Source organism: Somniosus microcephalus, chromosome 2 (genome assembly GCF_052327205.1).
Source record: "Somniosus microcephalus isolate GS21.2 chromosome 2, FLI_Smic_1.0, whole genome shotgun sequence".
In the NCBI taxonomy this organism is placed as follows: Eukaryota; Metazoa; Chordata; class Chondrichthyes; order Squaliformes; family Somniosidae; genus Somniosus; species Somniosus microcephalus.
The window spans coordinates 58431578-58503666 of NC_140988.1; the positions used below are offsets into that span (position 1 = coordinate 58431578).

At 45.1% G+C, this 72089-nt stretch overlaps 1 protein-coding gene across 4 annotated transcripts; it reads right to left on the reverse strand.

The window, feature by feature from the left end:
• Nucleotides 1-26686: 26686 nt before the first annotated feature.
• Nucleotides 26687-42093, reverse strand: spry1 (sprouty homolog 1, antagonist of FGF signaling (Drosophila)). 4 transcript variants are annotated; one of them, XM_086009551.1, is made up of 2 exons: nucleotides 41306-42093; nucleotides 26687-29609 (listed from the first exon to the last, which is right to left on the reverse strand). In XM_086009551.1, exon 2 carries the CDS (start codon nucleotides 29552-29554, stop codon nucleotides 28580-28582), a length of 975 nt encoding a protein of 324 aa, XP_085865677.1. In that variant the 5' UTR covers nucleotides 29555-29609; nucleotides 41306-42093; the 3' UTR covers nucleotides 26687-28579. The 4 variants fall into 4 exon arrangements, with proteins under 4 accessions (XP_085865677.1, XP_085865686.1, XP_085865708.1 ...); XM_086009560.1 differs by lacking the exon at nucleotides 41306-42093 and adding an exon at nucleotides 40540-40785; XM_086009582.1 differs by lacking the exon at nucleotides 41306-42093 and adding an exon at nucleotides 39921-40364.
• Between the last annotated feature and the right edge of the window lie 29996 nt (nucleotides 42094-72089).

Below are 72089 nucleotides of genomic sequence, written 5' to 3' on the forward strand. Positions count from 1 at the left end.
AGCCAACACAAGCATCGCAGACACACACCCTGACACTGGAGGACAACGATGAGTACACAGTGTATACCACGGAAGCTGAGCAGCTACCCCACAGACGGTGGGGATACACGGCAAATGTGATCATGAATGGGGCACCACTCTGCATGGAGGTGGATTCAGGCTCAGCGTGTTCGTTGATAAGTGAAGAGACTTACAACAGGCTGTGGCCAAGTGAACCCCCGGCGATGGCTCAGGTCAGTGGCGTGCTACGACAGTGGTCCCAAGCTCAACTCCAGGTGCTGGGTATGATTCATGTGGAAGTTAAGTATCAGGCAGTCAAGGACACACTTCCACTTTATGTGGTGGTGGGGCAGGGCACAAGCCTGCTGGGCAGAGATTGGTTTGAGCCCCTCGGTATTGAAGTGACAGGAGTACACACGGTACAGCGACAGCCCATAATGCCTATGTTGGAGAACTATGCAGAGGTTTTTGGTGAGTTCAGGGCCTGTCGGGGACCGCCAGTCTCAATCGAAGTGGACCCAGGGGTAGCGCCTAAGTTCTTCAAGGCGCGACCAGTTCCTTTTGCGTTGCGCAAGAAGGTGGATGAGGCCCTGGATAAGCTGGTGAACCAAGGGGTTCTCTTGCCAGTGAATAACTCCCGTTGGGCCACCCCTATCATGCCCATTGCAAAGAAGGATGGGGGCCTGCGAATCTGTGGAGATTACAGATGTACGGTTAATACTGCTGTGTTACCAGATGTGTATCCCTTACCAACAGTTACAGAGCTGTTTTCAACACTGGCTGGAGGCACTCTGTTCACCAAGCTGGATCTCAAGCAAGCATACCAGCAACTGGTCCTGGATGAAGAGTCAGCCGAGCTGTTGACAATCAACACCCACAGAGGACTTTTCCGAGCCACAAGGCTGCAGTTTGGGGTGTCTACGGCTGTGGCAATCTTTCAGAGGCTCATGGACACCCTGTTGGCTGGTGTTCCGGGAGTTCAGCCTTACTTGGATGATATACTGATTACAGGCAAGACACAGGAAGCCCATGATGAGCGGCTGCAGGAAGTACTACGCCGGCTGGCTGAGGTAGGACTACGCCTTCAGAAGGAGAAATGTGTGTTCGCTGCCAATGGGGTGGAGTTCTTGGGATTCCGAGTGGACAAAGACGGTGTGCATCCGACTACGGAGAAGATGGAGGCTATCAGGAGCGCTCCCACCCCCAAGATCAAGACCGAACTGCAGGCATTCCTCGGACTGTTAAACTTCTACAGTTGTTTTCTCAAGGGCAAAGCCACAATCTTAGAGCCACTGCACAGGCTGTTAGACCAAGCAACAGTGTGGAACTGGACCTCAGCTCATGAAACAGCCTACAGACAGGCAAAGGAACTGCTACAAGCAGATAAGGTTCTGGCACACTATGATGAAAACAAGCCATTGGTGTTGGTGTGTGATGCCTCACCATACGGGCTGGGAGCTCTGTTGGGTCACATAGAGCCAGATGGCCGGGAAGCGCCTATCAGTTTTGCCTCAAGAACACTCTCAACAACAGAACGTAATTACGCCCAGATTGACAAGGAGGCCCTAGCCATCATATTTGGGGTAAAGAAGTTCAGCCAGTACCTGTTAGGGAGACAGTTCGTCATCTACACAGACCACAAGCCACTCTTGGGGCTCCTGCATCACTCCAAGCCCATGCCCAGATCATATCACCGCGTATGCTTTGGTGGAGTCTGATGTTGGGGGCCTACAGTTATGAACTTTGCTACAGGCCTGGGAAGATGCTGGCTAATGCTGATGCTCTGAGTCGCTTGCCTTTGAACCGGCCGATGGCTGAGACACCACCACCCCTGGAGGTGCTGCTACTGGAGGAGGTTCCGGAGGCCCCACTCCATGCCCAGCAGATTGGCAGCCTCACACAGAAAGATCCAGTCTTATCACAGGTGCTACGCTGGCTGCTGCATGGCTGGCCCTCCGAGGTCCAGGAGGAGCATTTCAAGCCCTTCGTTCAGAGGCACCATGAAATGTCTGCACACAAGAACTGCATGCTCTGGGGAAGCCGTGTGGTGGTTCCTGCTGCCGCAAGAGAGGAGGTGCTGAAAATGCTGCATGACTCACACCCTGGGATTGTGCACATGAAGGCGTTGGCGAGAAGCTACGTCTGGTGGCCGGGGTTGGACCGAGACGTGGAGGAGGTGGTAAAGAGCTGTGGGACATGTCAGCTGACTCACCATAGCCCATCCAAGGCTCCCCTTCACCCCTGGGAGTGGACCACTCGTAAATGGTCAAGACTCCACATTGACTTTGCAGGGCCATTTCAGGGGAAGGTCTTTTTGATAGTGGTGGATTCTCATTCGAAATGGCTGGAGGTGGCTATCATGAGCTCCATGACATCCAGTGCAGTGATCAACGCGTTGCATTTGCTGTTTGCCACACATGGGGTCCCCGACGTGCTGGTTTCGGACAATGGAGCAGCCTTCACATCAGCAGAGTTCAAGGCTTTTGCAGGCAGAAATTGGATCCGCCACGTGACCACAGCGCCCTATCACCCCTCCTCTAACGGGCAGGCAGAGAGGATGGTGCAAACCACAAAAGAGACACTGGTGAGGATATCGGTGGGGGACTGGCAAACCAGATTGGCCAGGTTCCTGTTATCACAGCATACCACACCAAACTCAGCAACGGGGAAGAGTCCTGCCGAGATGCTGATGGGTCGCCAGCTGGCGACTGCACTGGACCGGCTACACCCGGACTACAGGGATGAGATGCACACAAAGCAAGAAGAGCTGGCTAAGAAGCACCAGGGCACCACCAGGCAGTTCGAGCCATCAGAGACTGTGTTTGCCCGTTGCTATGCAGGAGAAGACAAATGGATGCCTGCCGTGGTGGAGCAGGCCACAGGTCCCCTGTTGTACAGCGTCCGTACACCTGATGGCCAGCTACACAGACGCCACGTAGACCAGCTACAGGGTCGTACTCCGGTGAGAGTAACAGAGATGTCACAGGCTAGGCCATTGTCTCCGCCACCTCTGCCAGGCAGTGACGGCCTGCTTCCTGCAACAACGATGGAAGCCACATCGACAGAAGGTGTCACGGAGTCATCAGCCACGGAGGAAGGTTTTCCTGTGGCTAGCAGTGGCACCCCGGCTATGCCTGTCCAGCGGCGCTCAAGTCTGGTTAGATTCCGTCCCAGACACCTGGAGGACTAAGTGGTTTTATCTGGAGGAAAGGAGTGTTGTGTTTTGAGTTTTGCTTCAATCAAGTTTGTCCCAGTTCCCGGGTGTTACCTGAAGGGGGTGCTGGGGGGCTCGGTTTTACTTTGTCTTTCACTTTCAGTTTCGGGTTCTGCCATGCAGACAATGTGCTGTAATGTCCACCCATTTACTCAATAAATAGTAAAAGGTACATTCCGTCTCCTCTATTCATTACTGTTCAGTCAAGATGCAATAGTGACCATATTAACAATGCTGTTTTGAAGAGTTTTTAGAGTGCAATCTTCACATTGAAACCTCTATATGAAATAAACTTTCTAAACATTTATGAAATATCTAGTCAATCTCCCATGGTGTTGCACACAGGAAGTCAAGACCAAGTGTAGTTTGTAAGTGAAATGGGGTTAGAGGGCGGGGAATAAAGTGCGTAATTCAGTCCACATTTTATAGTTATACATACTGCTCTTATTTTATATAATACTTTGATTTAATATTATTTATAGTTAAATAGCAAAAACTTACAGCATTAATAGAGTTGGTTTGAGCATAGGAGTTTGCTGTATAGGCTGATGAGGTGCTATAGTGCCACCAATGGTTGGAAGATGTAGTACAGTTGGACAATTTTACATAGGCAGTTTCCATTAAAAATGTGGTATTGGAATTCATAATGGCAAAAGTTCCCAACAGGAAGTAAGATTTACTATTCAAGAAGAGCGTGCAGTCATAAGCTTTTAATATAGATTTTACTGAAAAGCAGATGGCAGACTTAAAGTCTACTGCCACCTCGGAGATGAGCTTGAGGATGCATTGCTTTTAGTGACAGCTCATGTACAATTAGTTCTTGGCCTAAACCTTCTGTGAACTAAAATCATAACCATGTCAGTTTGTAGTATGACTCAATTGTGTAATACCCTCGGGTGTATATATCTGTAAATGTCATTTATCCTATAATGTACCTTACCCAAGAAAATATATAAAAAGTTGATTAATGTAACACCGAAAATGCCTCAGCACAATCGCTCATTTCATTAGCCGCAGCCATGAGACACAGTGCTTTACCTGCTAAAGATACAATAGACCAGAGAGATCAAAGTGAGCTGAAACTGGTCATAACCAGATTTCCAGTATCCAAAGAATCAACCAGAAGTACAGGTGCTGAATCAGAACTGGTATAAAGTAAACCAACCTCAAGGGTTGCATTCACAGTGGAATTGATTTTGGTGCATAGCAGCATAACCTGGCAACAAACTCGACATTGAATCAGAGGAAACATAGAAACATAGGAACAGGAGTAGGCTATTCAGACCCTTGAGCCTGTTCTGCCATTCTATTAGATCCTGGCTGATCTTTACCTCAACTCCATTTACCCACCTTTACTCCATATCCCTTGAAACCGTTACCTGACAAAAATCTATTGATTTTAGTCTTGATAATTTTAATTGACCCAGCATCCACAGCCTTTTGGGCAAGCGATATCCACTACCCTTTGTGTTAAATAGGACTTCCAGATTTCACTCTTAAATGGCCTAGCCCTAATTTTAAGATTATAACCCCTTGATCTTGTTGTGTATGTAACCGTTTACCTTTAAGGGAACTATAGAATGTGACCGTTCGCCTTTAAGAGCACTACTTCAGGGTGGCACTATTTATTGGCTCATGTATACTGTAATACCGATAGTGACCACACCAGTATATAAGGGTTGTGATACGTTAACTAGGGCAGAATTCGCCCAGACCTCTGAATAGTAAAGACCTGTTTTGTTTGTACTTCTAAAGTCTCTGAAGTTATTTACTGCACAACTTACAGACTTTACAATGGCGACGAGGCCGATCGTACCCTGCGGCAACAGTAGTTCCTAAGCAACTAAGGAGCGTCGAAGTGAGGCACCCGCCCTCGTCGTTCTGCTGGGTGAAAACTCGAGGCTGCAGCGATAGCAAAGAGGAAGATTTTGGCATTGAAAACTTCCATCTGCAACAGGCACTGACGGTCCCTTCTGCCACAGTGAGGAGCGAGCCGATCGACAAGAGAGGCAAGGCTGCCACGGACTGTGAGTAAGGGAACAGTAAAAGAAAATAAGGAAGGAGTAAAACCAGAGGATAAGGGCGGTACACTCGACCACGGTCGAGGGGGAAAGGAGCCAGACAAAGTCGGGTCCAGAGGCGCTGAGACCGGGAGCAGGCCGGGTGAGACAGAGCCGAGAAATCGGGAATTGGCCGAGAGCCAGTTCAGAGGCTGTAACTGTCCGCCGTCATCGGGGGTACCCGGAGCCGGTTGCCTGCCGCGGGAAGGAGAGCGCTGAAGCCGACGCGCGGGCTGGGGATCTGAAAGCCAGCGGAGAGCGCTGAAGCCGACGCGCGGGCTGGGGATCTGAAAACCAGCGGAGAGCGCTGAAGCCGACGCGCGGGCTGGGGGTCTGAAAGCCAGCGGAGAGCGCTGAAGCCGACGCGCGGGCTGGGGGTCTGAAAGCCAGCGGAGAGCGCTGAAGCCGACGCACAGGCTGGGGACCGGTAGCCAGCGGCCGTCGCCCGCGGGGGAAAGTGTACCCCTCCCGCCAGGGGAAGAAGCGGGAAACCGCCATTGCCGTGGCCGGGGAGAACAGAAAAGCGCGGGGAAAACCGCCATTAAAGTGGGCGGGGAGAGCCGAGAAGCGCGGGAAAGCCGCCATTTTTCGCGGGAAAACCGCCGAAGAAGAAGGAAGAAGCGGGAAACCGCCATCTTGGAAATTATTAAGAATTTCAGAAAAGTAATAAGATTTTTCAGAAAGGCTGGTGTGTTCTCAAGAAGAGAGAAGAAAATTAATAATAAGTAAAGTAATACTTGTACTGTTCTCAAAAAGAGAAGAAGATGCCTAAGCGAGGAAATATTAATGACTTTAATGCAGAAATAGAAGACTGGGCCACGTATGTGGAACGCATAGAAATATATGGCGTAGCCAACGAAATTGAGGATGACAACAAGGCAATAACTTTGTTAAATTCGATGGGAGCAAAAACATACGGGCTTTTGAAACATCTAATAGCACCAGTTAAACCAGTGGACCAGACCTTCAAAGAGATCATAACAGTGTTGAAGGATCACTTGAACCCCACACCGTTGATGCTGGCTGAACGATTTAAATTTTACACCAGAACCCAGAGGCAAGATGAAAGCAATGCGGAATACTTAGTCGAACTGCGTAAGCTAGCGAAATACTGCCAGTTTGGAGGGAATTTGACAGAGGCGCTGCGGGACAAGTTCGTATGCGGCTTGGCCAAAGAAGGAACGCAGAAGCGACTTCTGGAAGAAAACGACCTCACACTGGACAGGGCTGTCCTCATAGCTTCATCGCACGAAGCCGCAGCGAAAGGGACGGCGGAAATGCAGCTAAAGGCGGCGGCACTCGGGGTGGACCAAATTACAACAAGCACTCCCAAATGCTACCGTTGTGGAAAGACAACGCATGACCAGAATCAGTGCTGGTTTAAGAACCAAGAGTGCAGGAAATGTGGCAAACTGGGTCACATCGCGAAGGTATGCAGGTCCGGAAAGAAGACCAACAAGCAAAGGAAGCCACCACCACAAGGAAAGTACAACAAGGTGCATCAGGTGGCTGAAAAGAGTTCAGACGAACAAAATTCAGACTCAGACCCAAACAGCCAGGAGCTGGATAGTCTGAGAATCCACCATGTGGGTAAAGTAACTGATCTACAGTTGATCTGGGTCACACTAAAAATAGCGGGAGTCCAAGTACGAATGGAGCTGGACACGGGATCAGCTGTATCCGTCATCAACCAAAAGGACTATCACCGGCTATTCTCTCACATACCCTTAAGAAATACCAAATTCGTATTACAGACATACACGGGGCATCATGTATACCCCCTGGGAAAAATACGAGTCAAGGTGAGAGATAGGGGTAAAGAACACCCACGAATGTATCTGTACGTACTACCTGAGGGAGGACCACCACTTCTGGGACGGGAGTGGATCAAGAAAATAGACATGGAATGGCACTACCGACAAGCAATGACGAGTGAGGACTCGGTGCAGACAAGCAGCTCAGACTCCGAGCCGGAAGACGATAAGTCCAGCTTATGTATGAAAAACAAGATTAACATGAACTCACAGACTAAGGTTGGGAAATCGATGGCGTGCATAAAGACAGAGAATTCTGAGTCTGTTCAAGCTACAGACAGATGCATTACGGAGGAACACCGGGCTAGAACTCAACGTTATGTCAAAGTACAACGACAATTAGAACAGTTGAGTGCCCGTCTCCTACAAGAGATGGAAAAGGTGAAAAAGTTCTGGGACACCGAATGGGAGTCCCTGGAAAGACAACAGAGACAGCTCGCTCAAGCAGAGAGCGACCATAGAGCCATCGTGGCCAAGTACCAATCACATCTCCCTGAGGCTGTTCAGGAACTAGAATATACACAGAACGATCCAAAGGAAGAGGAATCTTCAGGAAGTCAGGATGGTATTCCAGTTCACCTCTACGACTTGTTGCAAGCAGAGTGTAACGAGTTGAAAGAACAGTATGAACAGGCTCGGACTACAATCCTGGAAGGGGTTAACTTGGCAACTTCCGAAAAGCTCGTGTTAGTGAAAGAACATGAACGACTAAAGGTTGACCATAAGCAAGAATTACAAAGTCTGCAGGAAATGTTTGATGAGCTTCAGGCCAAGGCTGACTCATCGTTAGGGATTCAATCCATAGGAAAAAAATTAGTGGTGGAAGACATACCAGAACAGGGAATTCAGGATGTCCAAGAACTCGTTAAATTATTAAAGGAAACACAAAATAAATATGAAGCGGCAATGGCCGAGGTCCAACGACTTGAAGAACAGATGCAACTGGAAATCTTTTCAGTGGAAGAAAAGGGAACTGTAAGAAACACAGAGACCGTAAGAATGGGCCATGAACATGAGCTTAAATCGTCAGAGGAGAAGGGTTTGGAGCTCTCAAAAGTTATTGAAATAGCCGAGGTTGCAACACAGACGGAGAAGATGGCAGCAGAGCAACCCTTAGATACCAAAAGTACGCTGACTCATGTCAAGGTTGAACAACAGAACGCTGAAACAACTGCTCCGGTAGAGGGATTGAATAGTCCGATCAATCAATCTCCAAAGGAAGTTGAAGTATTAAAATCACAAATGAGGTCATTAGTAAACAACTTGCTGAAAGCCCAGAAAAAGTTAGAGGAAGCGGAACACGTGAAGAAGTCTCTTCAGGAAAGATGTCTGGATTTGGAACAAAAATTGGCTGACGTCCAGCTGGGTAGGGAGGATATAGAAGACCCTCTCGCTGGCCTAGCTCAGGACGACTCCGAATATTACTATGTCCTGTCCTGCCCAACTTGTAACTTCGACTCCCACCATACAGAAATCATGGAGGAGCACCGAAAGTCTACGGAACATCGGGAGAAGGTGGCTCTACTACGGAAAAAGGAGGAAGAGAAGGAGGAACTGCGCATACAGCTGGCAGCTGACAGTGGAGCCCAGAGAGTCTCCAAGAAGCAGAAAAGGAAAAGTCAAAACAGAAGATGACCCATCTGAACCATGATTACCTCTACCAGATCACACACGTGGTCCCTCCGAACGGAGCCAATTCAGTTCGGAAGTTCAAACTGTTAAACCCATGGAAGGACTATTGAATGAGTCACTCCAGCAATGTGAACCGACTACACCACAGAGACTGAATCTATGAACTGTTTTCCACAGAGACTGAATCTGTGATCTGTTTTGACATGAAGATATATATGTTATTATGTTATGTTAAACATGAAGTTATATGACGTTGACTCCATCGAGAGTATATCTGTAAATTGTTATATGACGTTGACTCCATCGAGAGTATATCTGCAACCTGTTTATATAAAATTGAAGATTGTATGTTTAACGGGATTCTGTAAGTAATAAGCTAGGAAGGGAGGAGTGTTGTGTATGTAACCGTTTACCTTTAAGGGAACTATAGAATGTGACCGTTCGCCTTTAAGAGCACTACTTCAGGGTGGCACTATTTATTGGCTCATGTATACTGTAATACCGATAGTGACCACACCAGTATATAAGGGTTGTGATACGTTAACTAGGGCAGAATTCGCCCAGACCTCTGAATAGTAAAGACCTGTTTTGTTTGTACTTCTAAAGTCTCTGAAGTTATTTACTGCACAACTTACAGACTTTACAGATCTGAATTTCCTCACCAGATGAAATAGCTTCTCTATATCTACCCTTTTGAATCCCTTAATCATTTTAAATATCTCAACTAGATCGCCCCTCAACTTTCTAAACTGAAGGGAATATAAGCCAAGTTTACACACACTGTCCTCATAATTTAACCCTTTAAGCACTGGTATCATTCCTTCCAAGGCTAATATATATTTCCTGAGTTTCGATGCTCAAAGCTGAATGCAGTATTCCAGATGGGGCCTGACCAAGGCTCTGTCAACTGAAGCGTTACTTCCCACTTTTGAATTGCAGTCATCTTGAGATAAAGGCCAACATTCCATTCGCCTTCTTGATTACTTTTTGTACCTGTGCAACAGCTTTTAGTGATCTGTGTACATGGACACCTAAATCCCTTTGCTCCTCCACAGCTCCTAGTCTCTCAGCATTGAGAAAATACTCTGATTTGTCTTTCTCAGATCCAAGGTGGATAACCTCACACTTTTGCACATTGAGCTCCATCTGCTATAATTTTGCCCACTCACTTAGTCTATCTATGTCTCTTTGTCACTTCTTCCTCCCAACCACACAATTTACTGTACCTCCTAATTTTAGTGTCATCTGCAAACTAGGATATACACCTTTCATTTCCTTCATCCAAGTCATTAATATACATGAAGAAACTCTGAGGCCCCAGTACAGATCCCTGGGGAACACCATTCATCACATTTTTCCAATTAGAGAACAAACCCTCTCCTACCAACCCATATCACAAGTTACCTCCAATTCCTTGTACTTTCATTTTGCTAATAATCAAATACCTTCTGGAAGTCCATATAGACACTATCCATATACACTTCCTTATCCACCCCCCTATCCACCATGCTAGTGACCTCCTTTAAAAAATTCAACTAGATTAGTCAAATCACTTCAATGTCTAGTATTCCACTTGTTACTTCCTGACCCATTTCGTAAACCACAGCTACTTAAAGCAAAGAAACTGTTCATCCGAACAGATGTTGGTAAAAACCATGAACAAACAAACTAATTTTAGCTTCTTATCCCTTTGAAGTCACAGTTAAGATTGAAAATTCCTTGTGTGGGAAATGGTTCTATGGTCCTACGAAACCATTAATTAAAAAGCAAGGAATCTCTGATAGTTCAGTGGGTTAATCCATCTTGTGGTAGCACTAAGCCATACAGACCAGGAAGGATCGCGGCTGTATACCCCAGTCTGTGCTGATCTCAGTCGAGGCTACATTAGAACTGTAGAGATTTATAGCACAAAAGAAGGCCATTTGGTTCGTTGTGTCTGTTCTGGCTGTTTGATAGATCAATCCAAACTAATCCCATTGCCCCACTCTCTCCTCGTAGTCCTGTATCTTCCTATGTTTCACTTATTTATCCACTCCCATAAAAGTGTCAATGGTCCTTGTATCAATCATTCCCTGTGACAAAACATTCCATGATATAACAACCCTCTGCATAAAGAAATTTCTCCTAAACTGTGCCCTCACTGTCTATTAGAAAATTTTAAATTGATGATCCTATTAGTACTGGCAGGAGTTCATTTTAATTTAATTTTTAATGTTTTTACTCTCTTTCCTTGCTGCATGATTTTGGCAGAGCTGGGGTGATCGATTGCACTAGGTGAGGCTGCCTTTTAGAATTTGAATCTCCTCCAGCAGCTCCATTGCATGCATAGATGCATGCTGGTTCTTACACTCAGTGTTGCTAGGGCACCAATTATGGAAAATACATCATGTGACATATTCCTATCATTTGTATCTCATTACAGAATGCATGCTCATACTTAGGTGAATATATTGTCTGCCCAACATCACTTCAAGTGAGAAATCAAGGGAGATGTGGCAGGTGGTGGGAGTTGGCAAATGGCCTCCCAACCTGATTTTCCTCTCCTCCCTGTCTCAGATCTGACCCAAATCAGGCAGAATGGCAGATGAAAACCTGCCCCATAGCCTTTTTAACTTTATTTTCATATAGTAATCACATCAATTTTGCCACATGTTGAGCATGATTATCATGATAATAGGGTTACTTTAATGATGACATCCCTATAAGGTACAACCTCAAACTTAGAAGGAGTGTGAAAAGACAATTGAGACTTAATTACTTTCCACAGAGGTTGGTGAATGTATGGATTGCATTGTCAAGGGAGGCAGTGGGAGCTGATAGTAGACTAGGCCTATATTCTCTAGAGTTTAGAAGAATGAGAGGTGATCTCATTGAAACATACAAAATTCTTACAGGGCTTGACAGGGTAGATGCAGGGAGGATGTTCACCTGCCTGGGGGGTCTAGAACCAGGGGTCACAGTCTCAGAATAAGGGGTTGGCCATTTAGGACTGAGATGAGGAGAAATTTCTTCACTCAGAGGGTGGTGAATCTTTGGATTTCTCTACCTCAGAGGGCTGTGGAGGCTCAGTCGTTGAGTGTATTCAAGACAGAGATCGATAGATTTTTGAATATTAAGGGAATCAAGGCATATGGGGATAGTTCAGGAAAGTGAAGATGAGGTAGAAGATCAGCCATGATCTTATTGAATGGCGGAGCAGGCTCAAAGGGCCAAATGGCCGACTCCTGCTCCTTTTTCTTATGTTCTTATGTTCTTATGTATCAGTGATACTACCTAGACACTGGGACAAGACAGATGGACCGCAATGGCCTTTTCTGGTCCTGCACATTCCTATCTTCCTGTATTGAAAAGTAGCAAACTGAACTCTTTACTGGCATTATTGGGGAGTCACTTATAGAAACATAGAAGATGGGAGCAGGAGTTGGCCATTCGGCCCTTCGAGCCTGCTCCGCCATTCAATGAGATCTTGGCTGATCATCCAAATTCAGTACCCTATTCCTGCCTTCTCCCCATATCCCTTGATCCCTTTAGCCTTAAGAAATATATCCAACTCTTTCTTGAATATATTTAATGAACTGGCCTCCACCGCCCTCTGTGGCAGAGAATTCCACAGGTTCACCACTCTCTGGGTGAAGAAATTCCTCCTCATTTCAGTCCTAAATGGCTTACCCCTTATCCTTAGACTATGACCCCTGGTTCTGGACTCCCCGACCATCAGAAACATCCTTCCTGCATCTAGTCTGTCCAGGTCTGACAGAATTTTATAGGTTTCGATGAGATCCCCTCTCAATCTTCTAAACTCCAGCGAGTATAAGCCCAATCGACACAATCTCTCCTCATATGTCATTCCTGCCATCCCAGGTATCAGCCTGGTGAATCTTCGCTGCACTCCCTCCATGGCAAGAACGTCCTTCCTCAGGTAAGGCAATCAAAACTGCACACAATACTCAAGTTGCGGTCTCACCAAGGCCCTGTACAACTGTAGCAAGACATCCTTGTTCCTGTACTCGAACCCTCTTGCTACGAAGGCCAACATACCATTTACCTTCGTAACCGCCTGCTGCACCTGCATGCTTACCTTCAGCGACTGGTGCACAAGAACACCCAGGTCTCTTTGCACTTCCCCTTCTCCCAATCTATTGCCATTCAAATAATAATCTGCCCTCCTGTTTTTGCCACCAAAGTGGATAACCTCACATTTATCCACATTATAGTGCATTTGCCATGTTTCTGCCCAATCACCAAACCTGTCCAAATCGTACTGGAGTTTCACGACATCCTCCTCACAGCATACCCTCCCACCCAGCTTTGTGTCATCTGCAAATTTGGAGATATTACATCCAATTCCCTCGTCCAGATCATTAATATATATTGTGAACAGCTGGGGTCCTAGGACCGATCCTTGCGGTACCCCACTAGTCACTGCCTGCCACTCGGAAAACGACCCGTTTATTCCAACTCTTTGCTTTCTGTCCGCCAACCAGTTCTCTATCCAAGTCAATACCTTGCCCCCATTCCCATGTGCCTTAATTTTGCATGCTAATCTCTTATGTGGGACCTTATCGAAAGCCTTCTGAAAGTCCAAATACACCACATCCACTGGTTCTCCCTTATCTATTTTACCAGTTACATCCTCAAAAAATTCCAGTAGATTAGTCAAGCATGATTTACCTTTTGTAAATCCATGTTGACTTTGCCCGATCCTGTCACTGCTTTCCAAGTGCTCTGCTATTACATCTTTTATAATGGACTCTAGCATTTTCCCCACTACCGATGTCAGGCTTACCGGTCTATAATTCCCCGCTTTTCCTCTACCACCTTTTTGAATAGTGGGGTAACATTAGCTACCCTTCAATCTATGGGTACTGTTCCAGAGTCTATCGAGTTCTGGAAGATGACCAGCAATGCATCTACTATTTCTAGGGCCACTTCCTTAAGTACCCTGGGATGTAGATTATAAGGCCCTGGGGATTTATCGGCCTTCAGTCCCATCAATTTTCCTAACACCATTTCCCTACAAATACTGATTTCTTTCAGTTCCACCCTTTCATCAGACCCTATGTTCCCCGGTATCTCTGGGAGGTTATTTGTGTCCTCCTTTTTGAAGACAGAAGCAAAATATGTATTTAGTTGGTCTGCCATTTCTTTGTTCCCCATTATAAATTCCCCTGATTCTGACTGCAAGGGACCTACGCTTGACTTCACCAATCTTTTTCTCTACACAAATCTATAAAAGCTTTTACAGTCAGTGTTTATGTTCCCTGAAAGCTTACTCTCATATTCTATTTTCCCTTTCTTAATTAATCCCTTTGTCCTCCTTTGTTGAATCCTAAACTGCTCCCAATCCTCAGGATTATTGCTTTTTCTGGCCAATTTATATGTCCTCTCCTTGGATCTTATGCTATCCCTAATTTCCCTTGTTAGCCACCTTTTTTGTTTTATTTTTATGCCAAACTGGGATGAACAAATTCTGTAGCTCATCCATTCGGTCTTTGAATGTTTGCCATTGCCTATCCACCGTCAACCCTTTGAGTGCCATTCCCCAATCAATCCTACCCAACTCGCTCCTCAGACCATCGTAGTTTCCTTTATTTAAATTGAGGACCCTAGTCTCTGAGTCAAGTACTTCATTCTCCATCTTAATGAAGAATTCGAGCATATTATGATCGCTCCGACCCAAGGGGACTCGTACAACAAGATTACTAATTAATCCTTTCTCATTACATAATACCCAGTCTAAGATGGCCTGATCTCTGGTTGGTTCCTCGACATATTGGTCCAGGAAACCATCCCGTAAACACTCCAGGAATCCCTCCTCCACAGTATTGTTACTAATTTGGTTGGCCCAATCTATATGTAGATTAAAGTCACCCATGATGACTGCTGTGCCCTTATTGCAGGCTTCTTTAATTTCCCTTTTAATGCCATCCCCAACCTCTGCCTTACTGTTTGGAGGTCTATATACCACTCCCACTAACGTTTTTTTCCCCTTAGTATTTCTCAATTCTACCCATACAGATTCCACATCATCAGAGCTAATATCCTTCATTACAATTGTGTTAATCCCTTCTTTAACCAGTAATGCTACCCCACCTCCCTTTCCTTTTTGCCTATCTTTCCTGAATATCGAATACCCCTGGATGTTGAGTTCCCAGTCTTGGCCATCCTTGAGCCACGTTTCCGTAATCCCAACCAAATCATATTCGTTTACCTCTATTTGCGCAGCCAATTCATCCACCTTATTACAAATGCTCCTCGCATTAAGACACAAAGCCTTCAGGCTTGTTTTTTTAATGCTCTTAGACCTATTAGAATTATTATTTACTGTGGCCACGTTTGATTTAAACCCTTGATTTCTCTGACTGCCACTTTTGTTTTATATGGCAAGTTTTAACTTTAGTTGGCTCAATTGATTTAATTCAATGATAAAGCTGCAGTAAGTACAATGTGAATGTTTTCCTTTTCAGATAATTGTGCTGTACCAGTTATAAAATCTAATTCTCTTAGACAAGCTTTCCCTCCACCTTACATAGTAAAGGAACAATAAGTTAGCATCCAATTGGACTCTTTATGATATCTATGCTGTATCAATTTCAAGATTTGGACTCATAGGATTGGACTTCCTTCTCATGTACAGACTGGCAGAATGAGGTGGTATCTACCAACCTACTTTATTGACCATTTTACTATAAAGCCCTGAATTCACTGAAAAACAACTGTCATTGCATTATTCTGCTGCATCTGCGACTGATTTGACTATTAGTCTGTCCTTGGATAGCGCATTCAATCAAGTTCCTAGCTGCCCATTCTCATGGTCTAGCTGAAGAAGAGTAGGGTGTATTCCAGTTGTTCTGGCCACATTCCTCCCACACTCAACATCACCAAAAACGGTAACTGGTCATACATTTCTTCTTGCTTATGGGATCTTACTGTGTGAAAAAATGGATGCCACATTTATCAACAGTCACTTTGCCTAAATGAAATTTGTTGATGTGAAGAGTTTTGATCTTTTTCAGAGTTGTAATAAAGTGCTATAAAATGCAGGCTTTATTTAGATCCTTTCTTTAATGAGGTGGTTAAGGACAGAGAAAAATTAAGATATTTTGGAGTTAATATTTTGGCTTGAAACACACTTTGGTCTGGAGTGGAAAGACTTCACCACGTTGCATTTGATTGGCTTTAATAGCCACATGGTGTTCAATTGCCAGGTTTGTAATGCTGTTGAAATTGTTCTGGGTTGGAATGGCATAGTGACACATTGGGCGAGTACGCGCTGGGTACTCACGCGTAGGCCCAACAAAAGTACCAGTTTCGTGCATGCACTGCGCATGCGCGGGAAACCGGAACTTCCGTTCCCTTAAAGGAAGGGGTCACAGGTCGAACGCGTGCGCCGGAGAGGCAGCGCGTGCGCCTGGAACTTCCGTTTTTTTTACAGCTTTCTCCGGGAGGGTAAGTCTCCAGCAGCTACGCTTTTAAAAAGCAGTGGCAAGGCCTGCTTTTAACAAGGTAAGTGGTGAATTAAGTAAAATTAAAACATTTTTTCCACAGGTTTATTATTTTTAAATACTTTAAAAAAGGTAAGTTTATTTTTAGCCCCATTAGAAACTGTAATTAATTTTTTCAAAAGTTTAAATTATTGTTTAAAATAGTTATTTTATGTAATTTATAGTTATTTTAAAAATGTGATTTTTAAAAAATTTATTTGAAGTTTTAGTTATGTTTTGGGGCTGTATTGTATTCATAGTTTTGACAGGTCTTCCTGTCAAATCTATGAATACAGATTCCCTGCTACCATTGGCTCTCCATGACCCACGTGATCCCAGGGGATGCTTCGAACTAACTGCGCCCCTGGGATATGGCAGTTGGAGGAGGCCCAGGATCGGAATCCCACGCGGGCCCACAGCACAACGGCCGGCGCGCTAGGTAAGTGCAGGTCAGAGGCTTGCACCCGCGGGAAGCCTCCGACCCGAATTTCTGGGCCAATGCATTAGAGCCGCGATGAACTGTACCTAAGTGGCAGGAAGTGACTTGTGATTCTTGACAAAGGGAGTTAATTATCTCAGGCAAGTCCTTGTGGGAAGATATCCAGTTTGAAATACCAGCACTTCCTCAGAGGGAGAGGAAGAGGGACCCGGAGTGAGAAGGCAGGGCTGGGAGAGGGGGAAGAAAAAAAATCAAGGGAGAGATACATATCCACTGTCTACACTTCCTAGCAGGCCGTTATAAAGAGTTACATTGGCTGAAGGTTCGTACCAGGTTATCTGTCAGTTAAATTGGTGTGTGGCGCAGGACACTGCAAAAAGGAAAGGGAGAAAATAAATACTTGTCAAAAACTTACATATGAAGCAAATAATTTCTTTCTGAGTATGTAATGAGCAATAAAATGTTGGAAACTAAAAGCAAAATACTGCAGATGTTGGAAATCAGAAAGTAAAACAGAAAATATGGGAAACACTCAGTAGGTTCTGATGAAAGGTCATCAATTGAAACTTAACCCACCTTCCTCTCTCCACAGATGCTGCCTGACCTGCTAAGTGTTTCCAGCAGTTTCTGTTTTAATAAAATGCTGGTGTTGATTTAGGTGATTCCGAAGTAATCTCTGATGGTTAATATGGAGTAAAAGAACTTGTAAAGCCTTTCAAATCCTCACTTCACTGTTGTTAAGTAGGTAAACGTAGCCAACTTACACACAGCAAGGTCTCACAGACAGCAACTGAGATAAATTACATCGACCTGAAACGTTAACTCTGTTTCTCTTTCCACCGATGCTGCCTGGCCTGCTGAGTTTTTCCAGCGTTTTCTGTTGTTATTACCATTTAATATGTTTTGGTTAAGGGATGCATGTTAACCAGGGCACTAGGAAAACAACTTGCTCTTTTTCAAATAGCACACGACATCCACTTGAAAATGGCAACTGGGGTCTTGATTTAACATCTCGTCTGAAATATAGTACCTCTGACAATGCAGTACTCTCTCAGTATGGCAGCGCAGTGTCAGCCTAGATTATGTATTCAATTTCAGGTATACTGAGGGAAACTGATGAAGTAAAGTTCAAACTTTGTATGAACAGTGCAGCAGCAGTGGGAACAACTGTTGGGATATCGTAATGTGGCAGTAATTGCAGGAATTTTCACATTGGAGAGCGTGCGGGCTTGGCGGCGGGTCGGCGGTTAAAAGTGCAGAAATTGACAGTGCATCAGGAACCCACCATCATCCCACCGACTTCCGCCTTTAACTCGGGCGCATTTCAAGGCGCGGCATGGACCTGCTCAGGAGAGGCGGGCGACCTCATTGAGGTATTTAACTGCTCGTTTACAGACCCTTAACTGCCTTTTTAACCTCAGGTTTAAACTCTAACTGGTTGCACACGGGATTCATGCACCTCAGGAACCTTGCCTGTGAAGGGGAGGCGGGAGCTCAGTGGCCATTGTGCGAGTTCATTAAGTGACAGCTGGAAAAAGCACTTAAGTACACACACCTTACACCTGCTTCCTTGCCTAAGGGAAAGGCTCTCACTGACTCCATTTTGTGCAGAGATTTTGCTTTCAGGAGTTTGCTGGTTATTTTGCCAACCTCTGAAGCCATGCTCACCACATCGCTAGTCACTCTGAGCACATTGGAGGATTGTGCCTCTAATCGCCACTTTACCAGCCATCTATTAGATCAGCCTGCGTGCCGCTTATGCTGTCTCACCTTGGACCTCAGATTCGAACCCAGCACCAACAACATCAGCCACACCAACACCAGCAATAACACCAGCAGCAGCAGCAACCACACCAGCAGTCTTTTCCTCACCCACCTGATGTTCCACAGGAGAGAGGGAATCAGCACAGGGGTGCACCGTGCCAGAGGCGATACCCACCAACACAGGGTATACAGGCAGAGGATGAGCTTCCTGGACATGACTGAGCAGCAGGTCATCGCAGACATTTGTAGCTTGCTGGACCAAGACCTGCTGCCCAGAGGACCTGGTGAACACTCCTTACCACTGGCTGTCAAAGTCACCACCGCACTCAACTTCTTCGCCTCAGGCTCCTTCCCGGGATCTGCAGCAGACATTTGAGGATCTCACAGTCGACCGCCCACAGATGCATCACCCAGATGACTGATGCCATGTTTGACAAGTAAGCCAATTATGTCAACTTTGCCATTGATGAAGCCAGTGCTATTGAGCGGGCGCTTGGCTTTGCGGCTCTACCTGGCTTCCCACAGGTGCAGGGTGCCATCGACTGCACACATGTGGCCATCAAGCACCCCCACATCACCCAGGAGTGTTTGTGAACCGCAAGGGCTTCTACTCCCTCAATGTGCAGTTCATCTGCAACCATAAAAAGATCATCATGCATGTGTATGACACATTCCCTGGCAGCTGTCGACTCTTTCATGCTGCGCCAGTCCACCCTCCCTCGGCTCTTCACACCTCCAACCAGACTTACCGGCTGGCTGATTAGAGAAGGGCTATCCACTGAAGATGTGGCTCATGACACCCTTGAGGAGGCCAAGTACTGAGTCCGAGGAGCATTATAATGACAGCCACGTGTCCACCAGATGTGTCATACCGCAAACAATCATCAGCATCCTGAAGATGCGCTTCAGATGCCTTGACAGATCTAGAAGAGCCCTTCAGTAGGCACCAGCCAGGGTCTCCAGAATCATCGTCGTATGCTGCGCGCTGCACAACATAGCGCAGCAGCGAGGATTGGAGCTGCAGGAGGAGCAAGGTGCAGAGCGCACAGCCTCTTCGAAGGAGGAGGTGGAACCTGAGGTGGAGATGGCACCAGCAGCAGTGCACATTGCTGCCCGGGAGGCCTGGGATGACCTCATAATGGCCCGATTTACTTAACTTGCATCAGTGCACCCCTTTGACTCCCAGATGGTGTACCAACTTCCCATGCCGCAAAAACACCACAAAGCAGTCGTACAATGACCAAGCCATTCATGTCACCCAAACCCCCATTGCTCGAGGTTAAGTAATGACTCACCATTCACTTCAACTCACAAAGCCACTTCCCAGGTAGCAGGCAAAAAAGGACAAGATGGGAAAGTGGTGCAAAGAAATAAATTTACGTGCGTCATAAATAGAACTGAAACTTAATGCTGACATTTTGGCAAACACCCATGTACATACACTTGTGCATCTACGATTGTGTCTGTTTTCTTTTCCACGTGCTTCTACGAGGTGCAACCTCTGTGGTTTCAGCAGAGGTAGAGGTAGTCTGCTCACTTCCCTACTGCGACTGCTTTGACACTATTAGCGGACATCCTCTGGGTTTCTGGGTTTTGGACCCTTTTGGGGCCTAGTGACGGTGCACCCTCAGAGAGTTGAGCTTCCTCTGAGGAGTCATCTTCCTCCTCAGGCTAGACAGTGGGGTGGCAGGGGGGGCACTTGATGGGCCTGTAGGAGAGTAAAGAGATGAATTAGAAATGTAATGATAAGAATGCACGACGTTACCATTCTGCACATGATGACATTTCACTGGCTGCTGACATCAAGTCACCATGAGTGATGCTGTATGCCATGTGGCTGTATGATATTTAATCCTGTCAGCAAGTTGCTGGGAGGTCCCCCTCTCTTCATCTCACACCGCCAGCAGCTCTGCAACTCTAGTGATTTGCAGCACCTCCTCCTCTGCTGGAGTCAAGTTAGTGAACATTGGAGGGCCACCTCTAGTTCATTGCCTCTCCCTGTTGTTCTGGGCTCTCTTCTTCTGCAAGGAGGGAAAGAGGAGAAATTTGAGTGAGAGTGATGGAATGAGTATAAGGAATGGATGGGCTACATCTGTAGAGAGTGACTATAAGGGAGTGAGGTGCCAATGCCAAATGGCCTCCTTCTGTGGCGTTACTTCCTATGATTGCATTAAGATGAGGGTGAGTGTCAGTGGTGGTTAGTCTGATGGGGATGTGAGTATGTGCCTAGAGAGTGAGGGATGTGTGCACCTTGCAAGGTAGGCCAGTGTGAGGATTGACGTGCAGGAGTAGGCTTGGGAAGGCAGAGTGATGGGGTTGGGGTGACAGGCACATCAGGATATAGTTGAATGTGGCATTGCACTCACCTTTCCTGACCTCATGAGATCATTAAATCTTTTCTGGCACTGGATCCAGGACCACCTGACTGCATCCCTGCTGCTGACCTCCTCTGCAATCTCCAGCCAGGCCCTCTTCGTGTCTCTGGCTGCTCTTTTGTGCCCATCCCCAGGGAACAGGACCTCGCTGCGTGCTCTGACTCCCTGGACCAGAACTTCCAGAGAAGCATCAGCGAATCTGGGCGCAGCCTTCTGGCACTGTGACTCCATGTCTACTTGGACCCACACAAATCTCTGCGATATCAAGCAATTGCCACCTCTCCCAACCACCTATACACCTCCTCCAACAACCTTCAACTGGGAGGTGTGCAAGGTTCCTTTAAATATCCACGCTGAAAACGAGTCATTGGTAATGTCAGCAGACCCGCTCCATTTAATTGGGCCAGGAAACCAGCATGGCTGTTTCAATTGATGTAATTGAGTTAAACGCGCAGTGCAGAACGCGCTGTTAAAAACTTCAGGATGACGACCCACTACACAGCTCACACGCACCCACCCCGACTCTCAGGTAAAGATTCTGGCCAATGTGTCTGTGTCTGTGTGTTTCTGTGTCTGTCTCAATGGCTGGAATTTTCTTTTGCCTGGGCAGGTCCTGTGCGGGCGGTGGCCATGTCGGGTCGCGACCCCGCTGCTGGCTCCATCCCGCTGTTGAAAATTAACTAACCTTAATGGGGCCTATTAAGCCCACACAGCGTGTTACCTGACCCAATGAGATGGAGCGGGTCTGGTGACGTCATTCATGACGTGTTTTCAGCTGGGATCTTTAAAGGGACCATGGCCACATTTTATTTGAAGTTTCATCTAACGTAGTGCTGTCAGTGTTCTACAGCATTGGAGTGCTGCAAACACTGACAATGACTGCACAGAGGCAGAGGGCTGCACCCAGGTTCTCCGATGACTCCCTCTACATGCTTATGGAGGGAGCCAGAGCACGCAGGGAGGTCCTCTTCCCTTCCAATGGGCAGAAGAGACCTCCCCAGGAGGCCAAGACAGCCTGGTTGCCGATTACAGAGGAGGGCACAAGCAGGGATGTGGTCAGGAGGACCTGGGTGCAGTGCCACAAACGTTTCAATGATCTCATTAGATCAGGAAATGTTAGTACAAAGCCACACTCAATTGCATCCTGCTGTGCCTCTCACCACATCCCCATCACTCTGCCTTCCCTACCCTACTCCTGCACATCCTTACTCACACCAACATACCTTGCACATTCACCCATCTCTATCTACCTTATCACATCCCCATCTCACTAGCCACCTCTCACACTCACCCTCATCCTAGTGCAATCATACCAATTAATAAGACACAAGGGTAGCCACTTGGGTGTTTTATCCAATGTTTATGTAAAGTTTCTGTTAATGTGGTGTCAAACATAAAAATCTTTATTTTCAACGCTTTCCAGTCTTGGACAGATTTGTGTGCACCTTTGGAAGTGGCTTAGTGAGTTGCAGTGAATGGTGAGACTTAACGTTACCCCCCGCAATGGTGATGAGTGTGAAAGGAATGGCTTGGGCATTATAGGGATGTGTTATGGTGTTGGTGTGGCATGGTGCCAACCTGGCGCATCATGCGGCAGCCATATGGGTGTACAGTGTAAAGTTAACTAAATCTGGCCATGATGAGGCCATTCCTGGCCTCCCGGGCAGCAATGCGGTCGGGTGCTGATGCCCTGTGTAGCATCAGTTGATTGTGGAGAAGGTTGGTGTGGTTGTTGGTGCTGCTGGTGTGCCTGGTGCCGCTGGTGTTGGGGCTGATCGTGGTCTCATTCTGAGGACCAATGTGAGACAATATAAGTGGCACCCATGCTGATGGAATAGATGGCAGGTGAAGTACAGATGACAGAAGCACTCTGTCAATGGTGAGAGAGTTCTTCCAATGAGGTGACACTGGATAGAGAGGTTGAGGGAAACACTGGCAGCCTGGAGAATCTGTGCTGGAAATGGACTGAGCAACAGCGTCTGCCTGAGGAAAGTGATCATCTGTCAGGTGGGAGCTTTCACTGTACATTTAATGCTGTCAAGAAATCAGCTGGAGCAATGGTCACAGAACTCCCGCCTCAGGTTGACAGACGTGGTTCCCAAACTGTGTGAATCCCGTGGCCATGCAGGGAAATTAAAAAAGTGAAAAAAAGGTTCTTAAGCACCTGTAAACTAACTGATAATCATTTCAATTGGGTCGCCCGCCACTGCCGGTTGGGTCGGCTCCGCGATGACAGACGCGCCTGGGGGAAAGGCAGCAGGTCTGGGGGCGGGATGACAGCAGGTTCCCAACCTGCTGTCAAAAATAACAACTTTCCCACCCGACCTGCCACCGATCGCGCCTGCTACCACCCCAGAAAATTCCGGCCAATTTCTGTGCTTGTGTGTTCCTGTGTGTATGTTTTGGTGAGCAAAGTGGAGAACAGAAGGAGGCAATGAGAAAGGATGAATAAAGAAAAAAGGGGGAAAAGTCAGTGAACCGAATAGCGGAAAGTGAAATTATAACTGAAAAGACAGAAAAACCTTGGAATAAAACTTAGTAAATCAATAAAGAGCTTAAAAGATACAGGGAAAGAAATATAGGGGGACAAAAGGAGAGGAACAAAGACAACGGAATCATAGGGCCAGCTCAGTGAGCTTTACTAAAAGAAATACTGGAATCACTGCACAAAGCCGAGATCATGCGTTGGTAGAGTCATGAGCTGACCTCACCAGAAAAAGGAGCAAATCTAGCCAAAAATACCACAGAATTGTGCTTGTTCATTTGAATATTTTTGTGTCAAATCTGGGGCCTTAATGATGCAACAGTACCAAAAAGGTGCAAGCACTTCAGCTCACTAAATGCAGGCCTGAATTGCAGCTCAGTAGAAAATTGTCACAGGGCCTTCGCTCTGAATTCTGGATACACTCGGTACAACTGGATCTCCAGTCTCTTGGGGCCAGTGGCATACCTGAGGCAGGAGCCTGGCAACAAATGACTGATGAGGTGCAAACTGGGGTGGAACCCAGTGACGTTGGCACTCTGCCCCAAAAAGCAGCCAACAGGAGTTTCCAATGTGGCCCACAGAGAGGCCAGAGTCACAGCTTGGAACACTTCAGAAGATAAGTCTGCCATAATGAAATCGACTCCCTTTTTAAAGCTGACTGATTTCCAATGTTGATGCAAACCTAAGCCTATTGTGCTGGCTGTACCAAAATGTAGCTTTCAAGCACCACCTTCCCCCACCCCCCCCCCCCCACCGCCAGATGTGCCCATATTGATGGAGGTGTCCATCTACTTTATGTAAATGACCTGACCCCAGAAACACTGCTAGGGTCAAGGTCTCCTCTCACTTGCAGAGCACAATTCCCACTCTGTCATGATTACGGCAGGGGAGCAAGATCACAAATATTCGGGTCCCTGTTCTCCTGGTACACAAGACTGCTATGTGTCCTCATATCCTAAAGCAAGAGGGCACTAGTAAACAGAGCCCATGAAAGTTGACTTCACTATGTACTTGCGGCTAGCCCAGCTTATTATTATCGCCAATTTTCTTGCTTTATTTCCCTTCTGGATGACAGGCCAAGTTGAGTGACTGATTTCTCCCAGACACCCATGGATGTTGAGCAGTGGTGCTTTACAGATACCCTCTTTACCGCAGCATCATTCCAGTTGTGCCATCAACATGCATGTATCATAAGCAGATTTCTATACTCCGCTGATCAGCCAGCTCAGTAAAGAGTTATATCAGCAGCTTGAATCTGCTGCTGGGTCTCATGAAGTAGTGTATATTTAGTGTCCACTGAACTAAAATCTTGGATAAGTTCATTTATACAACATGTTTTGATAGTTTTGATCCGCTATCAGCTTTTCAATGATGCATAAAATACTGCACGTGTGTGATATCATGACTGGAACAGTTTTCCCCACTTAAGATGCTAAGCATGTGCTCAGGTGCTTTATACATTTGCACCTAAAATAAAATAGTTGGCTTTTGCTTCTAGATACGACCTAATTTTATTAAGCCAGCCTGCTAAATATTCATACTCATTGACTAAAAATGAAAACAGTATTTGGAAAAAGCAGCCCAATGAAATTAATACTGGATATCTATTTAAAACATCCCCAAGATAGCAACCATTCACTTCTATGCAGCAAGGCTATTCATAACAGAGGAGGACTCAATGCACCTTTCATTTTGTAATGTTCCTCATTAAAAAAATTACAATAAAAAAATCATGCTCAGACATACTGAACAAAGTAAACAATAACCAACATTATAATCCAGAAATTAATGCCCTGTAAGGTGTTTCATACCCTGACCTGTGGAATAAATTTGGTCATATACTGGATCCTGTCATCAAGTCATCTGATCTATATGTATCGGGCCCATTTACCAGTCACTCCTTGTTTCTTCATTTAATGCTTTGAAATTGCTGGTTTCAAGCAGCCTGGAGCAGGCATTTTTGTTTCAAACATGTCTTGTGAAATCATAAATGGGCCAGTGGATTGTGGGCCATGTTCCTCATTCATGTCATCAGTGGAGCTGAACTTGGAAGAAATACTCCGAATGACATGATCCTTCCTGTGCTGCGGAGACTAGGAAAGATTGAACTTAATAACTTGCATCTATGATGTTTGGCTATGGTGAATAATGTTGACAAAAGTCCTCAGAAAGTGAACACCTGAGCACCAATTGGACTCTACAGTAATGGTACTGTGGGCTACAGAATTAAATATTACCCTGGGTGCCCCACTCCTGATCGTTATCAAGTGACTCCTACTGGAAAGTGCACATAAATGGAGAATGTGTGAGAACAGGACTGGATTCAGCTGTGATGTCCTCCATATTTGAATAGTCTTCCAACACTCACTGTCTTGTCTCACACACGAGGAACGTTCGGTCATCTGGGTGAGATACTGGAAAGCAGCCAGCAACTCCGGAGCCATACACCAGCACCACTCAGTGCCTCCATTAGAGGACAGCAAATGGGACAGGGGTGCAAAGAGCTGGGGAGCAAATAGCATCTGAATTCATGTTTCTTTTTAGACATCAGTTTTAAAATCAGAACCAAAAAGAAAACATCAAACAGCTGGAAGGCTTCTAAATTAGTTCCGAGTCAAATCCGAGTTTTGCAACACCAATATTCCTTCATAAGTGTGAAACATCCGCACAGGCCACAGGAAACGGGTGATTTATGAAGGTCTTTTACTGGATTTGGAAAACACCCAACCACATTGCAGTCACCTAGTGTGTGATTTTAAGTTATTCTTGGTGAACTATTCAAATCAGGTTTACAGCATTGCATTATACACACCATCTAGTGACAATCTTTGTCCTAACATGTTGGAATCATTACCAGTGCCTGGAATAAAATAGGATCTTTATTCAAAACTTTGGCTTGACAATCAACTCCGGATAAACACATGCCCAATCCAACCACAATATTCCAACATACCAAACCACTTCTCATTCTACTTAATGGAATTCCTGATCCAACAGAAAATTTGGAAAACAATCCCTAATTGTCTCGTGTTTGGTGTTCTGCAGCAATAATTATAGTCAAATTCACCACATTTCACCCAGAGAGGCAGCATAGTCCTACCTGATGTGTAAAGCTCAGAACTGCACCAACCTTCTGCATTTTCCCACTCAGCGATTGTGCTGTTTTTGGAGATTTTCTTCAACAAAGTTGAATGATTGATTGAATGGGTAGAGGTGCAAATATCTGAAAACCAGTGTTCTTTTCAAATGTGGAGGCTACTACAGCTCACTTTCCAGAACTTAAACTGCACTTCAAAGTATGTCAAGTGCTTTGGGATATTTTTGAGAAACGGAATAAGGCACTATATAAATGCAATCTTTTTAGAGCATTACATGGGAATCCAAAATAAGAAAAAAAGATTCAGACAACACACAAGATGGTATTTTCATTAATTTATATATTTCTGCCTTATAGTTAACATATGCATTTTCTTTTGTGCCACCCTTAATTTTCTCAGTAAGTAATGATATTTGTTATATTCAGAAATGAGTAAAATTTCAGACAGCTTTTTGAAATAAATACCATAAAATAATAGAGCTTCACATAATAAATATTCTTTACAACAAAAGAAGTTTTGAGACATTTTAAAAACAGTCATGATTCCTCAAAACTTTCTTTCTTTTACATAAAATATATACACAAAGAAAGCCACAATTTGGCTTGAGACAGAAGCATGGAGAGCTCACTGGGGCAAATTTAAGAAAATAAACCAGAGTACAGTCCCATCAATTTAAAGGCAACCCAACATTTAATTATGGATGTCACAATAAAACAGTAATTGATATATATCAAGAGCCTATCTGCATTTTTCCAATGCATCTGATATCCAGTTATTGCCTCTCAGAAGATATTGTTACTCCTTTGTATAAAACGCACCATTAAATCAATATAAAATTAAAGGGTATTCTGTACCTCTGCATTAAACACCCTCAGCAGGTTAAGTTGAAATGTAAAACCAAGACTGACCTACCCTTTAAAAAAAACAGGAGAGGCGATTTACAGTATGGTGGATATTGTTCAGAACACTGAGCTTTGCAGTTGTTTGGACCAGTACAGAATTTGAATGATGATAAAAAGTCCTTTGTCTTTCCTTGTAAAATAATTACCATATTTATCTTTTTTCTAGTGTCCGATATAACTCGCACTTACTTACACATAAAGATGTGTTAAGGACGTGGGGCACACATTACAGTACAGAATTTGAAGTCATACTATTTCACTGTGTATCACATAATGGAGCAAGTTGTATTCTTTGAGAGGGTGGTTATAATCTACATTTATAAAGGTTCCTAAGTACCATGGGATTGTAACGGAGGTGAAAACTTCCAGTGTTGACTAAATGTGGCAAAACTATAAATCCAATATAAAGAGCACATTAACAATTTCTCCACAAATAGCAAACACTGGAAATGTTCCCGTCTATTAATATAGCGTGACTAATATGATACACTGGTGTGAAAGTAGTTTTTGAGGTGACCAGTATAAGGACACGCGAGTATAGTTTCCTCTCTTCACTATAAAGCACATGAGTGCAAAGCAGAGAACACAACCTTTACCGTCACATCTGCTTCATCACTATAAAAACAGGGAAAAATATACCCTGGATTATTTCAGGAGAATTTTCACATATTGTACATTAGAAATATCAGGTAACAATTTTATAAAAGAGTAACAAGAAGTCAATTAACCTAGTACATCACTTGTAAATGTCTCACTAGAACAGGCTCTTTGAATGGTAATAGTTAGTTTGGTGGCAGCCAGCTTGGTGCAGGGCCAGTACCGATCGCAGCACCAGTGGTTTCCCCCAATTATCTTGCTCGTCAGAAATTGTATTGTGACATCCATATAGTAAACGGATCAAACCCCCCCCCCCCCCCTCAGAATCTGGTTAATTAGTTTCAATTATACTAAAATTTTTGACGATTTGTAAAGAATAGCAGTATACTTTGTGTAACATGAAAAATCTGTGGACAAGACAAATTAGTTAAGGGGGCTGTTTGCAGGTGAGAAAGCAATGGTTTACTCCTCTGAAGTGATGTGGATGTCTTTTTACCCATGGGCACCAGCAACATTCACGATGCTAAGCTTGACAGGCAGAACTGGAGCCGTTCCACGTTGACAGAAAGCAGCCATCTCTCGATTGTAGAATGGGCTACGGTTAGAATAGTGGCTGCATTCTGATGATATCCAGTCTTAGACTGAAGCGGGTAAACACTCACGCATGATTTCAAATTGAAAAAAGAAGAGTGTTAAAGAGCTCTGCTGCCCCGGATCAAGAGGGTTTGTCCTCCCCTTGAGTGGGACAGCTCTTGAGTTTGCAATACACAGTATTCGAGTTCTTGCATCGGCACCCAGGCCGGTTTACACGATCGTAGCACCCCTGGCAAAGTTTGATGCAGCCCTTGGCTGGAAGGTAGCAGAGTAAACAGGGCAGAAACAAGGACATTAAACCCATGCACAAGAACCTGGAGCAGCAGTGCGAATGGGAGCATGAGCAAGGATTGTCCGCACAGGAGTCCTCGTCGTCATTGGAGCAGTGGTAGAAGATTCCCTTTACCAGGCACATGCATGTACCGTACTCCACCGTGCTCTCTGCTGAGCACAGGCACTGCTTGTTACAAGCCAAACATGAAGGCAGTGTCCTTGGCGCTGTGCACTCTCTGCACTTACATTTCCCACACTGCTCGCATATAAATCTATGCTTTGCCAAATCCTCCTTCCCTAAGCATTTCAGCTCATCCGTTGTACAGGCAGATGGTTTAGGTTGTATTCTAATCGTCCGGTCTGATCTGTGGTGACTGGAAGTTAGCCGTGTCGGTGGTGAACGTCCCAAAAGTCCTTGCTCGGATGATGCACTACTGTTGCTCCCTGAACTAGCTGCACTACCTGTGCTGGTCGACCTGCTCAACACAGGCATCCTGGTGGAGGGGTGGTGACCAGCATGTGTGTGATGAGTGGACCGATGTTCATAGTTATTATTCACATTGATCGGTATCACTTCGTGAGTCCTTTCATGCTTGTCATGCCGCTGTGTGGGTCTGCTACTATTAATACTACTAGCCTTCTTTGCAGTAGCCGGGCCTTCTGTGTACTCGTTGCTGGTCCTGATTGCTTTAATCTGATCGAGGGATAAAATGGCAGTGTGCTGCAGCTCCCGTTCATAGTCAAGTCTCTGCCTGCTGTCGAGAGAGGGCTGCTGGATCACAACCAATGAACCACCACCACCATGCTGAATACGGGCCTCCATCTGTGGTGATCACAACTTCCAGCATTCACCGTAGACTTGGCATGCATCGGAAATTCTGCCAAAACAAGTAGAGAGGAAAAAATATATTAGGGTCACATTGCTAGACACAGCTATAATTTATGGGATCGCAAGGATCCCAGGCTACTGCAAAAGAATAGACTCAGAAAGCACTTAACCCACTGGACTGTGGCCACAGTTTCCACAATGAAAATTACATTTGGATGCACGGGGCAGCCCTGCTGGCGACTAAAGTTATTTCTACATTGGGCCAGATTCTGATTAACAGTCTGCACACTCATTCAAACCCTTGCCCCTCAATGGGAATGTTTTCCTATCTCTTGGTAAGATTGTTTGATCTACTGTATAAGGGGGCTGGGTTCAATCCTGCCCAGTTAAATTCTGCAGACATGCAAGGAGCCAGATCATTCCTGAAGGCAAAGTATATTAAGAGTGGGAATTGTGAGAGGCAGGAAAACATTTTTCTCTCTGTTTATTATAGCACTTATATATGATGCGCTTTAATGAAGCAAATTGTCCCATGGTGATTAACAGAAGGACAGGAATTGGGAGGCGAGAGCAGGTGGCCAAAGGTGTGGTACAAGATGGAGCTTTTAAGGCACATTTTGAAGGTGGGGAGAGACATAGCAAGGCAGAGGAGTTTAGGAAGAGAATTTCATATTTCAGGCCACGGGCTCAGATGAGCAAAATATGCATTCAGGGACATAGAGCTACAGGAGATTACAGAAGTAGGATGATATACAAATGAAGACTGGTGCTTTGAAGCCAGTATGCTGGGGGACAGGGAGCTACTGGAGATCCCGAGTACTAATATGTTAGGGGAACAAAATTTTGTATTAATAGGGATCATTAAAATCAGTGTTTACCAATTTCCACCAATAAATCCCTGGAGTTTTTCAGGTGATCAATCAGTTTAAAAAACAATTTCCACCAGAATGTGAGGAAAAAAATATCCTCGACACTTCCCATTAATCAGGTCCAGAAATGTGTATGCATCGCATGTTGCATGCTGTACATGCTGGCCTAGAAATTGGGTTGTGGGTTCACCAGGGCTGTAGCGCCAGAAATTTTGCGCCAGCGTTAATGCGGCAGCGCCCGACGAAAATTCGGTTGCGCCGGGCCCAGACGGCGGCGGGCGCTAAAGGAGGGTTTTAGCGCCTCAAAACGGGCGTTCAATTGGGTTTTCCGGCGCTAATCCCCCGCTGCGGCACCCGATGCGGTGCGGCAGGCTGGGGAACTGCAGGCCTCCTCCTTCTGTTGAGGAGGAGCTGCCTGCAGCCGACAACTGACCGGCGGATTCCCCCGACATCTGAGCCCGGCACCTCGGGGAAGTGCCGGGCTCGCAGCACACACACATCAGGGCCGCGGGGGGGGTGATGCAGGAGTCCGGGAAGGGAGGTGCGGGCAGGCGGCCGCCGGGAACGCGGCCGGCCGCCGCTCCACCTTTATGCGCCGGCGCAAAGGCGTGTAAGAACCCTTTCCACAATCGTTGGTTGCGCCTGCCACGGGCGAGGCGGGCGCAACTGAATTTGGGCTTGGGGCCGGGTTACCACGGCAACCGGGACGCTGCGCACACCGATGACGTCATCGGTGCCGGCGCAGCGCTACCGGCTAACGCCGATGGTAAGGCCCAAGTCAATTTCAGAAACGGCTATAATTCCAGCGCAATGCCCTCCAGCGCCGCTAATTGGGCGCTAACCCCACTCAATTTCTAGGCCGCTGTGTCCACGTCACGGATGCAATGCGCATGCATCTCCAGACTTGATTTTTGGCAGGAAAGGAAACAAACACTGTGCAATTTAGATTGTTTTTAAAGGAGACCTACACATTCTTTAGGTACTGCTATTAGGACTACATTCTTTAGACTGCAGCAAACGTCATTTCCCAGATGGGCATGCGGCAAGGACAGTTACCACAGAGCAGGTCATTTTCACCTTCACCGCCTGGGCAGTAATCTGGTGGAGCGGATCTGTATGCCCAGAGTAGGTCCTGCCCAATTTTCATCCCATTCAATGCAGTGAAAATGACCTTGAGTCTCCTAAAAACTGAGACCACCAATCAAAGGCTGACTCAGGTCACACACCAACATTGATTACTGAAAGCAAGATTGCAACAATTTTCAGTATCCATTATCTGACCATCATAGTGGCAACCAAACAATCAACAATTCTTCCAATTTTACTTTAAAAAACATTGGACAATTAGATCCTGGAGGTGATGACATTTCAGCAGCAATGAGGTGTGAAGTAGGCACAGAAGCAAGCAAAGTTTTTGAAGTTGGAAGTAGGTCATCTTGGATACGCAGTTTGAAGCTCAGCTCAGGGTTGAGCAGGACACTAAGGTGCGCAACCTGAGTGAGGAGCTGGGGATGTATGTGGAATCAAGGACAGAATACAGAGTTTCTGATGAGAGCTAAACAGGATGGCTTCGGCCTTGCTGATGTTTAGCTGGAGGAAGTCGTGACTCATCTTTGACGCTGTTAAGACAGTCAGACAGCATAGTAGTAGTCAAGGATGGAGATGGACAAGTGGTGTGTGTCATTGGTATACATGTGGAGATTGATACTACACTGATGGATAATGTCGCTGCGAGGCAGCGTGCATATGAGGAGTAGGAGGAGAATGAGGATGAAGCCTTGTGGCCATGCTGACATGGAAAGAGAAGCCATAAAATGGTTTATATTTGTTGAAGCCCTGTGAGTTCTATATTACAGGTACTGTTAGCTATTTCACAATACAAAGCATTAGAGATTTCATTGCAGGAAAAAATATTTTTTGAAATCTGCAATGGAAATTGATGACCACTCATTCAGCTATTTTCCTGTCCTTTAGAGCTCCTTTTCTAGCTCCCTCCACATTGTCATTTCCCTCCCTGCTTTCAAAGAGCTCTTTAAAACCTGTTCCTTGACCATGTCTCCAGTCCGCCCCCCCCCCACTTTAATCCTCTGTTTTCCCTCCTGCTCAACGTCCAGCTTTTTTCCTCCTTAATGCAGTGCTTGGAGATGTCTTCCTGTCCCTGAGGAGCACGATAGAAATACATGCTGTGAATTACTTTAATATTCCCTTACACCCCTTTAGGCCCTTTCCCAGGTAGAAGACAAAATCCTAGGACTCTACCAATGCCACTCTTGAGCTGACAACTAGGACATGCATGAGCACAGCTGGGTTTGCGGAGTTCTTTCGCTGTGTTTGGACTGCAGTCTGCATCTCCATCAGATCTTGCAGCCAAGACTAGGAACTCCCAATATATGAATTACAGGAATGCATAACCCAGGTCCTGACATTATACCACAGCATTGGAGCACAAAAGCTTTTACTCTTTTTGATGGAATTATACCTACTTTTTAAGGCTGTATAGTAGTGTAGGTATAAATCTTGCCACAGACAGCCATAACAAAAGATATGGTTGCACAAAAGATTCAGTTTGCTGTTGCACTTTTTTTTTTAAACCTAGACTACCTCATGATAAAAGTACAGCATTGCCAAGACCAGAACCAATATTGTATATTCTATTTCCAACCTTTGCCCATACAGTGGGTGGAAGTTTACACAAGAGCCTCAGTGAAAGGAAAGGTCACCCGCACCAACTCCCACACTATACAGCTAATCACTTGCATCTCTGAAGTGGAGCCACTTTTCAACAGGTTTTGCATTGTTACATGAAAAATTATGAAAATAAAAATAGTTACGTAATAAAGATCAATACAATTTAATATATGGGCATCATTAAGCAGCCCAATTACAGATTATGTAGTGATAAGAGAGAGAGATTAAATTCAAATTGCTTATATTGGAAATTAAACCTTATTCAATTTTGAAAATGATCAGACAATCAATAAAGATAGCTCCCCCGATGGCTCAGAAAGGTCTTGCATTCAATCCCTGCTCTATGCTCAGTTAGCTGAACTCAGTTGAAATGGCAGTAAAGTCCTATAATTACATAGGATACACAGCATTGAAACAGGGCATTCGGCCCAACCAGTCCATGCCGGCATTTATGCTCCACTCGAGCCTCCTCCCGTCTTTCCTCATCTAAATCTATCAGCATAACCCTCTATTCCCTTCTCCCTCATATGTTTGTCCAGCCTCCCCTTAAATGCATCTATACTATTCGCTTCAACCACTCCCTGTGGTAGCGAGTTCCACATTCTCACCACTCCCTGCATAAGTTTCTTCTGAATTCCCTATTTATTTTTTTGGTGACTATCTAATATAGATGGTTATGCTCTTCCCCATAAGTATCTGTATCCACTCTATCAAAACCATTCATCATTTTAAAGCCCTCTATTAGGTCACCCCTCAGACTTCTCTTTATCAAAAGAGAAGAGACCCAGCCTGTTCATCCTTTCCTGATAGGTATATCCTCGCATTTCTGGTATCATCCTTGTAAATCTTCTCTGCGCCCTCTCCAGTGCCTCTATATCCTTTTTATATTATGGTGGCCAGAATTGTACGCAGTACTCCAAGTGTGGTCTAACCAAGGTTCGATACAAGTTTAGCATAACTTCACTACTTTTCAATTCTATCCCTCTAGAAATAAACCCTAGTCCTTGGTTTGCTTTATTTATGGCCTTGTAACCTGTGTCGCTACTTGCAGTGATTTGTATATTTGTACTCCGAGATCCCTTTGCTCCTCTACCCCACCCAGACTCACACCCTCCAAGTAATAAATAAGAGCAGGAGTAGGCCATATGGCCCATCGAGCCTGCTCCGCCATTCAATAAGATCATGGCTGATCATCAACCTCAACTCCACTTTCCCGCCCAATCTCCATATCCCTTGATTCCCCTAGAGTCCAAAATCTTTCGATCTCAGCCTTGAATATACGCAAAGACTCAGCATTCACAGCCCTCTGGGGCAGAGAATTCCAAAGATTCTCAACCCTCTAGAGTGAAGAAATTCCTCCTCATCTCGGTCTTAAATGGCCTACCCCTTATCCGGAGACTATGCCCCCTAGTTCTAGACACTCCAGCCAGGGGAAACAACCTCTCAGCATCTACCCTGTCAATCAGAATCTTGTGTGTTTCAATGAGATCACATTTCATTCTTCTAAACTCCAGAGAGTATCGGCCCATTCTACACAATCTCTCATCATAGGACAGCCCTCTCATCCCAGGAATCAATCTAGTGAACCTTTGTTGCACCGCCTCCAAGGCAAGTATATCCTTCCTTAGAGAAGGAGACCAAAACTGTGCACAGTACTCCAGGCGTGGTCCCATCAAGGCCCTGTACAATTGTAGCAAGACTTCATTACTCTTATACTCCAACCCCCTTGCAATAAAGGCCAACATGCTATTTGCCTTCCTTATTGCTTGCTAGCCTGCATGCTAGCTTTCTGTGTTTCTTGCACGAGGACACCCAAATCTCTCTGAACACCAACATTTGAAAGTTTCTCACCATTTTAAAAATATTCTGTTTTTCTACTCTTCCTACCAATGTGAAGAACCTCACATTTCCCTACATTATTACTCATCTGCCACCTTACTGTCCACTCACTTACTCTATCTATATCCCTTTGCAGACTCTTTGTATTCTCCTCACAGCTTACTGTCCTCCCTATTCTTCCTACCAAATTGTAATGCCTCACATTTATCTGTGTTATTCATTTGCCAATTATATGCCCATTCTGCAAGTTTATTAATGCCTTCCTGTAATTTGTTGCAGTCCTCCTCAGTTTGACTATCCCCCGCAATTTGGTGTCATCCGCAAATTTAGAAATTGTGTTTTTGATTCCAAAGTCTAAATCGTTAATATAAATTGTGAACAGTGGTCCCAGCACTGATCCTTGTGGAATACCACTTCCCACCTTCTGCCACTCTGAATAGCTACCCTTAACCCCTACTCTCTGCTTTTTGTCTTGAAGCCAGCTAGCTATCCATTCTATTACTTGTCCCCTGATTCTGCATTCTCTGACCTTATATTCATTAGTCTATTATGTGGTACCTTATCGAAGGCCTTTTGAAAATCTAGATAAATTACATCTACTGCATTACCCTTGTTTACACTCTCTGTTACCTCTTCAAAAAATTCAATGAGGTTGGTCAAGCAAGACTTTCCCTTTTGAAATCCATGCTGACTATTTATTATATTTTTGGTTTCTAGGTGTTCTTCTATTTTCTCCTTTAGTAGGGATTCCATTATTTTTCTTACCACTGATGTTAAGCTGACTGGTCTATAATTTCCTGGACATGTTCTATCTCCCTTCTTAAATATAGGTATTACGTTAGCTGTCTGCCAGTCCTCTGGCACTACACCTTTTTCTAACGAATTATTAAATTATGTGTAGTAATGCCTCTGCTATCTCTTCCCTAGATTTTTTTTAAATTGGCCTTGACATTTCTGGGCTAGGTAATTGAAAAAAAAATCAGCCAAAGTACCTACTGCTGACGGCTATCCAGTGATAGTGGGATCAGATTTGGCTGTGATTCCTTGCTCCCCCCACCCCCAAAGCATAAAAAACTGCCAGCACTCATTATCTAGGTTCACGCATTGAAGAATAGCTGCTTGGGTGAGATACCAGAGGAGCTTCCAACACCCATAGAACGGTACTGCAGCTTGAGCCAGTATCTTCAGGAGACGAAGTGTAAAATAAAACATACAGATATGCATTAGTAAGAGTACAACATCCAACAATGTTAGTATTAAGTTGCTAATCGTCGACAGTCAATAAAGACCCCCTCCCCCACCACGAAATCATCTAAAATAGCAGATTATCCTAACACCAGCTCAGTGGATCTCCTTCAATGCTGCATAATAAAAACAAGCAGCGGTGTGCATTCCACTAGATGGGATCCTTTAGAAGTGAAAATAAACTATCAAACAAGGGTACAGGGATTAGAGCATAAACTCAACTGACCAATTTCAATTCCCAACCAAAAGATTGTCACACTTCAAGTCCCACTCTAAAGACGCCGTGTCCCTTGGCCTCACCTGCCTCATTACCTGCTAGGCTTGCTCACAATAACAGGATCTTAACAGGAAGGGGGAAGGAAAGAAAGGAAGGAGGAAAGACAGAGAACTGCCATTGTCTGGTTCAATCTCTTCAAACTATGAACCCCTTTGGATGCTGCTGAACAGGAATTAGCGGGATCCATAAAGACGCCTGCGGCAGGCACATCACACCCCATTCTCCCAGCGGAGAATACGCACAGAAGAGGGAACTTATTTTATTGCTTTCGGGTTGGGGAAGGCCTTATGAAAAGAACAGGGCTACTGCAGTTAAGTCATATTTGAAGATACATGAGTATCACAACTTGTACTAGAAATATATAATGGTAGGATACATAGCAAAAGAACTGCTTTATTGTTACATTTTACAGTGAAAAACTAAATATAACCTATAGCCCCAAAAAGACTAAAATCAGTCTAAAAAAGATGAGGGAAGAAAATAATTTGACTTATTCTAACAATGCTACAGATAAAGTTGTCCTGAGTCTCACACATTTTTATTAAACTCTACTGATAGTATGCAACACTTCAAATTTTCAAAATGAATATGATTACTTGTCTTTTTTCTGATATTCAATGCTAGAAACCATACAAAGTGAAGTCAGCAATTGAAGGGTTAAAGTACTGGCTTCATATGCACAACGCTGGTGGGAGGAGAACACAGTCAGAAACATAATGCTCAATGCCATCAAACATATTTCATGGTATCATCTACCTGTTCTCATCCAAAGTAGTTTTGGCTGTGCAACTGTGAATTACCGTACCATGCTCTCTCTAAATGATATCCTTCTAAAGGTACAGTCTAATAGAAACGTCGATAACACAACTGCAGCACACTTAATGACTTGCATATTTAATGCATAATCATTATTCCTACAAAGTAGCTATCGAACAGAGCCCAACATTAACACTATATACCGAAGTATCCAGACATTCTCTCTCCCATTTCTTCCCCACCCTGAAAAGAAGTCTGTTTTTTTTTAAATGGTGGGATTTCAGACTGTTGTATAAGTTGTTGTACCAAAGTGAGGACAGCAATGGGTTAAAACAACTGCCTTGCACAGAGTTGCCAGGATCTGCTAGATTGCCCTAAGCACCTGGTACTCAGCTCTTACAGCAGAAGGATTATACTGACAATGAATCATTGGATCTCGGTCAGCACGAAACAGGACTGAATTAAGAGACTATTACCATGTGGTATCTATAATGCGGTTTTAATTTGGGAGCTTCCACAACACTGCACAGTGCTAGTCTTATTTTTGTGCAAGAGGCATTCTTGCCTTCAAATGCCACAAAAATGCAACCACTTACTGAGTGTTTTCCACACATGGAGTTGAATAATATAGTGGTATGGTTAATAAATACAGTTCAGTTCTTAATTACTTGCACAAATATAACACAGATTTGAAACAAACACACTGGAAAATTATGCATAATTTAACAATTAGGTTTGAAAATCCTCCCCCACCAAAGCCACAAAGGTTTTCTTTTGCTTTACAGTAAAGAGTACTGGCACAATTGAAGGAGTGAGGGGCTGTCATTGTAAATGTCCTCATGGAGGACCTGGCACTAATGTGTAGGTTAGTTAGAGCGAAAGATAACAGCTTTACTATTCAAGCACCGATCTGAATTGATGGGATCTGCTGAGAAAACAAATTTTAAAAACTTGCAAAGCACAGGTATAAGAATTCAGAATCTGCCTTTCATGGCAAGTGACAAAATTGGTCAATGAGCTTAAGTGGCAGATTAGATTTGAATTTGCAGTCTTGCTGTTACTTACTGTTGGAAGAACATATACCAAGCACCTTCAGCCTGTGTTCTAACACCAGTAACAGCAGCACCTGAAGCAATAATTTGGGTGATCAGACCTCGCCCTGAAAAGTCTACAGTTTAAGCACATCTGATTAAAGGATGGAACAAAATGTCTTAAACGTCAGGCTTTCAGTGCCATGGCTGAGGGCGCAAAGATGAGTTGGTGAAAGATGATGAGTGTGAGAGATGGAGTCTGGTAATACAAAAAATATGTATAAGGGGGAAAAAAGCATGAACAGGCCAGGATGGAGTTTCAAAATTGAATATGGAGTCCTACCAAATTAAAGGATTGCTACCCTAATAGACTTTGGTGTTTCTAAAACAGGACGTAACATTTATCTCAAGGAAATGTCAGAGAATATTTTTTCCCCATAATTAATGGCCTACTAATGAAATTGTACTCTCACAAACCATGCAATTTCAAAGGTGCATGTTCCTGCAAAAAAAGAGTTGCTAATTATGGAGAAAAGCAGGCACTCTCCCACTTTACCTCAAATGAGGACTCTCATCCAAAGTCTATCACACTGTTTAAAAGTATCTAGATTAATGGGTGGTGTAACGGTGGCTAGTAGTGAATGGTTGGGTACAGTAGTACGGAGCTCTCTGGGGAGAATGTTTGCCATAGTTTCTGGATGTTTCCAACTATAAAATGGTGGTATTCTCACATCTGATGGGAGCTTAGTCACCATGGCATTCAGTTTGAGCAAAACTTAAAATCTAGCGCGGAAAAACTAATCCATGTTGGCAGAGTGGAAGAACAAATCAAGATTTTTTTTTTTTGCAGGCGCAGTTTGAATATGAAATGACCAGAATATATCGAATCACTTATAATTACCAGTCACTTCATATCGAAAGCCCATCGTGTTTTATCACAGTATGATAATGACAGGAAGTATATTTTAGTGGTTAATAAAATTTCATAGCAAATGTGCCAACTGCAAATGGAGCACGTTAGCTTACACTGAAATGCCATATGTTCAGCTCTTTTGGCCAGTTTGTAAGTTACCTTTTAATAAAAGTGGAGGGGTTAAACTGTGATAAATGACGGCCAAATCTAAAGGTCAGATCCTCACCAGAAGCACCTACTGTACTTCTTGAACCCTTGTCAACTACCCATCATGTTGACTCACAATCGGTAGTCCCGCACGAAACTGCACCCAAAAGAGCGTACAACATTTTAACATGGCTCTGCCACCAGTTTCGAACAAAACCTTTCTAACTTTGCAAGTTACAAGAGACGTGTACGCAAGCACCTGCAAATAATAATGCCTCTTCAAACTGCTTCTATTATTTAATAAGCCCAGCAGAATGCCAACGTTTTAAAACTTCTCAGTGGACGTGCTTGTAAGAAAGCGACCAACATAAGCGAGAACTCGCTTGGGAAATGAGAAGCCGGGGTTCGGGTTTCACGATCCTGAACATGTACCCAGAGAATTTCCAATATTGACCTCAAACGGTTTGACCCAGGAAGACTATTAACGTCAAACTTCACCTTTGCACCATTCTCTGCAATGGACAGAACCCCCTGGATGCCCTCCCCCCCCAACACATACAATTCCTGACCTTGCCATTTGACTTTGCTCTCTGACCTGTGCGGTTGGCACAAACCGGACTGGTGTTCCTGCAGCTCCGGTCTGAAGAGGCTCTGGCGGTAGGGGAGGGGTGGGGAGGGGAGTGGGCGACCCGCTCATGGCCATCGGAACAAATGGCACAAAAACCACCAACACACACAAAGTATTTTTTGTGTGTAAATCAAGCCACGTTTTAGGATTATTGCCTGGTCACAATCCGGCGGACTGGATCAAACCCTGGGACCGACGACAGAAGGGATCTCCGGGGGGCCGAGCCGGCTCCCCAGGCGCGCTCTCTCTCTCCCCGCCACACCGCGGCCGCCCAGCCCAGCCCAGCCCAGCCGACCCTCTGGCCGAGTGCAGCCGGACCGTTCACAACAAAAAGCCCCATGCACAGAATTGGCCGAGGCACCATCGGGAGGAGGAGGAGGGGAGGGGGCGGAGAAAACGCCCCCCGCCCTGCAACAACCCGCAACAGTTTTTGCAATCATGATTGAAGGAGCTCCTCTGGACACATCTGACAACAGTGCAAAGGTCCGACAGCCCCCCACTACTTCAATACGCTGCACGGATCCGAATCCTGCTCCAGCAGCCTCACCCGAACCAATAAGCTTGATCCCCCCCCCCCCCGGATCACCTTGTTGCAAACAGCCGAAACTCTGCAGGATCCGAGAGTCTCCTCTCCGGCACTCAGTGGGCGAAGGGGAAACGTTCCGCGCTCCCTCTACTCCTCCCGCCTTTGGGCGCAGATCTCGGGGCGATTATTTCCAAACTTAAGTCAGAAAAGAAGACATCAAAAGCCCGCAGCCGAATGCCGGTGACTGTAGCCAGCAGCACCCTCTCGGAGCGCAGTTAAACTCTGGTTAATCGCTGGTTCACCGAGTGGGGAGGGGGGACTGGAGGGGGCGGGGGGAGGGAAATTATGAATGAAATCCAGCAGCAACAGCAGGCTGGCGGGCAGGGGGGATGGAGAAGACCACACGGGGGCGGACTTTCCACCACTGCCAAACACTCGGCTCATTCAACTAGATTGGGCATTTTCACAAGTGGAAGAGGATTCATCCTCAACAACATTATTACAAAATACTGCGGATGCTGGAAATCTGAAATAAAAAGCAGAAAATGCTGGAAATACTCAGCAGTGGAGAGAGAAACAGAGTTAACGTCAGAAGGGTCATCGACCTGAAACGTTAACTCTGTTTCTCTCTCCACAGATGCTGCTGAGTATTTCCAGCATTTTCTATTTTTATCTCAACATTATCTTCGGCAAGAAAAAAAAGTTAGCTTCATTTTGGGAAAATTTTAAATAAAAACATCTTACACTGTGCTATGAGAATTAATACGCGTTTGTAAAAGCTAAACACGATTTTTTAAAACTTTTTTTAAATCTCGAGGACTCTTACCTATTTCCATATATCCACCAAGTACAAATCCATTTTATTATGCAATATATAAAGTCTTTTCCAAGAAGGTAGATCCAGTCTCAAGCCTTATATAAAAACCAGTATTTAGGAGTCACTGCGTTAAGTCGTCGGATCGAGAGAGAGAAAAAAAGCCAAGTGGAGAGTGAAGGTGAGGCAGCTTTGCCGAGCTGAAGCAAGCGGCAGCCTTGCGGTACAGTGGCCCCGAGACACAAGAGTTGTCCCCCGCGGACAGCGGGATTGCTGAAGGGGCAGCACACCGGGGCTCTCCACTCCAATCTACACACTGCCCATCCACAACAATGTCCAGCAGCCTTGGGCTATCTCCTCACCCGCACTCTCCACACTGCAGCCGTGCGCACTGCTGCCTGTCAGCCGCACTGTTCCCTTTTTTGTATGAGACTCTCCACAAGACACGGCGACTTTTCCGTACGATGGGCTCCCGCCTGGACACCTGATTTCCGATATGAAGCTGTCACCAGTGCACGATATGGCTGCATGTGTTATTGTATGTTATGATACTGCGTGTGGAAAGACTCTGTGCTCGCCGTTGGTGCCCGGTGTATCTGCTGTATGTTATTGGTGCGTCTGATTGGGAGGCTGTGTCTGTAAACGTGAGCTGCCCCTTTATCTAAGAGTGCGGAGTTCCTCGAACACAACACACCGCTTGCTCACTGTTGCCCGCTCTGGACTTGTTCTCAGTGCCACTGACGACTGGTCATTATCCACGAAACGCACGCCACATTCCCTCCACCCTTATTGGTAGACACTTCGCATTCCACAGCTGCTCATTGGCCAAACATTTGCATTCCACCGCCGCCCATTGGTCTCCCGCTCCCCAGAAGCAGAAGAAAATGGGAATAAAGAGGATACAAGATATCCGGTCACTGCTGATTGGTTATACCAGGACTCACCGCAGTCAGCGGGCTCTGATTGGATCAGTGGGAGGATACGGCACTTTTTTTGCTGATGCGGATTGGTCGGGTTAGGGATGCAGGTTAAACGCTGAAACTTGTAGATTGGTGGGAAGTATCCCTCTAATTGGATGAGAGGAAACGGCGCATCCGACCACAGATGATTACTACAAGATTGGATTCATGATCCATTGGTCTGATTTCACTTAGATATCTAACTTTTACGCACAACAAAATTGTAACATCAACTCAATATATTTAAACAATCTATATACCAGGGTAAACTGGTTTAATTCGATTTTATTGCAATATTAAATAGAAGGAAACAATATTGAGATATTAAAAATTTGGTAAAATGAGTTAATGTTAGAGCCTATGTATTTAATTTACTAGAGTTTTCAATATGTTTCACCTTACCTCAATGACATTTTAAGAACATATACATATATTTTTCGGACTTACACACTTTTGCTGTCGATGTAGACAACTCCCTAAACATTCTCACACACACCACTCCATGTGCCACTAAGAAAAATGTTCGAAATGTTGAATGAGCCCTTGGAGAAAAAAAGCATCTGAGCCTCTCACTGCCTTCGGCCCTCAGCGGCTTTATTATTCATTTGTAAAATAAACCGCAGACCGGAATCCAGTGCAATTCTCCCTCTATCGCATCCTGCTGGTTTCCATTATGCATAAAAAGCTTTCAGATGAGAAAAACGAATGTGGTTTACAAAAAAAAGAGGCAGAGGAAACATTCATTAAAAAAACGACCTGCAACGATGAAAACTCGCTTTCAAAGGCCATCATTAAACACACATAAATATTTTAAAACTTTTGCACTTCGTTTGTATTTCTTCTACTTACCAAAAATCCGTGCGTCGGAATATTAAAGGTCCAGGTAATGAGGACATGAACCTTTCAACAGCCCCTACCTTTGGATAATGCTTTTGTGCTCAGATCACACTGGGGGGAAAACCCGACTTCCTAAACTCCTCTTTTGTTGTTGCTCCAGTCATTTGAATGCACCAAAACAACCGTCTCCTGCCACTGAACACATGCTGAGAATGTTAATGCCAATCCACGTAACCTTCTGTATGGGGCGGGGAGAGTACACTGAATGGCTCCAAGTATAATTTATGTGTAAAGTTAAATAATTCCTGGTTGTACTTATTAATCTAATTTGAACTACAATGTGGCATAGCCTGTTTCATCATGTATATATTTATATATAGATAGTGTGTGTGTGCGCGCGCGCAGGATACTTTAATTATATATTTCATAACCTGGTAGAACACACCGAACCTCTTCCGTTCATTTTGAGTACAGTATATCTGCATTATGATATACAGACGCTTCCTTTGTTGTTGTCCTGTCTCTTGAGTGTTTCTTTGGGGCGACCTGTGGCTTTTTGGCTAGTTTCATTTGTTCAGGAAATCGCTCATTCATTAACCCTCTGGCTTCCCTTTCATCTGAAGTCTGACTGATCATTAAGCCGCCCTTTCACACCGGAACGGCTGAAGACCCGTTTAAAGAAATGAAGGGATTTATCTGTTCGCCCATCATCTCTTCCAGACCAGTTATCAGGGACTTCATCAGGCGAGAAGATGTCAGGCCCCGAGGCGAGGGAACTGACCAAATTGGGCTTCAAAGAATTGTAAGCTGCAACGCCAAGTTCTGCAGGAACTACAGAGCGGATTTAAAGAGACACCATCCCTGCTGTGTGATCGACATAAAATGATCAGACACAGACATATCCACTCTGCAGCAACCTCTGCACCCGAAAAATACAGATCCTGCATTAGAAACAAAAATGTGTCAAGAACCTGTAGTCTACTCGATTTCATACATTCAGACTTAACCAAACAGCTGATCCCCCTTTTATTTAAAGGGCGTTCCAAAACTGAGAATTAGTTTAACTTTTGTAAAATTCATATTGTAAAGAGGAATACTCGTGCTGTGAAACTATTGTTTGAAGAGAGGCACCGATATTGGCCTCACGTGATCTTTTTTAACAGTTTTATGCTGTTAATTTTCTAATTGATTCATGTATGTTTCGGTTGTATTCTTGTTAAACCACAAAGCTTGTTTTCTGATTGTTTCTGGTGATGGGAGTTATGGGCATAGGCGCAAAAATCACACTTAGAATAAGATGTGGGATGGATACATCAAGGAGTTAATTCAGTGCCAGCTTTAACCACAGCCTCCTTTTTGATTTAGCCTACATTTCAGTGATGACAGTAACTAATATCTGTAGTTTTAATACCTTCCCCCTTTGACGTTTATTCCTAGTACATTACTGGGAGTTCCTTTGATAATGTTTAATTATATTCATATATAGGCGTAAACTTGCTGGGTGCCACGGAGGTCATCCTCTATTTAAAAAGGGTTTATTGAATCCTAGGAGCTGGATTAGAAACAAAAACAGTTGATGCCTGCTTCTTATACAGTGCAGTGTGATTAGGACATTTCGACTGTAGAACATAGGTAATGTCCCTTTAAACGGAATTTATTTTTAGTGTTCCTTGTCCTGGGCCAGAATTACTTTCTTTGGGGACAAAGTATCTCCCATTCAGTGTGTAGATAGGTGTACGATCGGTGGGGGAGACAGACCGGGGTTTCTGCCGCCACCCCCGCCCCAACACAAACATTATAAACCCTCTCTCCGCGACTGTCCATTTACAAATCCCTATTACACAAAGTAACCAATCAGCTAGGAAAATGACCGATGAAGTTAAAGCGATAATGTCTTCTTTCCGGCCGTACACAGCCGGGTCACTGTTAAAGGGTTCAAACATTGAATTCTACTTGGGCGAAAATAGGCAAACACATATATGGAAGAAAGGCGCGGATATGCCGATCTGCAACCAATTACTTAGTCTATGTGTTAAATTCTGTTTTTCAAAAGTATGAGAGTGGACGCTGTGATTGTAATCAATGTATGTATGGAGGTCTCAGGCTGTGTTCTCATGCCAATGAAAAGGCCGGCGGGGCTGTCAGGATGTGGGATGTGCCGTCACCTGTAGCTGCTGTTAGTTTTCACAATGAGCGAAAGGTTTCCCGAACCCTCCCGCACTATCGGCTCTCAGTGAGCAGCCGGGCTCAGGGCTTGGGAGGGGGAAGGGAAGGGAGGGGAGGGGAAGAGGGCGGATAAAGAGATGTTTCGCTCGAATGAATTCGGCAGATAGGATCCAAGCTTCACGGTACGAATGGTCTGGGGTTTAGTTATCTGACATTGATGGACGCTGTTTACCTTTTCATATGGTAAATGTGTCAGTCAGAGTCTAGGCAGAGCCAGTCAACCCGCTCTGCTCCATTCCACATCGGGGCTGCTGCAAGTCGTACTGTGTTATGGTAACAATTTACAAAACCCTTAACAACCAATGTTAGAAAAGTCTTGTGTAAATATTAGCGTGTCATTTAATGGTCCTTTTAATTTTGGAAATCTAAAATCTGTCGATATGTCATTTTTTACTTTGAAACGTTTTGTAACAAAGTTTATATGTGGATTTAAACAATTCTACACACGGCTGGACTTACCCCAACTATAGATACATACCAGACAGTAAGTATTTGACGATGTATATTTGAAATGCAAACTTCTTTTCCATCAGAAATTCAAGAGTCATTTTATGGAGAAATGATTTTTATTTTCGTTATCGCACTTACTGGGGTGGCACACTTCAAACAGAAGAAGGACAGCCGGCACATTGCAGAGAATCCCTGCAGTGTTGCTTTTTCTCCTTCTGCGTGCAAGCATCGACAAGAACGTAACCAGTTTTGAAGCGGTGTTCCCGCACACTGGGCGTGAATGTGTAACTGAACCTGCAACGGTGGCGCTCGGCAATGCATCGAACTTGTCACTTTCCTTGAATGGAGCTCATTCACCCAAATATTGGTGATTCTGGACTTTTTGTTATTTGTGCAGCAATGCAACTTATGGGGGCAGTGGCGAGGACACTTGGCAGCACTATATGCCTGATAGCATTAGCTGCAGTATAATTAAATACCAGAGCAAGCCTTTATCCTAGTGGTACCATTCCTGCTTCTGACTCAGACGGTGTAGGGTGCGACCCGGCTCCGGCTCTGAATTCCGGGATGACATCCCGTGAGTGGGGCTCTGAATTCCAGGATGACATCCCGTGAGTGGGACTCGCACCCCCCATGGAAGCCCGTAAAACCATCCTGCCCTATAAGAGTAACCGCCCTATGGGCTGGAATAAAGACGGTTACGGCCACGGAAGGAGCATTCACCTCGTGACCTGCCAGACTGTTAATCACATTGTGGACCCTTCCACTACTTGTGAAGATACGTAAACAGCTATAATACCACAAGGAACCATGTAGCATACATCAATGTCAATTGGCGGCTGCACTATATGTTTAGCTGATTTTATTTGACTGTGAGCGAGGTGCTTATCTCTCCGGTTCCTGAAGCACAACTCTCCACAGTCACTGATAATCATTGAATTCGCCAAATACTTTTTTTAAAACCAATTCTTCCTGAACACGAGTTTAAGCGAATCAGGCCAGTTTACACTTCTGGAACTGGTGACGCAAGCCCCCCACTAACATCACTAGAACATCAGTCAATTGCTTTGGTTTCTACTTGGCAGTAATGCCAAAGTGGTGGTCTAACCCTTGGAGTCAGGTCCCAGTCTGATTTCAAAGTGCCCCATTGACCGTCTCAGACCACTTGGGAGTGGCAGTGCCGATAGTAGAACTCCAGCGCCACACTGATTCGGGTTTTAAAAACGCCCAGGCGAGCCAGGGGGTATTTTCTACACTTAGTCAGAGGTAAATATACATATATATTTATATAGAGCCTGGGTGCCCATCCTCTCAAAACATTCGCAATGTACGGATGGAGAGCCGGGTTCTGTGCAGGAGTGTGTAAGTATGGACCGCCAGAACTTTCAGACCCACAGTGCAGCTTAACTGCAGCCTAAAAATAAAGCTGGGCTCCAGGGAGTCTCTTCCACCAGCAGTGAATAGAAATACCTCCGCCAGGGCCACTACCTTCTTATTTCTGGCCGCCGATAGAACTCGGCCTGCAATACGGGCCATTTTTACCATCACTACTTGCCAAGGGTCTGTGGCTACATTTCAGACAGCTGAGCGGGTATAAACTGGCATGTGCACAGTTAATTGTTCATTGCTTCACTCTTATAGAATCCACCCTGCTAACTAAAGGCGCAGAATTCCGCAGCACCAGAAGCCCAGGGCAATGCACAACCGTTTCTTCTCGAGAACCTCTGCAACAGTATAAAGAGGGTGTTGCACTATATCGTTCACAGTGACTTCAAAGCTCTGAGCTCTGTTTTCATTCTTTACTCGTTTGGATTCGTCCTGAATCAAAGTTCACTCATTAGCACTATCTGCTTTGTAAACTACAACATACACACTGAGTGTAACGCATGCCAACTTGTAAACAAAGAACAAAGGACACAAGCCATTTCGAAAAAGTAGGTTGGGACAATACTTCAAACTAGACCACGATAAAAGGCAAATGAGGAAAAGGCAGACTGATGTCAGGAAGCTCCTCACACAAAGAGCAATCGAGGTATGGGATGGGCGCTGGGTAGAGCAGTGGAGATGAAAGCTCTGGAATCATTTAAGACACAATTGGATGCGACGGTGGAAAGCCTGTCGGATCTTTCTAGATGGATAAACTAAGAAGGGCCTTCCTTTCACTATCTCGTGATCTGGTCCTTTTCACTAAGTTTGCAGTCTGCAGGGGCGCCAGAGCTCGCTGTGTTACAGCGAGTCTCACTGGATTGAGGCTGTTCTCACACCCTACTGAAAATATTCCACATCTCACCGATTTCTTGCTCTTTCAACCCGTTAAATTATACATATTTCTGCTTGAATCTGTGGAGTTCTGTACTTGGGGTTTAATTCCTATCCCACACTTAAAAAGTATACATCTAGTAATTTAACAACTAATGACATTCTTAATGAAGTGAAACAACTTCCAGAAGTGTTAAAGCAGAAATGCATCTTCTGCTGAAACGTTTACAATAGGGAAAACTCCTTGATTGCACACGATCAAAGATTAACCCGTGACTCCCAGCAGACAGCTACATCCTTTGAGAAAGATGGTTTTATAAATGCAGTATGCAATGTGTTTTTGGAAGTGACTTAATAAAACCGTTCCCACTAAAAAAAAACAGGTAAGAGTGATCTTCGTGTGTCAGAGTGTCAGCTGTGGCTCAGTTGGTAGCACCACCCTCTGAACAGAAGGTTGTGGGTTCAAGTCCCACTCCAGGGACTTGAGCACATAAAGCTAGGCTGACATTCCAGTGCAGTGCTGAGGGAGTGCTGCACTGTCAGAGGTGCTGTCTTTCGGGTGAGATGTTAAACCGAGGCCCCGTCTGCTCCCTCAGGTGGACATAAAAGATCCCTTGGCACTATATGCCTGATACCTTTATTGAGCTGGTGTCCTGGCCAATATTTATCCCTCAATCAACATAACAAAAACAGATTATCTGGTCATTATCGCATTGCTGTTTGTGGGAGCTTGCTGTGCGCAAATTGGCTGCCGCATTTCCAACATTATAACAGTGACTCCACTTCAAAAAGTATTTCATCCTAGGGTCTTAAAAGAAGTGGCTAGTGAGATAGTTGATGCGTTGGTTTTAATTTTCCAAAATTCCCTAGATTTGGGGAAGGTCCCATTAGATTGGAAAATAGCAAATTTAGAAAGGGAGGGAGACAGAAAGCAGGGAACTACAGGCCAGTTAGCTTAACATCTGTCCTAGGGAAGATGTTAGAAGCTATTATTAAAGACATTATAGCAGGGCACTTAGAAAAATTCAAAGTAATCAGGCAGAGTCAACATGGTTTTGTGAAAGGGAAATCATGTTTAACCAATTTATTGGAGTTCTTTGAGGAAGTAACATGTGCTGTGGATAAAGGGGAACCAGTGGATGTACTGTACTTAGATTTCCAGAAGGCACTTGATAAGGTGCCACATCAAAAGTTATTGTGGAAAATAAAAGCTCATGGTGTAGGGGGTAACATATTGGCATGGATAGAAGATTGGCTAGCTAACAGGAAACAGAGAGTAGGCATACATGGGTCATTTTCTGATTGGCAAGATGTAACAAGTGGTGTGCCACAGGGATCAGTGTTTTACAATTTATATAAATGACTTGGATGAAGGGACCGCAGGTATGGTTGTTAAATTTGCTGATGACACAAAGGTAGGTAGGAAAGTAAATTGTGAAGAGGACATAAGGAGGCTACAAAGGGATATAGATAGGTTAAGTGTGTGGGCAAAGATCTGGCAAATGGAGTATAATGTGGGGAAATGTGAAGTTGTCCATTTTGACAGGAAGAATAAAAAAGAAGCATATTATCTAAATGGTGAGAGATTGCAGAGCTCTGAGATGCAGAGGGATCTGGGTGTCCTAGTGCATGAATCACAAAAGGTTACTATGCAGGTACAGCAAGTAGGAAAGCTAATAGAATGTTATTGTTTATTGCGAGGGGAATTGAATACAAAAGTAGGGAGGTTATGCTTCAGTTATACAGGGCATTGGTGAGACCACATCTGGAGTACTGTGTACAGTATTGGTCTCCTTATTTAAGGAAGCAGTTCAGGGAAGGTTTACTAGACTAATACCTGGAATGGGCGGGTTGTCTTATGAGGAAAGGTTGGACAGGCTAGGCTTGTATCCGCTGGAGTTTAGAAGAGTAAGAGGTGACTTGATTGAAACATCTAAGATCCTGAGGGGTCTGGACAGGGTGGATGTGGAGAGGATGTTTCCTCTTGTGGGAGAATCTAGAACAAGGGGTCACTGTTTAAAAATAAGGGGTCGCCCATTTAAGACAGAGATGAGGAGAAATTTTTTCTCACAGAGGGTCGTGAGTCTTTGGAACTCTTCCTCAGACTGCGGTGGAAGCAGAGTCTTTGAATATTTTTAAGGCAGAGGTAGATAGATTCTTGGTAAGCAAGGGGGTGAAAGGTTATCAGGGGTAGGCGGGAGTGCGGAGTAATCAGATCAGCCATGATCTTATTGAATGGCGGAGCAGGCTCGAGGGGCCGAGTGGCCTACTCCTGCTCCTAATTCGTATGTTCGTAAAGAGCTTTGGGACGTCCGGTGGTTGTGAAAGGCGCTATAGAAATGGAAGTCTTTCTTTCGGGCTAATTTGTGTGCGTGTTATGGGACGAGGATGCGATGGTCTGTGGGCTTTGCCTTGCCTAACAATAATCTCACTGGAAATCATCTGTATAAAATTCAGCACGTGGGCTAGTCTCTCGTCCCCGCCCCATGCCAGAAAATGTCATCTTTCGGAATGAGCTGACCCCGGCCACCATACTGACCTCAAACCACATTTCACTGCAGGTAGAATGGGTTCAACGCATTCGTGCAAACATTTTGAATTTAAAATCATGAGCACATCACAAATGTCGAGTTCAGACTCTCCGTGTAATTAGTTCTTAAAATGCTTCGGTTGGGCACCGCAGCCGCTCCTCGCTGGGACAGAGTTCGCTGCAGATGCTCAGCGCGCTGTCGGCTGCTTTCCTGCAGGTCCAATTGCGGCGGATGCTAAAGCTGCCTCTATTGACAAGAGCAGGCGGATCCGACTCCGCCGAAACAGCCTCGCGGCTTCTTCACATACTTTAACTGAAGAAGTCAAACAGAAATGATTATGTATTAAATTAGCTATAACTGTAAAAGTGCTTTGCCGACCGGAACTAATCGCAAATCAAACAGTCCTCGCAGTCTAAAAAGCAGAGGCACTAAAGGATTTTATTGGAGTGTTATGTCTGTACGGTAATCCCTACCGTTCAATACACAAGGGCAGCTTTCAGGTAATTGTATAACCATCCCACAATTAAGCACTGCTAAGGGAACCTCTAATCAAAACGACTCCTGTTTTGGAAAACCCCTTGTTTCCTCAATAGAATTATTTTCATACCATCTGATCAGAGCACCGTCCCATTGAATCATAGAATGATACAGCACAGCATAGAATGATAGAGCCGGGCAAGTGGTGGAAGTGTCAGTAGGAGAGCATTTTGGCGACAGTGACCATAATTCGGTGAGATTTAAGGTGGTCATGGAAAAAGACAAAGACGGCCAGGAAATAAGGGTTCTAAATTGGGGGAAGGCCGATTTTAATATGATAAGGCAGGATCTGGCCAAAGTGGACTGGGAGCAGCTACTTATAGGAAAATCCACATCAAAACAGTGGGAGACTTTCAGAAGGGAAATAGAGAGAGTACAACGCCAACATGTTCCTGTAAAGGTCAAGGGTGGGACCAACAAGCAAAGGGAACCTTGGATGACAAGGGATATACAAAAATGCATTAGAAATAAAAGGGGGGCTTTTGGCAGTTACAAAAGACTAAAGACGGAAGAAGCCCTAGAGGAGTATAAAAAGTGCAGGGGCATACTTAAAAAAGAAATTAGGAGGGCGAGGAGGGGCCATGAAATAACACTGGCGAGCAAAATAAAGGAAAATCCGAAGATGTTTTATAAGTATATTAAGGGCAAGAGGATAACCAGGGAAAGGGTAGGGCCCATTAGGGACCAAAGTGGCAATCTGTGTGTAGAGCCAGATGATGTAGGCGGGGTTTTAAATGAATTTTTTGCATCTGCGTTCACTATGGAGAAAGACGATGCAGACATAGAAATCGGGCAAGGGGACTGTGACATACTTGAACATATTAGCATCGAGAGGGAGGAGGTGCTAGCGGTTTTAGCAGGCCAAAAAGTGGATAAATCCCCAGGCCCGGACGAGATGTATCCCAGGCTGCTGTGGGAGGCAAAGGAGGAGATTGCAGGGGCTCTGACACAAATTTTCAGAACCTCTCTGGCCACAGGGGATGTACCAGAGGACTGGAGAACAGCTAACGTAGTACCATTATACAAGAAGGGTAGCAGGGATAAACCAGGGAATTACAGGCCAGTGAGCCTAACATCTGTGGTAGGGAAATTATTGGAAAAAATTCTGAGGGACAAAATTAGTCTCCACTTGGAGAGGCAAGGATTAATCGGGGATAGTCAGCATGGCCTTGTCAAGGGTAAATCATGTCTGACAAATCTGATTGAATTTTTCGAGGGGGTGACTAGGTGGGTGGATGAGGGAAATGCTGTGGATGTGGTTTACATGGACTTCAGTAAAGCTTTTGACAAAGTCCCGCATAGGAGACTGGTCAAGAAGGTAAGAGCCCATGGGATCCAGGGTGCCTTGGCGCGTTGGATCCTAAACTGGCTGAGTGGCAGGAGGCAGAGGGTGATGGTCGAAGGTTGCTTTTGTGACTGGAAGCCTGTGTCCAGTGGGGTACCTCAGGGATCGGTGCTGGGTCCCTTGTTGTTTGTGATCTACATAGATGATTTGGATGAGAATGTAAAAGGTATGATCAGTAAGTTCGCAGATGACACGAAAATTGGTGGGGTGGTAAATTGCGAGGAGGAAAGCCTCAGGCTACAGGACGATATAAACGGGTTGGTCAGACGGGCAGAAAAGTGGCAAATGGAATTTAACCCTGAAAAGTGCGAGGTGATGCATTTTGGACGGACAAATAAAGCAAGGGAATACACAATGAGTGGTAGGACCCTAGGAAGTACAGAGGGTCAGAGGGACCTTGGTGTACATGTACATAGATCCCTGAAGGCAGCGGAACAGGTAGATAAGGTGGCTAAAAAGGCATATGGGATACTTGCCTTCATTAGCCGAGGCATAGAATATAAGAGCAGGGAGGTTATGATGGAGCTGTACAAAACGCTGGTGAGGCCACAGCTGGAGTACTGTGTGCAGTTCTGGTCACCTCACTATAGGAAGGATGTGATTGCTTTGGAGAGGGTGCAGAGAAGATTCACCAGGATGTTACCTGGGATGGAGTGCCTCAGCTATGAAGAAAGACTAAACAGGCTGGGGTTGTTTTCCTTGGAGCAAAGAAGGCTGAGGGGGGACCTGATTGAGGTGTACAAAATGATGAGGGGCATAGATAGGGTAGACAAAGAGGAACTTTTCCCCTTAGTAGGGGGGTCAATAACAAGGGGGCATAGATTCAGGGTAAGGGGCAGGAGATTTAGAGGGGATTTGAGGAGGAACTTTTTCACCCAGAGGGTGGTTGGAATGTGGAACTCAATGCCTAAAAGGGTGGTAGAGGCAGGAACCCTCACAACATTCAAGAAGCATTTGGATGAGCACTTGAAATGCCATTGCATACAAGGCTATGGACCAAATGCTGGAAAATGGGATTAGACTGGACAGGGATGGATGGGCGGCGCAGACACGATGGGTTGAAGGGCCTCTTTCTGTGCTGTAAAACTCTATGACTCTATGACTCTATGAGAAGGAGGCCATTTGGCCCATTGGCGGCGATTTTGCCGGTGCTCAGAGTGTGGGTTTGGAAAGTTTCCATGTAAGTTTCCAAAGTGTGGGGTCTGCGATTTCAGAACAGACCCGACACCAAGCGGTGGGGGAAGCATTTAAGATAGTTAAATGCTTGTTTAAAACTACTATTTTGCCAGCCTATTTCTATTTTACCACATTTTTAACGAGGTTCCTGTCACTCGGGGATCACCTCAGGTAAGTATGTCAGGTTCTCTATGTCTCCCCATTGCTGTGAATAGGTGACAGTTGCAAAAGTGGTATGAAAGCTACCATTTCACAGTTGGTCACTTTCCAAGGTCAAAAGCTTGAGCCTTCAGGACTTGGAATACACTTTTGAGCTTTATGCAGTTTGGAAGTGTTTGGAGTAAACTCTCTATCCACTGTCACCTCCTTGGAACGAGCTCTCTCACCATTGACAGATCGCTTCTGTCATCTCAACTTCAGCCGCCATCTATACCAGCAACATCAGTGCCCTTGAAAAAAATCTCACCTTGGCCCTCTGAATCCCTCCACGATCAGCCCCAACACCAACATCACCAGGCAGCACCAACATCACCAACAATGCCAAATTTCTCCACAATCACCTGATGCTGCACAGGACACAGGGCATCAACACCTGACAACATTGCTGCCCGAAGGGCCAGGGATGGCATCACCATGGCCAGATTTACTTCACTTGATGCTGTACACCCTGGTTGCCACATGATGCACCAGGTTAACACCACCCCACACCAACACCATAAAGCATCCCTATAATGTCCAAGCCATTCTTTTCACACTCATCACAATTGGGAGTGGGGGGGGGGGAGTTATGTCTCAACATTCACTGGAACTCAATAAGTCACTTCCAAAGGTGAGCACAGATCTGTCCACTAAGGTAAAGAGGGTGAGAAGGTTGGATCTCAAACAAGTGTGCTAAGCTTGAATAAAGGAGACTATGAAGGTATGAGAGCGGAATTGAGTAGAGTGGATTGGGAAAATAGATTAAAGGGTAAGACGATACATGATCAGTGGTGTACATTTAAGGAGTTATTTTACAACTTCCAAAAAAAAATGTTCCACTGAGAAGAAAAGGGTGTAAAAGAAAAGATAGCCATCCGTGGTTAAGTAAAGAAATTAAGGATAGTATTCGACTAAAAACATAGAAACATAGAAACATAGAGATAGGAACAGGAGTAGGCCATTCGGCCCTTCGAGCCTGCTCCGCCATTCAATGAGATCATGGCTGATCTTCGTCTGAGATCTTAGCTGATCTTACCAGTTCAGTACCCCGTCCCCGCCTTTTCTCCGTAACCCTTAATCCCCTTAGCCTTCAGAAATATATCCAATTCTCTCTTGAAAATATTTATTGAATTAGCCTTCACAGCCCTCTGTGGCAGGGAATTCCACAGGCTCACCACTCTTTGAGTGAAGAAATTCTTCCTCATCTCTGTTTTAAATGATTTGCCCGCTATTTTTAGACTGTGGCCCCTGGTTCTGTGCTCCCCTGCCATTGGAAACATTCTCTCTGAATTCAGCCTGTCCAGGCCTGCCATAATTTTATATGTTTCGATGAGATCCCCTCTCAATCTTCTAAACTCCAGTGAGTACAAGCCCAAACTATTCAATCTCTCCTCGTAGGTCATTCCCGCCATTCCAGGTATCAGCCTGGTGAATCGCCGCTGCACTCTTTCCATGGCAAGAACATCCTTCCGCAGATGGGGCGACCAAAACTGTACACAATACTCCAGATGCGGTCTCACCAGCACCTTGTACAGCTGTAGTAAGGTATCCCTATTCCTATACTCGAACCCCCTTGATATGAAGGCCAACATACCATTTGCCTTCTTAATCGCCTGTTGCACCTGCATGCTCTCCTTCAGTGACTGGTGCACAAGAACACCCAGGTCCCTCTGCACTTCCCCATCTCCCAATCTATTGCCATTTAGATAATAATCTACCCTCCTGTTTTTACCCCCAAAGTGGATAACCTCGCATTTATCCACATTATAGTGCATCTGCCACGTATCCGCCCATTCCCCCAACCTGTCCAAATCGCACTGTAGCCTCCTGACATCCTCATCAGAGCCCACCCCTCCTCCTAGTTTAGTGTCGTCAGCGAATTTGGAAATATTGCATCCAATTCCCTGATCCAGATCATTTATATATATTGTGAACAGCTGGGGTCCCAGGACAGATCCTTGCGGCACCCCGCTGGTCACTGCCTGCCACTCCGAAAACGAGCCGTTTATTCCAACTCTCTGTTTTCTATCCGCCAGCCAGTTCTCTATCCACGTTAATACTTTGCCCCCAATCCCATGAGCCTTAATTTTGCATGATAATCTTTTGTGTGGAACCTTATCGAAGGCTTTCTGGAAGTCAAGGTACACCACATCCACTGGCTCTCCCCCATCTATTTTACCAGTTACTTCCTCAAAAAATTCCAGCAGATTAGTCAAACACGATTTACCCTTTGTAAATCCATGTTGACTCTGTCCGATCCTTTCCCCATTTGTCAAGTGCTCCGCTATTTTATCCTTAATAATGGACTCTAGCATTTTGCCCACAACCGATGTAAGGCTTACTGGTCTATAATTCCCTGCTTTCTCTCTACCCCCCTTTTTAAATATTGGGGTAACATTAGCTACCCTCCAATCCACGGGTACTGTTCCCGAGTCAATGGAGTTCCGGAAGATGATCCTTAGAGCATCTGCTATCTCCAGGGCCACCTCCTTAAGTACCCTAGGATGTAGTTTATCAGGCCCCGGGGATTTGTCGGCCTTCAGTCCCCTCAACTTACCCAACACCATATCCCTAGAGATACTAATTTCTGTCAGCTCCTCCCTCTCATTAGTCCCTATGTTTGCCGATATTCCTGGGAGGTTATTTGTGTCCTCCTTTGTGAATACAGAACCAAAGTATGAGTTTAATTGGTCTGCCATTTCCTTATTCTCCATTATATATTCTCCCGAATCGGACTGCAAGGGACCGACTTGGGATTTTACCAGTCTTTTCCTCCTGATATACCGATAAAAGCTTTTGCAGTCTGTCTTTATGTTTGCTGCAAGTTTACTTTCGTATTCTATTTTCCCCTTCCTGATTAATCCCTTTGTCCTCTTTTGCTGTATCCTGTACTGCCCCCAATCTTCCGGTCTGGTGCTTTTTTTTGCCAGTTGATATGCCCTTTTTTTTTATTTTATGCTGTCCCTAATTTCCCTCGTTATCCACGGTTGAGCCACCTTTTTAGGTTTATTTTTATGCCAAACCGGTATAAACATGTTCTGGAATTCTTCCATTCTATCTTTGAATGCTTGCCATTGTCTATCCACTGTCAATCCCCCCAGAAACACCACCCAATCAATCTTACCCAATTCCCGTCTCATACCCTCGTAATTCCCTTTATTTAAGTTCTGGACCTTAGTCTCTGATTCAATTTCCTCACTCTCCATCTCGACTGAGAGCTCGATCATATTAAAACAAGGGCATATAAGGTAGCCAAATCTAGTGGGAGGATAGAGGATTGGGAAAACTTTAAAAGACAGCAAAAAATAACAAAAAGATTGATTAAGAAAGGGAAGATAGATTATGAAAGTAAATTAGCAAAAAATATAAAAACAGATAGTAAGAGTTGTTATAGTTATATAAAAAGAAAAAGGGTGGCTAAAGTAAATGTTGGTCCCTTAGAGGATGAGACCGGGAAATTAATGGTGGGAAATATGGAGATGGCAAAAACACTGAATGAATATTTTGTATCAGTCTTTACAGTAGAAGACACTAAGAATATCCCAACACTGGACAAACAGGGGGCTATAGGGGGGAGGAGCTAAACACGATCAAAATCACTAAGGAAGTGGTACTCGGTAAAATAATGGGACTCAAGGCGGATAAATCACCTGGACCTGATGGCTTACATCCTAGGGTCTTGAGGGAAGTGGCGGTAGGGATTGTGGATGCATTGGTAATAATTTTCCAAAACTCCCTGGACTTAGCAAACGTCCCGGCAGACTGGAAAACTGCTAATGTAATGCGCTTATTTAAAAAGGGCAGTAGACAGAAGGCTGGAAGCTATAGACCGGTTAGCCTAACATCTGTGGTAGGTAAAATATTGGAGTCCATTATTAAGGAGACAGTAACAGGACATTTGGATAATCATAATTTAATAGGACAAAGTCAGCATGGTTTTATGAAGGGGAAGTCATGTTTGACAAATTTGCTGGAGTTCTTTGAGGAAGTAACATATAGGGTGGATAAAGGGGAACCAGTGGACGTAGTGTATTTAGACTTCCAAAAGGCATTTGACAAGGTGCCACACAAAAGATTATTGCTTAAGATAAAAAATCACAGGATTGGGGGTAATATTCTGGCATGGATAGAGGATTGGCTATCTAACAGAAGGCAGAGAGTTGGGATAAATGGTTCATTCTCGGACTGGCAATCAGTAACTAGTGGTGTTCCACAGGGGTCAGTGCTGGGTCCCCAACTCTTTACAATCTATATTAACGATTTGGAGGAGGGGACCGAGTGTAACATATCAAAGTTTGCAGATGATACTAAGATGGGAGGGAAAGTAGTGAGTGAGGAGGACATAAAAAACCTGCAAGGGGACATAGACAGGCTAAGTAAGTGGGCAGAGATTTGGCAGATGGAATACAATACTGGAAAGTGTGAGGTTATGCACTTTGGCAGGAAAAATCATAGAGCAAGTTATCTTAATGGCAAGAAACTGGAAAGTACTGAAGTACAAAGGGATCTGGGGGTCCTGGTGCACGAAACTCAAAAGGTTAGTATGCAGGTGCAGCAAGTGATTAAGAAGGCCAATGGAATGTTGGCTTTCATTGCTAGGGGGATAGAATACAAAAATAGGGAGGTATTGCTTCAGTTGTACAAGGTATTGGTGAGACTGCACCTGGAATACTGCATACAGATTTGGTGTCCATACTTAAGAAAAGACATACTTGCTCTCGAGTCAGTACAAAGAAGGTTCACTCGGTTAATCCCGGGGATGAGGGGATGGACATATGAGGAGAGGTTGAGTAGATTGGGACTCTACTCATTGGAGTTCAGAAGAATGAGAGGCGATCTTATTGAAACATATAAGATTGTGAAGGGGTTGGATCGGGTGGATGCGGGGAGGATGTTCCCGATGATGGGTGAAACTAGAACTAGGGGGCATAGTCTTAGAATAAGGGGCTGCTCTTTCAAAACTGAGATGAGGAGAAACTACTTCACTCAGAGGGTGGTAGGTCCATGGAATATGCTGCCCCAAAAAGCTGTAGAAGCTACATCATTACATAAATTTAAAACAGAAATAGACAGTTTCCTAGAAGTAAAGGGAATAAAGGGTTATGGGGAGCGGGCAGGAATTTGGACATGAGTCTAGGTTCGGATCGGTCATGGCCCTGTGGGTAGCGGAGTGGGCCCAGGGGCCGTGTAGCCTGATCCTGTTCCTATTTCGTGTGTCTAATTCTGTTAGATTCAGGAGATCGTTCTGTGATCTTAGATTGGCGGTTAGGATCAGATCAGCCATGATCTTATTGAATGGCGGAGCAGGCTCGAGGGGCCGATTGGCCTACTCCTGCTCCTATTTCTTATGTTCTTATGTGTTGAAAATTTAGATTTCAGTGTTTAATAAGACATTAATAGAAACTTCACATGAGCATTGGCTAAACCACCCAAGTACAGGTACCTACCCTTGTGTGTTGTTAGTTGGTATACTTGCAGTAGGATGAGGGTGAGTGTGAGGGGTTGCTAGTGAGATGGGGATGTGATAATGTAGATAGAGAGGGATGGGTGGAGGTGCAAGGTAAGTTGGTGTGAGTAAGGATGTGCAGGAGTGGGGTAGGGAAGGCAGAGTGATGGGGATGTGATGAGTGGCACAGCAGGATGAGGTTGAATGTGGCTTTGCAGTAATGTTTCATGATCTATTGAGATCATTGAAAGGCTTGTGCCACTGCAGCCTGGTCCTCCTGATGACATCCCTGCTTATGCCCTCCTGTGCAATGTGCAACCAGGCTGCGTTGGTGTCCTGGGGAGGTCTCTTCCAGCCATGGGAAGGGAAGAGAACCTCCCTGTGTGCTGTAACTCCCTCCATAAGCATAGAGAGGGAGTCATGGGAGAGCCTGGATGTAGCCGTCACCTTTGCGCAGTGCTGGTCAGTGTTTGCAGCACCTCAATGCTGTAGAACACTGACAGCACAACTGTCAAAATGAATGTGGACATGGCCCCTTTAAGGAAACCGGCTGATGATTCGTCATCAAATGACGTCATCAGACCCGTTTCCTTTAATTAGCCGGGAAACGAGCAGGGCCAATCAACATAAAATCACTTGGAGAGAGTGGGCTGGAGCCAGGAGCGGGACCGGGACACACCAACCACCTCTCCTGCCACGATCCCACCTCTGCTGGTGAAATCGCGGCTATCGTGTCTGTGCTGGCTCTTTTAAAGAGCTCTCCAATTAGTCCCACTGCCCTGCTCTTTCCCCATAGCCCTGCAATTTTCTCCTTTTCAAGTTTCTGTCCAATTCCCTTTTGAAAGTTACTATTGAATCTGCTTCCACCACCTTTTCAAGTAATGTATTCCAGATCATAATAACTCGCTGCATAATTTTTTAACATTATTTAAAAAAGGAAAACATTGGTACATGTTTAGTTTAGTTCAAGGCCCACAAAGGTTGAAAAGAGTATGAGAAGAGGTAAATTGGGGAGTAATGATCAAGTGATTAAGTTTTAAAAGTTGGTACATTTTGTAGCAACTTTTTAAGGATGAATTTTGAGTTATTCTGTACTAAAAGTGCAGATAAACAGGGTTCGATTCCACTAAGTTACTTATTCATAGAATCATAGAATGGTTACAGCACAGAAGGAGGCCATTCAGCCCGTCGAGCCCATGCCGAGCCCTTTGTCAGAAGACACTGGCAGCAGAATTGCAACCCAACTTTCCACAGGCCTTCTGATACAGGCCTTTTTCTCCCATTTTTACCCTCTCCTGAAAGGGCTGATTCTTGGAGTCAGCATTTTCTGGAAATTGTAAAAACAGCAGCTCATTGGTACTCAAGTGATTATTCTTCATCCATGAGCCTTGACACTGAGTATTGGCAGGATATTCAACCACAAAGGTCAGCAAAGTTAAGCCTAATCCTTTCCTCACCTAGCGCCACACTCACGCCATACCCTTTCCAGTAGGAGTTACTAGTCATGAGCAGGAACCCGCACCTAGTTTTTTCATTCCCCTGTTCAGAGTCACTGAAGCCAAAAGTGGTTCCCAAACTATTGCTTTCATTGAGATTAGCCAACACAGTACAGATGGGAAACTGAACCTGGGACCTTCTGGTCTGTATGACTCAGTATTACACCAGGCAATGCCTCATCTGTATCTATCTGGGATCTTGTGATTTTACTGCTGAACCCAAGGTCTGGCACCAGCAGCTTAGCATAAATGGTCTGTAAAGTTGAGCACAATGAGAACATTGAAATCAGAGTTTGGGTTTCAGAATACCATTTTTTGAATTTATGAATCTAAATTCAATATGAGTCTTTAAAAAATCCAGTTTTCTGCTCTCCTCACGAGCAGCAACTGGCTCTCCAGTACCTCACCCAAGTAGCTACTCTGGATGTACGAGTATGGACAGCCAGTCTTAGGATTCTATGTGACTGTGGAGGGCACGTGACCCTGTCCTCACCCAATGTCCACACGTGCACCTACAGGAGGGATCTCTGGATAGTGATGAGCAGCAGGTACCTTGGCACATTTTTCTTCTCTCAAACCTTAGAATACTGAGTGACATTGTAGCAGCTCCTCTGCCACCCAGCTGGGATTGTCTAATTAGTCTGAGACCTTAAAGATCTACATAGTCCAGTATTATACTACATGGTGGCTTTACACACTGAGGCATTGGTGGAATTTGAATTCACACAAATATTGAGGTGCTTGCCGCCTGGTATGAATGAATGCTATACAACAGAACTTACATATATATATATAATATATACATACTATCGCATGATTATAATGCTTTTGTACTGTATTTGATGACTGTGGGGTCAATTTTCTGAGACTTTCAGCCTTTTATGGAGAAACTGCTTGTGCAAGAAAAGCTATTTATAAGTGCTGAAGGTAAGCATGCAGGTGCAGCAGGTGGTGAAGAAGGCAAATGGTATGTTGGCCTTCGTAGCGAGAGGGTTCGAGTACAGGAACAAGGATGTCTTGCTGCAGTTGTACAGGGCCTTGGTGAGACCACACCTCGAGTATTGTATGCAGTTTTGGTCACCTTATCTGAGGAAGGATGTTCTTGCCATGGAGGGAGTGCAGCGAAGATTCACCAGATTGATACCTGGGATGGCAGGAATGACATATGAGGAGAGATTGGGTCGATTGGGCTTGTACTCGCTGGAATTTAGAAGAATGAGAGGGGATCTCATTGAAACTTATAAAATTCTAACAGGACTAGACAGACTAGATGCAGGAAGGATGTTCCCGATGGTCGGGGAGTCCAGAACCAGGGGTCACAGTCTAAGGATAAGGGGTAAGCCATTTAGGACAGAGATGAGGAGGAATTTCTTCACCCAGAGAGTGGTGAACCTGTGGAATTCTCTACCACAGAAGGCAGTTAAGGCCAATTAATTAAATATATTCAAGAAGGAGTTAGATATATTTCTTAAGGCTAAAGGGATCAAGGGATATGGGGAGAAGGCAGGGACAGGGTACTGAATTTGGATGATCAGCCATGATCTCATTGAATGGTGGAGCAGGCTCAAGGGGCAGAATGGCCTACTCCTGCTCCTATCTTCTATGTTTCTATGTTTCTATGAAATGTACATTTTCCACTAAGTAATCCCACGCTATCTACTGTTTGTAAAATTTAGTGAACCTATCAGTGTGGGTCTGTGATTGTCAGCACCTTACCATGCAGGAAATTAACCTGTTGATTCATATAAGAAACAAGCTGGTCACCATTCCAGGTGTGACTCAGGTGCACAATTCCCAAATCCATCCACAGAAAACGACAGAGAGAACATTATTAACAGGGTCAATGCCATGCTCACAACCCACTGCAAAAGGATAACCTACTCCCACAATTAGTGATTGATTCAATGTGCTCAATACTACAGTTTCTGTGTGTTATTAAATCATTGGAAATATTAAAAACAATTTTTAAAAATCAATCCCATGTCTTATGAGTGATGCATTTAGTTTGATGACTGAGACAGAAGGTGGTGCAGAGTGAGATAGGACACCACATGATTTAGGAAAACAGTATAATAAACAGCATACAAAATATACTTTTCCTTTGGACAGAAGTGTGTCTTGTGTCTTTTATTCAATATAGTCAAATTGACCAACTATTTACCTGAAAGATATCCTCAGCTTTATTTGAGTTGCTGTACCTGCCACTGCACTGTCCTGAATAAGTTACTTTAAGTCTTTCAAAATATAAATATCTCCAGCCAACTAAAGACAGGACTTAAGATCTAGCAGCTCAAAAGTGGGCATCCACGAGGCGCTGTGGGCCATCAGCAGCAGCAGAATTGTATTCCACCACAATCTGTAACCTCATGGCCCGGTATATTCCTCACTCTACCATTACCATCAACCCAGGAAACCAACCCTGGTTCAATGAGGAGTGTAGAAGAGCATGCCAGGAGCAGTACTAGGCGTACCTAAAAATAAGGTGCCAACCTGGTAAAGCTAAAACACAGGATTACACGCATGCTAAACAACGGAAGCAGCATGCTATAGACAGAGCTAAATGATTGCACAACCAACAGATCAGATCAAAGCTCTGCAGTCCTGCCACATCCAGTCGTGAATGGTGGTGGACCATTAAACAACTAATGGGAGGAGGAGGCTCCTTGAACAATGATGGCAAAGCCCAGCACACGAGTGCAAAAGACAAGGCTGAAGCATTTGCAACCATCTTCAGCCAGAAGTGCCGAGTGGATGATCCATATCGGCCTCATCCTGAGGTCCCCATCATCATAAAAGCCAGTCTTCAGCCAATTCAACTCACTCCATGTGATATCAAGAAACGGCTGAGCGCACTGGCTAAAGCAAAGGCTATGGGCCCCGACAACATCCCGGCTGCAGTGCTGAAGACTTGTGCTCCAGAACTATCTGCGCCTCTAGCCTTGTTCCAGTACAGCTATAACACTGGCATCATCCCGAAAAAGTGGAAAATTGCCCAGGTATGTCCAGTCCACAGAAAACAGGACAAATCCAATCCGGCCAATTACTGCTCCATCAGCCTACTCTCAATCATTAGCAAAGTGATGGAAGGTGTCATCGACAGTCCTATCAAATGGCACTTACCAATAACCTACTCACCAATGCTCAGTTTGGGCTCTGCCAGGAACACTCGGCTCCAGACCTCATTACAGCCTTGGTCCAAACATGGATGAAAGAGCTGAATTCCAGAGGTGAGGTGAGAGTGACTGCCCTTGACATCAAGGCAGCATTTGCCTAAGTGTGGCATCAAGGAGCCCTAATAAAACAGAAGTCAATGGGAATCACAGAAATCACAGAAACCCCACAGAGCAGATAGAGGCCATTTCGGCCCATCAAGCCTGCACCGACACATATCCCACCCGATCCCTGTAACACCAACACATATCCCACCCTATCCCCGTAACCCCACGTATTTAATCCCCCTAACACTAAGGGTCAATTTATCATAGCCAATCAACCTAAACCTATGAGGGAGGAAACTCTCCACTGGCTGGAGTCATACCTAGCACAAAGGAAGAAGGTTGTGGTTGTTGGAGGTCAATCATTTTAGGCCCAGGACATCGCTGCAGGAGTTCCTTGGGGCAGTGTTCTAGGCCCAACCATCTTCAGCTGCTTTATCAATGACCTTCCCTCCATCATAAGGTCAGAAGTGGATCTGTTTGCTTAAATTGCACAGTGTTCAGTTCCATTCACAACTCCTCAAATAATGAAGCAGTCGAGGAGGACCTGGATAACATTCAGGCTTGGGCTGATAAGTGGCAAGTAACATTTGCATCACACAAGTGCCAGGCTATGACTATCTCCAATAAGAGACAGTTTAACCAGCTCCCCATGACATTCAAATGTAAGAAGTCACACAACACCAGGTTATAGTCCAACAGCTTTATTTGAAGTCACAAGCTTTCGGAGCGCTGCTCCTTCATCAGGTGAAGTGGAGAGGTGCATAAAGACACAGCTTATATAGTCAGAGAATAATGTCAGATGTTTACAGGTAATCTTTCTAACTGCCATTTATCACAACTCGGCAGAGAGATAATCACAGTAATCAAAGGTGTGAATGGTGTCCAAACAGGTCAGTCAGGAAAACATTACATCAAAGAACAATGAGGTGGGGTCACAAGGGGTCAAATGTTGCAGATGCTGGGGTCTGTGTGAAAAACAAAAAAACAGACAATAAACATTTTTTTTGCTGGAAATCACAGCAGGTCCAGCCGCATCTGTGTAGAGAGAACAAGCCAACGACGACTCGAGTCTGGATGACCCTACGTCAGGTGGGGTTACATGTAGCGTGACGTGAACCCAAGATCCCGGTTCAGGCTGTTCTCATGGGTGCGGAACTTGGCTATCAGTTTCTGCTCGATGATTTTGCGTTGTCGTGTGTCTCGAAGGCCGCCTTGGAGAATGCTTACCCGAAGATCGGAGGCTGAATGTCCTTGACTGCTGAAGTGTTCCCCGGCTGGGAGGGAACACTCCTGCCTGGCGATTGTTGCACGGTGTCCGTTCATCCGTTGTCAGAGTCTGCATGGTCTCGCCGATGTACCATGCTCCGGGGCATCCTTTCCTGCAACGTATGAGGTAGACAATGTTGGCCGAGCCACATGAGTATGTACCATATACCTGGTGGGTGGTGTCCTCACGTGTGATGATGGTATCTGTGTTGATGATCTGGCATGTCTTGCAGAGGTTGCTGTGGCAGGGTTGTGTGGTGTCGTGGTCGCTGTTCTCCTGAAAGCTGGGTAATTTGCTGCGAACGATAGTCTGTTTGAGGTTAGGCGGCTGTTTGAAGGCGAGTAGTGGAGGTGTGGGGATGGCCTTAGCGAGGTGTTCGTCATCATCGATGACATGTTGAAAGCTGCGAAGAACATGGCGTAGTTTCTCTGCTCCGGGGAAGTACTGGACGACGAAAGGTACTCTGTTGGTTGTGTCCCATGTATGTCTTCTGAGGAGGTCTATACGATTTTTCGCTGTGGCCAGTCGGAACTGTCGATCGACGAGTCGAGCACCATATCCCGTTCTTACGAGTCAAATTGGACCCCTCCGGAGGGTCGCTGCCCTAAGCTTGACATGTATGCTCAAGCTATCAGGAGATGCATCAACGCCAGATTCATGGAGACCTACATCAGAGTGCTGTTCATAGACTACAGCTCAGCATTCAACACTATCGTCCCCAACAAGCTAGCCACCAAACTCCAAACTCTTGGCCTGAACACTTCCCTCTGCAACTGGACCCTGGACTTCCTAACAAACAGACCCCAGTCTGTCAAATTAGGTAACCACACCTCCCCCCCCGACCCTAAACACGGGGGCCCCACAAGGATGCGTGCTGAGCCCCCTCCTCTACTCCCTCTTCACCCACGACTGTGTGGCTGTTCATGGTTCCAACACCATCATCAAGTTTGCGGATGATACCACGGTAGTAGGGCAGATCAGCAACAACGATGAGTCAGCCTACAGGGAGGAGGTCCAGCATCTCGTGAAGTGGTGCGCCGATAGCAACCTGGCCCTTAACATCAAGAAAACCAAAGAAATCATTGTGGACTTCAGGAAGTCTAAAGGTGGAAGTCACACCCCCATCCACATCAATGGGGCTGTGGTGGAAAGGGTGGACAGCTTTAAGTTCCTCGGAGTCCACATCACGGAAGACCTCTCCTGGTCCCTCAATACCTCCTCTCTGGAGAAGAAGGCCCAGCAGCGCCTATATTTCCTAAGGAGGCTGAAGGGATGTAACCTGTCACCCCTGATCCTCTCTAACTTTTACCACTGCACAATAGAGAGCATCCTGACAAACTGTATCACAGTATGGTATGGCAGCTGTAGCTACCATGACCGGAAAGCCCTGCAGCGGGTAGTCAAAATTGCCCAACGCATTACCGGCACCCGGCTACTGACCATAGAGCACATATACCAGAAACGCTGTCTACGGAGGTCACGGTCCATCATCAAAGACCCTACCCACCCCAGCCACAGTCTGTTCGCCCTCCTGCCATCTGGGAGATGCTACAGATGCATTCGCACCCGTACGACCAGATTTAGGAACAGCTTCTTTCCCAGGGCTGTCATCCTACTGAACTCCACAAATAAACTCTAAAGCCTGCACATCTGCCAATGCACTTTATTATGGTTATGTTTATGTTAATGTATTACAAGCCAAATGTATGTTGAATGTTTACATGTCTTAATCTAAATGTACACTCTCGGGAGCCGCAAGCCTACATTTCGTTGTACTGCACTTGTGCACTAACAATGACAATAAAAGTTGATTTGATTTGATTTCATTTGATTTGATCAGCCGCACTCACAAGACAGTCCAGAATGTCACCCGAGCACAACGCAACGCCATCCACGCTCTTAAGACCAACCGCAACATCGTCATCAAACAAAGGAGGAGCCATCGTCATACAGAACAGAACGGACTATTGCAAAGAAGCATACTGACAACTGGACAACCAGGAACACTACAGACAGTTACCCGCAGATCCGACCAAAGAACACACCTGCCAACTCAACAGATTGATCAAGGCCTTCGATCCAGACCTTCAAAATATCCTACGCGCTCTCATCCCACGTACTCCCCGCATGGGGGACTTCTACTGCCTCCCAAAGATACACAAAGCCAACACACCCGGACGTCCTATTGTATCAGGCAACGGAACCCTGTGTGAGAACCTCTCTGGATACGTTGAGGGCATCCTGAAACCCATTGTACAGGGAACCCCCAGCTTCTGTCGCGACACTACAGACTTCTGACAGAAACTCAGCACCCACGGACCAGTTGAACCAGGAACACTCCTCGCCACGATGGACATCTCGGCACTCTACACCAGTATCCCCCACGATGACGGCATCGCTGTGACAGCCTCAGTACTCAACACCAACAACAGCCAATCTCCAGACGCCATCCTACAACTCATTCGCTTCATCCTTGACTACAATGTCTTCACCTTCGACAACCAGTTCTTTACCCAAACACACGGAACAGCCATGGGGACCAAATTCGCACCCCAATACGCCAACATCTTCATGCACAAGTTCAAGCAAGACTTCTTCGCTGCACAGGACCTCCAACCAACACCATACACCAGATACATCGATGACATTTTCTTCCTATGGACCCATGGCGAAGAATCACTGAAAAGACTACACGATAACATCAACAAGTTCTATCCCACCATCAAACTCACCATGGACTACTCCTCAGAATCGGTTTCATTCTTGGACACACGAATCTCCATCAAAGACGGACACCTCAGCACTTCACTCTACTGCAAGCCCACAGACAACCTCACGATGCTCCACTTCTCCAGCTTCCACCCTAACCATGTTAAAGAAGCCATCCCCTATGGACAAGCGCTGCAAATACACAGGATCTGCTCAGATGAGGAGGAACGCGATGGACACCTACAGACGCTGAAAGACGCCCTCGTAAGAACGGGATATGGCGCTCGACTCGTCGATCGACAGTTCCGACGGGCCACAGCGAAAAATCGTATAGACTTCCTCAGAAGACATACATGGGACCTTCGTCGTCCAGTACTTCCCCGGAGCAGAGAAACTACACCACGTTCTTCGCAGTCTTCAACATGTCATCGATGACGACGAACACCTCGCTAAGGCCATCCCCACACCTCCACTACTCGCCTTCAAACAGCCGCCAAACCTCAAACAGACTATCGTTCGCAGCAAATTACCCAGCTTTCAGGAGAACAGCGACCACGACACCACACAACCCTGCCACAGCAACCTCTGCAAGACATGCCAGATCATCAACACAGATACCATCATCACACGTGAGGACACCACCCACCAGGTACATGGTACATACTCATGTGACTCGGCCAACGTTGTCTACCTCATACGTTGCAGGAAAGGATGCCCCAGAGCATGGTACATCGGCGAGACCATGCAGACACTGCAACAACGGATGAATGGACACCGCGCAACAATCGCCAGGCAGGAGTGTTCCCTCCCAGTCGGGGAACACTTCAGCAGTCAAGGACATTCAGCCTCCGATCTTCGGGTAAGCATTCTCCAAGGCGGCCTTCGAGGCACACGACAACGCAAAATCGTTGAGCAGAAACTGATAGCCAAGTTCCGCACCCATGAGGACGGCCTGAACCGGGATCTTGGGTTCATGTCACGCTACATGTAACCCCACCTGACGTAGGGTCATCCAGACTCGAGTCGTCGTTGGCTTGTTCTCTCTACACAGATGCGGCCGGACCTGTTGTGATTTCCAGCAAAAAAAATGTTTTTTGTCTGTTTTTTTGTTTTTCACACAGACCCCAGCATCTGCAACATTTGACCCCTTGTGACCCCACCTCATTGTTCTTTGATGTAATGTTTTCCTGACTGACCTGTTTGGACAGCATTCACACCTTTGATTACTGTGATTATCTCTCTGCCGAGGTGTGATAAATGGCAGTTAGAAAGATTACCTGTAAACATCTGACATTATTCACTGACTATATAAGCTGTGTCTTTATGCATCTCTCCACTTCACCTGACGAAGGAGCAGCGCTCCAAAAGCTTGTGACTTCAAATAAAGCTGTTGGACTATAACCTGGTGTTGTGTGACTTCTTACATTTGTCCACCCCAGTCCAACTCCGGCACCTCCACACCATGACATTCAAAGGTATTAGCATAATCAAATTCCCACCATCAACATCCTGGGGGTCACCATTGACCAGAAACTTAACTGGAACAGCCACATAAATACTGTGGCAACAAGAGTAGGTCAGAGGCTGGGTATTCTGTGGCGAGTGACTCCCCTCCTGACTCCCCAAAGCCTTTTCACCATCTACAAGGCACAAGTCAGAAGTGTGATGGAATACTCTCCAATTGCCTGGATGGGTGCAGCTCCAACAACACTCAAGAAGCTCAATACCATTCAAGACAAAGCAGCCCGCTTGATAGGCACCCCTTCCACCACCTTAAACATTCACTGTCTCCCCCACCGGTGTACCATGGCTGCAGTGTGTACCATCTACAAGATGCACTGCAGCAACTTGCCAAGGCTTCCTCCCAAACCCGCGACCTCTATCACCTAGAAGAACAAGGGCAGCAGGTGTATGGGAACACCATCATCTGCATGTTCCCCTCCAAGTTACACACCATCCTGACTTGGAAATATATCGTCGTTCCTTCATCGCTGCTGGGTCAAAATCCTGGAACTCCAACCCTAACAGCACTGTGCGAGTACCTTCACCACACGGACTGCAGCAGTTCAAGAAGGCAGCTCAGCACCACCTTCTCAAGGGCAATTAGGGATGGGCAATAACGCCAGCAATGCTCACATCCCACGAATGAATAAAAAAATATCTTAAGAGCTATTTGTTCAACTCAAACTAATCTGTTACCTAGGCAGTTAGATATACAACAAGAGCCACTTCCTCTGTGAACTACTTTAAAAAGGGAGGGGTGTGGGTGATGGGGCACGGGGTGTGACAAGCCAGAAGACATCCTTTCCATCATGATGTTATTGTGTAGGAGTGAGCTGATGATGGGATTCAATGTGGTTTATGGTATTAAGTTACAGGTAAAGATACGAAAAATCCAATGTCCTAGGCGGAGTGTTTGCCAGTGCTGTTGGGGAGGGTTTAAACTAAAATGGCAGGGGGTTGGAAACCTGTGCAGGAAGGCAGAGTAAAGGGAAGCAAGGATAGAAACAAATGAAAGGAAGGAGAAAAGCAAAAGTGCAAGGCAGAGAAATCAAGGGTGTAAATCAAACAGGGCTACAGTAAATAATAATTCTAAAAGGACTAAGAGTGTTAAAAAATCAAGCCTGAAGGCTTTGTGTCTTAATGCGAGGAGCATTCGTAATAAGTTGGATGAATTAGCTGCGCAAATAGATGTGAACAGATATGATATAATTGGGATTATGGAGACATGGCTCCAGGGTGACCAAGGCTGGGAATTCAATATTCAGGAAGGACAGGAAAAAAGGAAAAGGAGGTGGGGTAGCATTGCTGGTTAAAGAGATTAACACAATAGTAAAGAAGGATATTAGCTCTGATGATGTGGAATCTGTATGGGCAGAGCTGAGAAATACCAAGGGGCAGAAAACATTAGTGGGAGTTGTATACAGGCCCCCAAACAGTAATGCTGAGGTTGGGGATGGCATTAAATGGGAAATTAGAGATGCATGCAATAAGGGCACAGGAGTTATCATGGGTGACTTTAATCTACATATAGATTGGGCTAACCAAATTAGTAACAATACTGTGGAGGAGGAATTCCTAGAGTGTATACGGGATGGTTTCCTGGACCAATATGTCGAGGAACCAGCTAGAGATCAGGCCATCTTAGACTGGGTATTATGTAATGAGAAAGGATTAATCAGCAATCTTGTTGTGCGAGGCCACTTGGGGAGGAACGATCATAATATGAAAGAATTCTTCATTAAGATGGAGAGTGAAGTAGTTGACTCAGGGACTAGGGTCCTGAATTTAAATAAAGGAAACTACGATGGTATGAGGCACGAGTTGGCTAGGATGGATTGGGAAATGTTACTTAAAGGGTTGACAGTGGATAGGCAATGGCAAACATTTAAAGATCGCATGGATGAACTACAGAATTTATTCATCCCTATTTGGCATAAAAATAAAACAATAAAGGTGACTCAACCGTGGCTAACAAGGGAAATTAGGGATAGCATAAGATCCAAGGAGAGGACATATAATTTGACCAGAAAAAGCAGCAAACCTGAGGATTGGGAGCAGTTTATGATTCAGCAAAGGAGGGCAAAGGGATTAATTAAGAGGGGAAAAATAGATTATGAGAGTAAGCTTTCAGGGAACATAAAAACTGACTGTAAAAGCTTCTATAGATATGTGAAGAGAAAAAGATTGGTGAAGTCAAGCATAGGGTCCTTGGAGTCAGAATCAGGGGAATTTATAATGGGGAACAAAGAAATGGCAGACCAATTAAATACATACTTTGGTTCTGTCTTCACAAAGGAGGACACAAATAACCTCCCAGAGATGTCGGGGAACATAGGGTCTAATGAAAGGGAGGAACTGAATGAAATCAGTATTTGTAGGGAAATGGTGTTAGAGAAATTGACAGGATTGAAGGCCGATAAATCCCCAAGGCCTGATAATCTACATCCTAGGGTACATAAGGAAGTGGCCCTAGAAATAGTAGATGCATTGCTGGTCATCTTCTAAAATTCTATAGACTCTGGAACAGTTCCCATGGATTGGAGGATAGTTAATATAACCCCAGTATTTAAAAAATGTGGTAGAGAGAAAACGGGGAATTATAGACCGGTAAGCCTGACATCGGTAGTGGGGAATTGCTA

Coding starts and splice junctions, on each gene's coding strand:
- spry1 (XM_086009551.1), bottom strand. CDS start 29,554: ATGGAGGCCCGTATTCAGCATGGTGGTGGTGGTTCATTGGTTGTGATC.